Source organism: Procambarus clarkii, chromosome 26, assembly GCF_040958095.1.
Source record: "Procambarus clarkii isolate CNS0578487 chromosome 26, FALCON_Pclarkii_2.0, whole genome shotgun sequence".
Classification (NCBI taxonomy): domain Eukaryota; kingdom Metazoa; phylum Arthropoda; class Malacostraca; order Decapoda; family Cambaridae; genus Procambarus; species Procambarus clarkii.
This window is the reverse complement of record NC_091175.1, coordinates 26491472-26563560: the sequence shown is the minus strand read 5'-3', so window position 1 is coordinate 26563560 and position 72089 is coordinate 26491472.

Below are 72089 nucleotides of genomic sequence, written 5' to 3'. Positions count from 1 at the left end.
TCTCTCTCTCTCTCTCTCTCTCTCTCTCTCTCTCTCACTCTCTCTCACTCTCTCTCACTCTCTCTCTCTCTCTCTCACTCTCTCTCTCTCTCTCTCTCTCTCTCTCTCTCTCTCTCTCTCTCTCTCTCTCTCTCTCTCTCTCTCTCTCTCTCTCTCTCTCTCTCTGTCTCTCTCTCTCTCTCTCTCTCTCTCTCTCTCTCTCTCTCTCTCTCTCTCTCTCTCTCTCTCTCTCTCTCTCTCTCTCTCTCTCTCTCTCTCTCTCTATACGGTAGAGCGATGGTGTCGTGTCTTGTAGGTCAACATTCAATCCCAGACCGTCCAAGTGATTGGCCACCATTCCTTTCTCCCGTCCCATCCCAAATCCTTATCCTGACCCCTTCCCAGTGCTATATAGTCGTAACGGCTTGGCGCTTTCCTTTATAATCCCCCCCCTTTCTCTCTCTCTCTCACCTGCATGCACCCTCGGCTCATCCTTGCCTTCCTCCACGTAATTCTCGATTTAACACCACGCACGCGTCTTACCTCCAGTTTTCATATTACTGTGCCCCCCTCCTCTTCTTCCAACTCTCTTTCTTCTTGTTCTAATCTCTTCTATTTTCTGCCATTAGTTCTTCGCGCTAACGACCCTCTCTCACATGTCACCCCTTCCAACTCAAGCCCTGATATTACCCTTCTCCGTTTCTCTTCGTTCACCTTCTCTTCCTCTTTTATCTTCCCAACCCACATTGTCGGGAATATTTAAATAAACGCCTAATATTTACACTCTGCTATCTACAAAATTACTTAAATAAAAAGGAATTGCTGGAATACCTGCAATAACTGGAGTAGCTTGCTCCCAAGGCTACACTCCCTCATATTGCTCACTGTTTTCATGACACTCATAATATATATAAATTGTTATTCCTCCAGACAATTTGGGTAACCCAGTGGGGGATACATGACCCCCACTGCACAGAGCGCAGCACAAAATGGGGTACCCTGGCAGGCCCGGAACTCAGACCAACCCTGCTGACGACAATTCAGCTGGTACATTCCCATCATACACAATGAAGCCACAGCTTTGCCGGAAGCAACAACAGACCCCTAGTGACTCAGCCCGCTTCAGAGCTATGAATGTTCCCCATGCAGGGGATTTGCTTTTGGTAGTTTCTACGTCAGAATCAGGATCATGTCTTGATCCATAACACTACGTCTTTTTGCCCCAATCCACACTGAATATAGGTGTATTTGTGGCGAGAAAAATGTTGATTAATATGGACTGTTTGGCCTGTACTGCAGAAACTCAGGAGGCTGGCGCACAAGTCACAATGAAGGAAATGAAATCATCAAGAGGAGCTTTGCCTCTGCCAAGTGTCCAGAAATGAGAGTCTCATAATGTATTGTACAGTAATTCCACTGCCTTTGCTGGTCGACCAGATAAAATCACACTGCACCCATGGAGAAATGGCAGATAATTGGAGTGGGAGTATACTTGTGTATATACCTTGCCACCCACGTTCATTGCTCTCTCTGTGCTGCCACACTCAGGGGAAAGAGAGAAAGCAACCAAGTACAAGGAAACAGATTATAAGTTCAACTTTGTTCTCATAGGTTCCGAGACCTTTGGTCCATGGGGAAATAGTGCATGAGGTTTCTCACTGCTCTGTTTTCCAGGCTCGTCGAAACAACAAGAGATCCTACAGTGGCGAGCTTCTTTTTCCAGTGCCTCAGCGTGGCGATCCAGAGGGGGAAATTCCTACTGCATCTTTGGTTCCTGCCCAGTCAGGGGAGTTCGAAGAATTCTACAGCTTCCAGGGAACACTCACCCTTTGCCTTCCTCTTAATGTTCGAATTTTGTAACAATTTACTTGTGTAAGTGTGTAACTTGCATATAACAAAGAACATAATAAAACAAAAAGTGGTAGGAGAAGGAAATCTTCATATGTATTTAGAGTCGAACAAGTCTTCTCTAATATAATACATATAATATAATATAAATTAATATATTATATATATTATAATAATATAAAATATACTAATATAACATTAGAATATATATATATATATATATATATATATATATATATATATATATATATATATATATATATATATATATATATATATATATATATATATATATGTCGTACCTAGTAGCCAGAACGTACTTCTCACCCTACTATGAAAGGCCCGATTTGCCTAATAAGCCAAGTTTTCATGAATTAATTGTTTTTCGACTACCTAACCTACCTAACCTAACCTAACCTAACTTTTTCGGTTACCTAACCTAACCTAACCTATAAAGATAGGTAAGGTTAGGTTAGGTAGGGTTGGTTAGGTTCGGACATATATCTACGTTAATTTTAACTCCAAAAACAAAAAATTGACATCATACATAATGAAATGGGTAGCTTTATCATTTCATAAGAAAAAAATTAGAGAAAATATATTAATTCAGGAAAACTTGGCTTATTAGGCAAATCGGGCCTTGCATAGTAGGCCGAGAAGTGCATTCTGGCTACTAGGTACGACATATATATATTTTTTTTATTAAAGAAAAAGTTTGTGAGGGTACCACCTCTGGTGCCAATGTGGGGACCCATAGCCTCGGAGAAAAAAATAAAAAGTATATATATATATATATATATATATATATATATATATATATATATATATATATATATATATATATATATATATATATATATATATATAAATATATATATATATATATATATATATATGTCGTACCTAGTAGCCAGAACTCACTTCTCAGCCTACTATGCAAGGCCCGATTTGCCTAATAAGCCTAGTTTTCATGAATTAATGTTTTTTCGTCTACCTAACCTACCTAACCTAACCTAACCTAACGTTTTCGGGTACCTAACCTAACCTAACCTATAAAGATAGGTTAGGTTAGGTTAGGTAGGGTTGGTTAGGTTCGTTCATATATCTACGTTAATTTTAATACCAATAAAAAAAATTGACCTCATACATAATGAAATGGGTAGCTTTATCATTTCATAAGAAAAAAATTAGAGAAAATATATTCATTCAGTAAAACTTGGCTTATTAGGCAAATCGGGCCTTGCATAGTAGGCTGAGAAGTGAGTTCTGGCTACTAGGTACGACATATATATATATATATATATATATATATATATATATATATATATATATATATATATATATATATGTCGTACCTAGTAGCCAGAACTCACTTTTTGGCCTACTATTCAAGGCCCGATTTGCCTAATAAGCCAAGTTTTCATGAATTAATATATTTTCTCTAATTTTTTTCTTATGAAATGATAAATCAACCCATTTCATTATGTATGAGGTCAATTTTTTTTTATTGGAATTAAAATTAACGTAGATATATGAATGAACCTAACCAACCCTACCTAACCTAACCTAACCTATCTTTATAGGTTAGGTTAGGTTAGGTAGCCGAAAAAGTTAGGTTATGTTAGGTTACGTAGGTTAGGTAGTCGAAAAACAATTAATTCATGAAAACTTGGCTTATTAGGCAAATCGGGCCTTGCATAGTAGGCTGAGAAGTGCGTTCTGGCTACTAGGTACGACATATATATATATATATATATATATATATATATATATATATATATATATATATATATATATATATATGTCGTACCTACTAGCCAGAACGCACTTCTCAGCCTACTATGCAAGGCCCGATTTGCCTAATAAGCCAAGTTTTCATGAATTAATTGTTTTTCATCTACCTAACCTACCTAACCTAACCTAACCTAACTTTTTCGGCTACCTAACCTAACCTAACCTATAAAGATAGGTTAGGTTAGGTTAGGTAGGGTTGGTTAGGTTCGGTCATATATCTACGTTAATTTTAACTCCAATAAAAAAAAATTGACCTCATACATAATCAAATGGGTAGCTTTATCATTTTATAAGAAAAAAATTAGAGAAAATATATTAATTCAGGAAAACTTGGCTTATTAGGCAAATCGGGCCTTGAATAGTAGGCTGAGAAGTGCGTTCTGGCTACTAGGTACGACATATATATATATATATATATATATATATATATATATATATATATATATATATATATATATATATATATATATATATATATTTATATATATATATATATATATATGTGTGTTATATATATGTTATATATACATATATATGTTATACATATATACATATATATGTTATACATATATACATACATATGTTATATATATGTTCATATATATGTTTCACTGAATGTTCAAATCAGTGGAATGTTCTTGCAGCCCCAGCAACCATTATAGAGCCAACAAAACAACACAAACAGTTCGGCTGGGACCACCCTCTAGTGGAAAAAAGTAGCTGATGCCATGCTCAGCGTCGCAACATCAGACAAAGAGAAAGCCCACCTCAGAGCAGTGCGTGCCCCCCATGCAGGAGACTTCCTCCTGGCAGTACCCATGTCTGCAATGGGCACGCGCCTAGATCCAGAATCCCTTCGTGTAGCAGTGGCCCTCCGCCTTGGTGCCCCAATTCACACTGAATACAAGTGTATTTGCAACAGGGTGGAAGCAGACCGATACGGACTGCATGGGTTGCATTGCGGAAGCACAAAGGGCAGGCATGCAAGACACAACGAGGTCAATGACATCATCAAGAGAAGCCTCGTCTCAGCTGGGTGCCCAGCGGAGAGAGAACCTCGCATCCTAGGGGTCCAAAACACGGATTTCCCAGCACTTCGCCCTGATGGCATCACCATATACTCATGGAAGGAGGGTAGACAGTTGGTGTGGGACTACACATGTGTATCCACCCTGGCTGACACCTATGTACACTTCGGAGCTGATCAAGCAGGTGGGGCGGCCAACCACAGGGAAACAGCAAAATCACTCAAGTACAGGCGACTGGAAGGTCAATACCTCTTTGTTCCCATAGCGTCTGAGACGCATGGTCCCTGGGGCAAGAGTGCCTTGGGATTTCTCAAGGAATTGGGGTCCAAGCTCATTGACGTCACCAGAGACCCAAGGGCTTCCAGTTTTTTTATTTCAATTATTTATTATATATATATATATATATATATATATATATATATATATATATATATATATATATATATATATATATATGTCGTACCTAGTATCCAGAACGCACTTCTCAGCCTACTATGCAAGGCCCGATTTGCCTAATAAGCCAAGTTTTCATGAATTAATTGTTTTTCGACTACCTAACCTACCTAACCTAACCTAACCTAACTTTTTCGGCTACCTAACCTAACCTAACCTATAAAGATAGGTTAGGGTAGGTTAGGTAGGGTTGGTTAGGTTCGGTCAGATTTCTACGTTAATTTTAACTCCAATAAAAAAAAAAGACCTCATACATAATGAAATGGGTAGCTTTATCATTTTATAAGAAAAAATTTAGAGAAAATATATTAATTCAGGAAAACTTGGCTTATTAGGCAAATCGGGCCTTGAATAGTAGGCCGAGAAGTGCATTCTGGCTACGAATCGATAATTTCGATAATTTAATTAATTATCTTCGATAATTTTAACTCCAATTAAAAAAAAATTGACCTCATACGTAATGAAATGGGTAGCTTTATCATTTCATAAGAAAAAAATTAAAGAAAATATATTAATTCGGGAAAACTTGGCTTATTAGGCAAATCGGGCCTTGCATAGTAGGCTGAGAAGTGCGTTCTGGCTACTAGGTACGACATATATATATATATATATATATATATATATATATATATATATATATATATATATATATATATATATATATGTCGTACCTAGTAGCCAGAACTCACTTCTCAGCCTACTATTCAAGGCCCGATTTGCCTAATAAGCCAAGTTTTCCTGAATTAATATATTTACTATAATTTTTTTCTTATGAAATGATAAAGCAACCCTTTTCTCTATGTATGAGGTCAATTTTTTTTTATTGGAGTTAAAATTAACGTAGATATATGACCGAACCTAACCAACCCTACCTAACCTAACCTAACCTATCTTTATAGGTTAGGTTAGGTTAGGTAGCCGAAAAAGTTAGGTTAGGTTAGGTTAGGTAGGTTAGGTAGTCGAAAAGCAATTAATTCATGAAAACTTGGCTTATTAGGCAAATCGGGCCTTGAATAGTAGGCTGAGAAGTGAGTTCTGGCTACTAGGTACGACATATATATATATGTCGTACCTAGTAGCCAGAACGCACTTCTCAGCCTACTATGCAAGGCCCGATTTGCCTAATAAGCCAAGTTTTCCTGAAATAATATATTTTCTCTAATTTTTTTCTTATGAAATGATAAAGCTACCCATTTCATTATGTATGAGGTCAATTTTTTTTTATTGGAGTTAAAATTAACGTAGATATATAACCGAACCTAACCAACCCTACCTAACATAACCTAACCTATCTTTATAGGTTAGGTTAGGTTAGGTAGCCGAAAAAGTTAGGTTAGGTTAGGTTAGGTAGGTTAGGTAGTCGAAAAACAATTAATTCATGAAAACTTGGCTTATTAGGCAAATCGGGCCTTGCATAGTAGGCTGAGAAGTGCGTTCTGGCTACTAGGTACGACATATATATATATATATATATATATATATACATATATATATATATATATATATATATATATATATATATATATATATATATATATATATATATATATATATATATATATATATGTTGTACCTAGTAGCCAGTACCATAGTAGTCGTACTCGGCCTGCTATGCAAGGCCCGATTTACCTATATATATATATATATATATATATATATATATATATATATATATATATATATATATATATATATATATATATATATATACATATATATTGATATATATATTTTATATATGGGTACCACCTCTGGGTGATTGTAGGGACCCTATAAGCCTCGAAGAAGATGATATGCAGCACCCAGGAGAGCCTTGCCGGGTTCTCTCTCTCTTGCATTGGCACATATTGTCTTCTCCTACCATCCTCTTATATATTTATTTATATAGGGAAATTTATTGTACAAGATTACATGATTAAAAAATACGGCCTTAATACATACACAACACAACCAATGCAAGTAAAATGAAAAACACGCCAATGGAAAACATTGATAAAAGTCACGGACAGATTCGATCATTGTTGCAAGTCAAACACTTCTTCGAATTCTTCCGAAGTTGGACTCGTGCCCAAGACGCAACAGGCATTTCCCCTCTGAATCGAAACACTGAGGCGATGGAACAAGAAATTTTTCGCTCTGTGGTCTTTTGTAGCACCGATCAATTTGCATCCCAATTCCTTTAGGAACTTCAATGCACATTTTTCCGCACGAACCGAGGGTCTCCGAACCGATCGAAACGACACACAGCTGTAGCTGTGTGTCAGACCTCTGTATTTCATAATTTTATGCGATTCCCTGAAAGAAGCAGCGCCGCCCCCTTCGTGGGTGCTGTGGTGGAGGTAGGTACTGGCCAGTGTGGAAGTGCATGTGTAGTGTGGGAAAATCTGGCTACAGAATACTAATAATAATGATGATTAATTTTCGAAGGACCACTCCCTTTATGGGAGAAATAAATTAATTATATAAATTCAATAAATCAGAGAACCAGAGTCTATGGATCTCCAATAATAAATAACACAAGATGCTCTAGGATACTGGATAATGTAATGTGATTAATCATAAGAATATTAGAGTAATGGACTGTAACATAATTAAAATTATAGAGCCAAATCCCTCCACAAACTTTGGGGGGTATTTTATAATGCTTGTAGATAATTTACTACAATATGAATATAAGTTTTTAGTTATAGCATATATGTGAAATATGTATTAATTATGAAATGTAGAAATAATAATGCATATCTTTGCTTAAATCAAATATAGAATTAATATGCAAATAAATGGAAATTCATTAACTCCCAATACAGAAAGAACGCTATCTACAAATTAAGACTGGTAAAATTCTCAGCTGTGACAGAGGAACGTAGAATGCGTCCAATCTCTTTAACACATTGGGACCAGCCCGGAGATAGTAATCCTTGAGGCATGTGATCATGGGGACAGTCACACGCCTCCTCAGTTGAATTACACCAAGCTGAAATAAATAACTTCCACTCCAAACTAGTATTCACGCATTTAAGCGCAAGATCTAAAATAATTGGAGGGGTGGAAGCAGCACTTACATGGGTGTTTTATATCGCCTACATCATTACGACATGGCACCTGCATTAGTAAAATATTCCTGAGTTCAACAATAAAACTATAAGGTAAAATGCCTGCCGAAATTGGTGTCCGTGTATATGGTAAGCTGCGCCCTCAATCTGAAGCCCGGAGAAGTACGGATACGTGCAGAATTGGAAGATTTGGTCGGGCCGCTTCGGAACACCTGGCTGCCAGTTGATCGAAAATGGGGAGAGTCCCTTCCTCCCTCTCAGGTTGACGCATGCGCAAAAGCTCCCAGTAGGGGCGCTGAGCATAAATTATATTATTTATTTAATTCAAAATAGGGAAGGAAATGGTTATGACGAATATTTATGTCATAAATAAACATGTTATACGGTAATCAATTTTCTCGTAATGCAGTCAATTAATTTAGATGATATTAAATGGATGAGAAAAGTTTAGAGTGGAGATACGGTCTATCATTATTTTCACTGGTACAGCAAATCGTGGCTGCATAAATTAATTCCAGTAAACAATGATAGATTTACCAACTAGAGATGAATCTATTAATAAATGATTATCTTTAATAAAAGGGGCAAAATAAGGCTAGATTCGACTCGATCTGTTATTATATAAATAATTCCTGTGACTGGCTGACTGATACATTTCCACAATTCTAGGAAAAATTATATGACGCTCCACATCCTAATGGAATGAATTCAGTGTCATTAAACTGCGGATTAGTAGTGTTTTTCCTGTACTATGACGCCTAGTACAGGAAATACATCCTATTGTATTAGGGATTAGTAAATGAGTGTTGTATGATTATGACGCCTAATACAGGAAATGCATCCTGTTGTATTAGAGATTAGTAAATGAGTGTTGTATGCTTATGACGCCCAATACAGGAAATGCATCCTATTGTATTAGGGATTACAAAATAAGTGTTGAATATTTCCAACATGTAGTCCCACACCACTTGCTTACCATCCTTCCAAGGAAACAAGGTGACCCCGTCTGGGCATTTCAGAGGTTCTTTGGGTCTGAATAAGTGTGGTTCTCTTTGTGCTGGAGAGTTCTTCATGAAGAACTCTCCAGACATCGAACAGAGCGCCATGAAAGGAACCAACATCGCCTTCACATGCTAACTTGGGGACTATCAGCCCCAAAGATCTCAGTATATAGGCAAGACAACAATGTCTCTTTCTAGGCGATTAACAATGCACAAACAACAGGGCTCCATCAGGGAGCATATAATCTTCTAACTCAACCAGACCATCACCAGAGAAATCTTAACAAACAACACAGTAATTAGCGAGAGATACAGCAACAGCAGGAGGCTCGACTTCAGCAAGGCCCTACACATCAAAAAGTCAACACCAGCAGTCAACAGCCAATTAACACATAATTACATTCTACCCACTTCAAGACTCCAAACCAACACAGAAGCAAGAAGAGAAAATATGCAATGTACCCATTGATTCGTGTTTTAACTATGTAAAATTATCTTTACCCAATGATTTACTCATTAGCTTGTGTTCTATCACCTCACCCAAGAACATTTGTCATATCACCTCATCGAAAACAAATATAAGCATGAAACGGAGTACATAAAAAAAGTTTTTGAAAATGTGAGAAGTCTCTTACGAATCACTTCTAGGCTTCAGACCATAATTAAAAATCTGAAAATGAACTTTGGAGAGTTAATTTTTCAATTACCCTCGACAGAGAAAAAAAGTAAGAAATATTGAGAAGATTTGTGTTAAAAATCATTAATCTTACCCCTTCGGTCATATTCAACAATATATATATCTTGGGAGGTGGAGATATTCGTGGGGGGTGGGGGGGGGGGGTTTAAATACCCCGAAATCTCCTTCTCTTTTAAGGGTCTGAGTGGCGTAGTGGGTTAAAGGCGTACCAGCTATGCCAGGTGTTGTGAAGCATCTGTGCTGGTTAGGGTTCGAGTCCCCTGGTGAGAGTTGTTGTTTAATTTCAAACTTGTGAGTTTGCACTAACTTGCAAGTTAGTGCAACCTTATATATATATATATATATATATATATATATATATATATATATATATATATATATATATATATATATATATATATATATATAATGTCATACCTAGTAGCCAGAATGCATTTCTTGGCCTACTATGCAAGACTCGATTTGCCTAATAGACCGAGTGGTTGTCTTTATTTCAATAAATTGTTTCCAGTTAGTTTACTTGAATTATTATTATTACATTATATTAGAAACATAAATTATTGACTTAGTTGAGATAGTTTAGGTTAGGCTTAGATAGGTTAGGTTAGGTTAGGTAGAGTTGGTTAGGTTCGGTCCTATATCAACGTTAGTTTTAACTCAAATTTAAACAAATTAACTTATTAACGACCGGACATTATAATTAATAATTAACTTATTATTAACGACCAGACATTATAATTAATAATTAACTTATTATTAACGACTGGACAAACACTGGCGGTAGCCGAGGCTATTTGCCCATCAGCCCGCCGGCACTCTGATGGTAATCTTGGGCATAGTATTTTGTCAAATCACCTCATTCTTTGGTGCACATGTGAGGAACACAAATGCGAACAAGCCTGAATGGTCCCCAGGCATATATGCAACTGAAAACTCACACCCCAGAAGTGACTCGAACCCATACTGCCAGAAGCACTCTGCAACTGGTGTACATGACACCTTAACCACTCGACCATCACAACCGGATAAAAGATGATGATAGCCGAGGCTATTTCCCCATTCCCGTATCATCTCAGCATATCCTAGCATGCTACAAGGTAATTGTTCTGAACTGACCTTGGCCACACCGTTCAAGATGCCATCCAGCCTCTACATGTCAATATAATTACTGCAAGCATTCGAGAAGAAGAATACTTTTGGCATCCTCTATGCCAAAAGGATCAGATACACCTTGAATCAGATAGGAGGAACTGCTTCCAGGTTGACCTATGACAATCAAACTACTGACATCTGGCTAGTTACACTGTCGCTTGCACGTCACCGCCTTCTGCATCAATCAACCAAGGACTACAACCAATGCTGCTTTGATCATTTATATCATGACAATTCAACTACTTGTCCTCAGTTTAACTCTCGCTTCGCCTCTGCAATATATCTTCAACTCTTCCTGCCTACATTATAACAGCATTCCTGCCTTCCATAATTGTATGTGTGTTATGAATGTATGTGAAGCTGAAATTAATAAAACCGATTTGGACTCCTGTCACCATTGTTTATATTGGGTCTCATTTAAGGATAATTACTTCCGTTTTAACCTGCCTCCGTTTGAAACTGCCATTTTAACTGTGACCAGTTAAGGGGAAAGTTCTACACGGACCGCGTGAGTAGTACTAACTTGTACCTTGTAACAGAGTCGTATTTTCTCGTCAACACGCAAGAATGCAAAATAAGGATTCCTTTTGGCACTGCTGAGTTAGAACAAACTCATCTACTTATAGCACATGTTATCAATCCATGTCCATAGCTATATATTTGATTCCTGAGATGCAGATCTTGCGTGCTCCTTGTCCCGTTATACACATGTGTATGGTAGATCAGTTGTTGTTGATTCGATTGATTGATTGATAAAGATTAAGCCACCCAAGAGGTGGCACGGGCATGAATAGCCCGTAAGTGGTACAATTTTTTTTTCTCAGTATTCTGAGGTTGCATTTAACCATCAAGCTGTTATCGCGGGGAGGATACTGCTTCACAGTCTTTATGAGGGTGTCCAGCTGCTGGGCACCTTTGTTGACCAGGAGAGTGGCTGTGTTGATGGCTTCAGGGTGGCCACTTGTTGTTGGGTTGTTGATTCCCGGTAACCGGGTTTATATGTGATCCAGCAGGTGTCCCAGGGTTGGAGTAGTGCAAATGGAACAGCATCACTTAAGCGACTTTAAGAGACTATTGAATATTCTTTCTCTCGCCATAATCTACTATGACTTAACTCTACCTTGACACTTCCGCAAAGTGACATCAATCTCCATTTGTGTTTATATACAGTGTAATTAAATAAGCTAATGTTTGGACATCAGATTTTCCCTGAATCTTGAGTAATCGTTGCAATCCGTGGAGTCTAAACTCTGGAATCATATCCCAATAGCGTTATGATTCACACTGTTAGTAATTATGATTAAAGTTATGATTCAACACTGTAAGTAATACAGTGTTGAGGCTGCAGTTGTACCTAGACCATCCTCAGGGCGGACTAAGAAGATCAACACGGACATATGTGAATCTTTGGATACAAAGAAGAGCCATCTAGTTTGGTCCCAGAGCGAGATGGCTCGATCATCTCGATCAGTGAGTCCTGGTATTTCTTCTGTTCTTAAACAGTGCCAATGTGCAGTAAAGTCCGGCGGACAGTATGTTCACTCTTACCACACCCTTTTCTCAGAGCCACTGTGTTCTCTCTTTGCATAGTTGTTGTTCTCTCTAGTCTCTCTATGGCTGTTAGACTCAGAGCTTTGATCAGAGTTAGATCAGAGAGCTTTGCTGTTACATTTTACTCTTCTAGTGCCAACATGGAAGATGACATTAAGAAACTGCCTCCGTATCTCAATTAAACTGTTGGTCTCAGATCATTCAAAAGCATCCGTGGAATCAGTATTTGGTAATTACCTCATGTGTGTTTGTCCCATTGCTCTTGTGAAGTTGTGTGGGCAACGCAGACTTTGTCAGAACCTATTCCAAAAAAGGGGAAACTGGTCATCCAGAATAGTGCACTGGATTAAGTATCGACTAGAACGCATTTAGTTTAGTACTACATGACTACTAAACTATAGTACTACATGAGTATTAAACTATAGTACTACATGAGTACTACATGAGTTCTGTATAAGAAATGAGTCAATTTCTTCACTGTGTCTATGTATTCCAGTTTATCTGTTAAATATTGACCAACGACAGAAGCCAAAAAAAGAATTTAGGAGGAAAATGGAAAATATAAAAATCTCTTCTTATCCAATCTAACTTTCGGAATTGTGTCCATGTTAATAGGTCCGTCGTGGCCCAGAACTTGAAAACTTTGGTCTTCCTGAACTGAGAAAGAGGTGGTGACGTCATCATTGAAGTTTTGGTAAGTAATTAACTCAGCTTAAAGTTGAGTCAGCGAGTCTAACTTATCTCAGCTTTCCGTCACTCATATGCATATCATGAGTCCAGAATTACTTTTCCTTAACAACTCTATATTAGTTCATTCCTGCTCTAATTTTTTTAAATTAAATAACGAGTAGCAAATTAAACGTATAAAATATTATCTAATGTTCCTTTCGATTCCAAAGACTTCTAAGCCCCAAAACATTAGAGTTTAACGATTGAAAACGGGACTGAAAATTAACAGACAAAAAATAAACGAGAAGAAGCTGTCTACTAACTAGACAGAAGTCTACTAACTGTAGTCTACAAGTAATCTACTTGTGTCTACTAACACAAACACTAGATTTAGGTAAAACCTGGGTAAATACTGGTTTGGCAACTAGGTTGTGAATTTGTGGAACAAATTACCACGTAACATAATTGACGTAGGATTCCTTGATTGTTTCAAGCGTAGGTTAGACATTTATATGAAAGAGTTTGGATGAATATAAATTGGAGCTGCCACGTACATAAATACGTGGCAGTTTCCTATTTTCCTATGCAATTTCATTGATTCTTATGTTCTTATGAAGAGCATATGTGCACCTCTATATTGTGATAGAACAGGTGTGTGCTCAGGATGGCATGTTTCACACCAGCCTGGCGTCCTGTTCTCTGTTTGCTGGTTCCCCTCAAAACGTTGTAGGTATTCCTGCAGGTTCACTCAAACAAGCAGTTGCGAAACTGTGGCATGTGTGCCCAAAGTGGCACGCAAGCAAATTTTGTGGGCACGTGGATGCATTGCCGCCCCCTGATTCTTTAACTCTAAGACAGGTTAACCTTTCATAAATAGTTGCTGTGACAATTGATGATGCACCCAGCATGAATAGTAAAAAAAACTAATTTTGTAAATGCATTTAAAAAATATTTTGAACATTCACTGGTAGGCTCACGGTATTGGGGGTGCTATCTTGAGCTGGATAAGGACATGGCTGATGACCAAACCACACATGCCATGACCATGGCCACGGGGTATAGAAAGAAACAAAGAGTTAGTATAAATGGAGTTAGGTCAGAGTTGGAAACCGTTGTAAGTGGAGTGCCTCAAAGTTCTATCCTGGGACCTCTGTTGTTTACAATAAATCTATATAATTAATTTAGATTCAGGATTGAACAGTATTATTTACGAATTTGACGAAGACACGAAAATCGGGAAGGAAATAAGCTCAGAAGATAAAATAACTTCAAGACGTTCTAGATAGGGTTTTGAAATGGGTAATAGATTGTCAGATGCAGATTAATGCTGACAAATGAAAGGTTATGAGGCTAGGTAATGATGATGGGGTTACAGGATATCACGTGGCTGGTGTTGAGATTGCGGTCTGATTGCAAAAAAAAATCTAGGGTTCATTAGTTAGAATTTAAAGCCAAAAAAATCAGTGTAAATAGATGTTAAAAATTAGGCAAATGGAATACTGGGATTTATTTTTAGTAGCATTAGCACCTTCCAGCAGCAATAAAACACCTACCTTGAGGTGCTTCCGGGGCTTAGCGTCCCCGCGGCCCGGTCTTACCTGGTGTTATTCTTCAGCTATATCTTGCTATTGTTAGACCCCAGAGAATACCGTTCAATTTTGATCACCAAACTATAGAATGGATATAAATTCACTAGAACGCGTCCAGCGTTAAAGTTAACAAAGTTGACAAACTTAATCCCGCAAATTAGAAACCTATATGAAGAGAGATTAAAAGAACTTAATTTACATTCTCTAGAAAGGCGAAGAGTTAGGGGCGACATGACTGCAGTGTATAAGTGGATGAATGGGCATAACATCTTAAATATATGAACACATAATTGAACACGAAACAATGAATGTAAATTGGTTAAATTTGGATTTAGAAAAGACCTGGGTAAATACTGGTTGTAAAACAGGGTTGTTGATTTATGGAACAGATTACTGGGTAACCTAATAGACGTGGGATCCATTGATTGTTTCAAGCGTAGGTTAGACATATATATGAGCCAATAAGCCTTCAGCTGTTTCTTTAATTATTCTGTTCATATATCAATCACCCTTCATGTCACACTTTACAAGTCACATTATATAAGTTACACTATATAACTCACATTATATATGTCACACTATATAAGTCAGACTGAAAAAGAAGTCATACAATATACGTAACACTATATATCACACAATAATCCTGGACAGTGAATGACAGCATCATGGATGCACCTGGAGTGTAAACTAGAATAGAATCATGGAGCACTCATGGTACACTTCACAAGGTATCGTTTTGCTTCAGCTCGGCTCCGGAGATGTGGACGTCACGAATTTCTCAATTATGAATCCTTGTTGTGTATCTGCTCCGTTTCTGTCCCCTGCAACACACACAGACACACACACACACACACACACACACACACACACACACACACACACACACACACACACACGCACAAAATCACACACACACACACACACACACACACACACACACACACACACACACACACACACACACACACACACACATGTGTGTGTGTGTGTGGCCCCCACATGTGTGGGGGCCTCGTAGCCTGGTGGATAGCGCGCAGGACTCGTAATTCTGTGGCACGGGTTCGATTCCCGCACGAGGCAGAAACAAATGGGCAAAGTTTCTTTCACCCTAAGTGCCCCTGTTACCTAGCAGTAAATAGGTACCTGGGAGTTAGTCAGCTGTCACGGGCTGCTTCCTGGGGTGTGTGTGTGTGTGTGGTGTGGAAAAAAAAAAAAAGTAGTTAGTAAACAGTTGATTGACAGTTGAGAGGCGGGCCGAAAGAGCAAAAAACTCAACCCCCGCAAAAACACAACTAGTAAACACAACTAGTAAACACACACACACACACACACACACACACACACACACACACACACACACACACACACAGTCTTAGAGTATGCCGTGCCATCATGGAGCCCCCACCTGAAGAAACACATAAGGGAACTGGAGAAGGTTCAGAGGTTTGCGACGAGGCTTGTCCCAGAGTTACGAGGGCTGGGATATGAAGAGCGTCTGAAGGAACTGAACCTTACGACACTAGAGAAAAGAAGGGAGAGAGGCGATATGATAGGGACATATAAAATACTCAGGGGAATTGACAAAGTGGAAATAGATGAAATGTTCACACGTAATAATAACAGAACGAGGGGACATGGGTGGAAACTGGAAACTCACATGAGTCACAGAGATGTTAGGAAGTTTTCTTTTAGCGTGAGAGTAGTGGAAAAATGGAATGCACTGGGGGAACAGGTTGTGGAAGCAAATACTATTCATACTATTAAAATTAGGTATGATAGAGAAATGGGACAGGAGTCATTGCTGTTAACAACCGATGGCTGGAAAGGCGGGATCCAAGAGCCAATGCTCGATCCTGCAAGCACAAATAGGTGAGTATAAATAGGTGAGTACACACACACACACACATTCAATTTGTTAATCGTCTTCATATGAGAAATATTTCATTGCATTGCATAAAAACATTCGTGCACTTTGCGGTGCAGCGGTTTGTGCCACACAACAGTGACGGAATTTACAATGATGCAGTGAAGGATTGTACAATAAAGCAGTGGCTGTGTCCTCAACAGTGCCGGGATACAACTCACAGTGAAACAAACTGTGTACACAAATCATTTAAAATAATATTCTGTCATGCTCTCTAACATGAATTTCAGAAATTCATGCGTCAAATTTTCCAGGAGTGACTTTCAATGCAACAATTCCGTACAACAACTCACACGGCTGCTCTGCTCTCGCGATGAACACAGATGCGTCCAAATTATTTAACATCGCTGAACACATCGAACCTTTTAATAAAATGCGAATGAGAAACACATGACCGAGAAGCTGCCGGGAGCCTGGTCAGGTGACACCAAGACTACCATGATGAGAAACATGGTAATGGCCTCTCAGAAATATTTAAAAGAAATAGGAGTCATGTTATATTTCTGGTGTTTTATTCATGACATCTCTTGATGTCGGTTTTGAATATGTTATCTCGTAGAGCTGCCCGTCATGTGGACTATTCTTAGGCAAGTATTATTTTCTTATACTGATGTTTTAGTGACAGAATATTATATTTATTTTTAGTTTTTAAATTTGCAAACCATGTACTTCTAAACGAAAATAAAAATGACACAGACAATTAAAAAAAATATATATTTTTAATATACGATGTATTATACTTTTTTTTTAATTAAAACAACTTTGTAGAGATTTTATAGATAAATTTCCTGAAAACCATCTGAATCAGTACAGTATTGAGTTGATTGATTAATTGACCAAGTTAATTAAGTGTGGTTATCTTGATGCAGGGCGAAAATTCAGTGATGTATTGTCAGTGTTCCAATTGATATAGTTTACAGGCCACGGAACTTGCAATACGTGTGTGGAGGAACTTGCAATACGTGTGTGGAGGAACTTGCAATACGTGTGTGGAGGAACTTGCAATACGTGTGTGGAGGAACTTGCAATACGTGGGTGGAGGAACTTGCAATACGTGGTTGGAGGAACTTGCAATACGTGGGTGGAGGAACTTGCAATACGTGGGTGGAGGAACTTGCGATACGTGGGTGGAGGAACTTGCGATACGTGTGTGGAGGAACTTGCAATACGTGTGTGGAGGAACTTGCAATACGTGGGTGGAGGAACTTGCAATACGTGGGTGGAGGAACTTGCAATACGTGGGTGGAGGAACTTGCAATACGTGGGTGGAGGAACTTGCAATATGTGTGTGTGGGAACTTGCAATGCGTGGGTGGAGGAACTTGCAATACGTGTGTGGAGGAACTTGACTTAATTAATCACATTGTCCAAGAAGGGAAGAACGCCATTCTCTTCGTTTTCATTTAAGAATTTAATTGAAGCAACTAACGAATTAAATTTATTAAGAAAATTTGTTTGGTCATGGTTAACCGGCCACATACACAAAATATTATCGACATAACAACACCAACCCACGTTGATTGTTGCCGCCGAAGCCGGCTAGATTATTGTGCACCCCAAAAAGCATTACAGAAGGCACAAAAGGTCTTTATCAGACCTCATCTTAGATTATTACATAAGCAATTTCATCTGTCCTTCACACCTTATAGTTACAATGTCAGCTAGTTACAGAGAAAGTGCTATTTCAAGAGCTATATATTTACAGTAAGTCATGATACATTAATGTTAGGTCTTATCACTAATACATAATAGTTTGGCCAATGGGGATATTACAGTCATAGGGGAGCTTCTGTTTATTATTAGTCCTCACAATACACTACTTGTTTCTTAATCTCATATGTCGTTTATATACTGGAAGCGAAATGTGGATACAGTGCAAGGATTTCAGGTAGTTTATCCATGGTAATAAGATAGGTTGCCATATCATACAGAGTGAGCTTAGATTTATCTCTAAATGGCTCAATTTTACTACAATCCAAGATATAGTGTTCGAGTGTGTGTGTCCCTGTCTTTGTCCACACACTTTACACTTTACTTCATCTAGATCCCTATACAAGCCGAACTGCCAGAGATACTTGTAGCCAAGTCTTATACGAGCTGTGACAACATCTGTTAGCCCACTGACTTTGCTACTTGTCCCATACACATGTTTTACTTCACACATTTCATTGTGATGAACAGTGGACCTGCTAGCTCCAGTTTGCACTGTTCTACTTTCTTCAAATCCATCCAGGAGTTCTCGTCTAATGACACTTTTAAGGGACCTATTTGATAACTCAAGATTTCGTTCAATACTGTCTTTATTTAATGTAGCCTTAGCAAGGGCGTCAACTTTGTCATTCTCCTGCAGGCCAATGTGAGAAGGAATCCACAACATTTTTATATTTACCCTCTTGCTAAGTATTCTTACATATCTACGCCTAGCTTCCAAGACAAGCACGTTATTACTTGATTGCAAACTGTTTATTGCTCGTAGTGAGGAAAGGGAGTCGGAAATAATTAAGCTGTCTACTTCAGTGTTGTCAATAATTTCGAGTGCCTCAGTATTGCTACTAACTCGGCTTGCATTGTGGATGCCCAGTTACTAATTCCGATATTCCTTTGAATTGTGCTGCCATCGGGCTGATGAGCAATAACAGTACTTTCTGCCCTCCCTGTAGCTGTATTGAGTGATCCGTCAGTGTATATGGTCTGTGCTGTTGTTTTCAGCTTGTATATTGTGAATGTGTTCTATGGTTTAGCAGCAAGCTGAGCATGAGGGTTGTTTGTGATTAGTTTCTTGCTGGGGTATGCAGGGGTCAGAATGTCAAAAGATACTATCTGCCAGGGTGGAAGGAAGTGCTGTACTCTTTCATCTGTATATACATCCTGCAGTCCCATCATTTTAATATGAGTGGCTGTTCTTTGAATCCATTTAGACTCGCTAGTTCCATTTCGTATGTGTTCTAACAGTGCAACTGACACAATGTTGTTTTTGTTATCACGCAGAAGTTTTAGTCCCATCATAAGATTAATTTCAAATATTCTATCTCTAATGCTAAGTATATTTAATTCTTTCCGCATGTAGAGAACTTTGTCTGTGTTGTTTGCTAAGATTTCTCTGGTGATGGTTTGGTTGTGAGAAGAGATTATATGTTCCTTAATGGAGCCCTGTTGCTTATGCATCGTTAAACGCCTGAAAAGAGATGTTGTTGTCTTGCTTATATACTGAGTTTTTTGAGGCTTACAGTCCCCAAGAGGGCATTTGAAGGCATAGACGACGTTGGTCTCTTTTAAAGCGTTCTGCTTTGTGTCTGGAGAGTTTCTCATGAGTAGGCTGGCCGTATTTTTGATTTTATAATAAATCGTCAGTTGTATCTTCTGATTTTTGTCTGTAGGGATAACGTTTCTATTAACAATATCTTTCAGGACCCTTTCCTCCGTTTTATGAGCTGTGGAAAAGAAGTTCCTGTAAAATAGTCTAATAGGGGGTATAGGTGTTGTGTTAGTTGTCTCTTCAGAGGTTGCATGGCGTTTCACTCTCTGTTTCCAAAGGAAACAGAGAGTTAGTATAAATGGGGTTAAGTCAGAGTGGCATAATGTTGTTAGTGGAGTACCTCAGGGCTCTGTTCTGGGACCTCTGTTGTTTATAATATATATATATATGATTTAGATTCAGGTTTGAGTAGCAAAATCTGCAAATTTGCAGATGATACAAGGATCGGTAGGGAAATTAACACGAAAGAAGACTCGTTATCACTTCAAATTGATCTAAATAGGGTTTTAAAATGGTCAAAAGACTGGCAGATGCAGTTTAATGCTAATAAATGTAAAGTTCTGAGGCTAGGTAATGATAGAGTTACAAGATACGAGCTAGATGGTGTTGAGATTGCGAAGTCGAATTGCGAAAGGGATCTGGGAGTTATGATAAGTAAGAATTTAAAACAAAAGGATCAATGCATGAATGTTCGTAATAAGGCACATATGACACTGGGATTTATTAATCGAAGCGTATATTAATAGGGTATTAAAAGTATCAACACAAGACAGAACACGAAACAATGGGTATAAATTGGATAAGTTTAGATTTAGGAAAGACTTGGGTAAATACTGGTTCGGTAACAGGGTTGTTGATTTGTGGAACCAATTACCGCGTAACGTAGTGGAGGTGGGGTCCCTTGATTGTTTCAAGCGCGGGTTGGACAAGTATATGAGTAGGATTGGGTGGTTATAGATAGGAGCCGCCTCGTATGGGCCAATAGGCCTTCTGCAGTTACCTTTGTTCTTATGTTAACACCATCTAGCTCGTATCTTGTAACTCTATCATCATTACCTAGCCCCAAACTTTACATTTATTAGCATTAAACTGCATCTGCCAATCCTTTGACCATATTAAAACCCTATTTAGATCAACTTGAAGTGATAGCGAGTCTTCTTTCGTGTTAATTTCCCTACCGATTTTTGTACCATCTGCAAATGTTGCTACTCAAACCTGAATCTAAATCATTTATATATATTATAAACAACAGAGGGCCCAGGACAGAGCCCTGAGGTACTCCACTAACAACATTATCCCACTCTGACTTAACCCCATTTATACTAACTCTCTGTTTCCTTTGGAATAGCCATGCCCTAATCCAACTTAATATAGCACCCCAATACCATGAGCTTCTATTTTTTTAATTAGTCTTTCATGTGGCACTGTATCAAAAGCTTTGCTAAAGTCAAGGTACACAACATCACAATTCTTACCACTATCAACTGCCTCAACTATGCTGGAATAAAAAGTTAGAAAATTTGTTAAACATGAACGGCCATTTGTAAAACCATGTTGCGACTCATTTATTAATTTATGTTTTTCAAGATGAAGACGAATTGTATTTGCAATTATTGATTCAAGTAACTTTTCCACATAGACGTTAGGCTAATTGGCCGATAGTTTGACGCAAGTGATCTATCTCCTTTCTTAAAAATTGATACCACATTAGCTATCTTCCATGACTCTGGCACTCTGCCTGACTCTATTGATTTATTAAATATGGTAGACAGTGGCTCGGAAAGCTCCTCTTTGCATTCTTTAAGCACCCTGGCAAACACTTCATCCGGCCCTGGGGATTTGTTTGGTTTTAGTTTTACTAATTGTTTAATTACATCCTCCCTGGTAACTGATAAACTAGTCAACCTGTCCTCATCCCCACCCACAAAGACTTGTTCAGCTGGAGGCATATTGTTAAGTTCTTCTTTCGTAAATACAGATATAAAATATTAGTTAAAAATACTACTCATCTCCTTGTCATTATCCGTTATTTGACCTGTCTCAGTTTTTAATGGACCTATCCTTTCCCTAGTCTTAGTTCGATATAACTGAAAAAAACCCTTTAGGATTTGACTTTGCTTGCTCTGCTATGCGAACTTCATAGTTTCTTTTTGCATTTCAAATTGTCCCTAACATATATGGCTACTCCCCCTCCTCGTCTAATATATCTATCTGTGTGAAATAGTTTAACATAAGAACATAAGAACATAAGAACAAAGGTAACTGCAGAAGGCCTATTGGCCCATACGAGGCAGCTCCTATTCTATAACCACCCAATCCCACTCATATACTTGTCCAACCCGTGCTTGAAACAATCGAGGGACCCCACCTCCACAATGTTACGCGGCAATTGGTTCCACAAATCAACAACCCTGTTACTGAACCAGTATTTACCCAAGTCTTTCCTAAATCTAAACTTATCCAATTTATATCCATTGTTTCGTGTTCTGTCCTGTGTTGATACTTTTAATACCCTATTAATATCCCCCCGGTTATGTCCATTCATCCACTTGTAAACCTCTATCATGTCACCCCTAACTCTTCGCCTTTCCAGTGAATGCAACTTAAGCTTTGTTAATCTTTCTTCATATGAAAGATTTCTAATTTGGGGAATTAACTTAGTCATCCTACGCTGGACACGTTCAAGTGAATTTATATCCATTCTATAATATGGCGACCAAAACTGAACTGCATAATCTAAATGGGGCCTAACTAGAGCAAGATATAGCTTGAGAACCACACCAGGTGTCTTGTTACTAACGCTGCGATTAATAAATCCAAGTGTCCGATTTACCTTATTACGAACATTTATGCATTGATCCTTTTGTTTTAAATTCTTACTAATCATAACTCCCAGATCCCTTTCGCAATCCGACTTCGCAATCACAACACCATCTAGCTCGTATCTTGTAACTCTATCATCATTACCTAACCTCAGAACTTTACATTTATCAGCATTAAACTGCATCTGCCAATCCTTTGACCATTTCAAAACCCTATCTAGATCAACTTGAAGTGATAGTGAGTCCTCCTCCGAATTAATTTCCCTACCGATTTTCGTATCATCGGCAAATTTGCAAATGTTGCTACTCAAACCTGAATCTAAATCATTTATATATATTATAAACAACAGAGGTCCCAGGACAGAGCCTTGAGGCACTCCACTTACAACATTTTCCCACTCTGACTTGATTCCATTTATACTAACTCTCTGTTTCCTTTGGTATAGCCATGCCCTAATCCAGCTTAATATAGCACCCCCAATACCATGAGACTCTATTTTTTTAATCAGTCTTTCATGTGGCACTGTATCAAAAGCTTTGCTAAAGTCAAGGTATACAACATCGCAATCCTTACCACTATCAACTGCCTCAACAATGCTAGAATAAAAAGATAACAAATTTGTTAAACATGAACGGCCATTTATAAAACCATGTTGCGACTCAATTATTAATTTATGTTTTTCAAGATGAAGACGAATTTTATTTGCTATTATAGATTCGAGTAACTTTCCCACAATAGACGTTAGGCTAATTGGTCGATAGTTAGACGCAAGTGATCTATCTCCTTTCTTAAAAACTGGTATCACATTAGCAACTTTCCAAAACTCTGGCACTCTGCCTGACTCTATTGATTTATTAAATATGGTTGACAGTGGGTCACAAAGCTCCTCTTTGCATTCTTTAAGCACCCTAGCAAACACTTCATCCGGCCCTGGGGATTTGTTTGGTTTGAGTTTTACTATTTGTTTAAGAACATCCTCCCTGGTAACTGCTAAACTCGTCAACCTGTCCTCGTCCCCACCCACATAGACTTGTTCGGCTGAAGGCATATTGTTAAGTTCCTCTTTAGTAAATACAGATACAAAATATTTATTAAAAATACTACTCATCTCTTCATCACTATCTGTTATTTGACCTGTCTCAGTTTTTAATGGACCTATCCTTTCCCTAGTCTTAGTACGATATAACTGAAAAAACCCTTTAGGATTTGTCTTTGCTTGCCCTGCTATGCGAACTTCATAGTTCCTTTTTGCTTTCCTTATCTCTTTTTTAACATTTCTAACCAGTTGTACGAATTCCTGTTCTAAAGTGACCTCCCCATTTTTAATCCTTTTGTACCAAGCTCTCTTTTTACCTATAAGGTTCTTCAAATTCTTTGTTATCCACTTTGGGTCATTAGTATACGATCTATTCAATTTGTATGGTATACTACGTTCCTGTGCTTTGTTTAGAATATTCTTAAATAAGTTATATATTGAATCCACATCGAAATCCCCATTTAAGTCACCTATCGCTGGGTTCATGTCTTGCTCCAAGACCGGCCCACACCCCATACCCAAGCCTTTCCAATCAATTTGACCCAAAAAATTTCTTAGGCTATTAAAATCAGCTTTTCGAAAATCTGGCACTTTAACAGAATTTTCTCCTACTGGTCTATTCCATTCTATGCTAAATCTGATTTCTTTGTGATCACTGCTCCCCAGCTCACTCCCTACCTCGATGTCATTAATTTGCGTTTCCCTGTTAGTTAACACTAAATCTAAAATATTATTTTCCCGTGTTGGTTCCTTAATGTGTTGCGTAAGAAAGCAATCGTCAATTAATTCTAGAAAATCTTCTGCTTCACTATTCCCTGTTTTGTTCAACCAGTTTATTCCGCTAAAATTAAAGTCACCCATGACATAAATACTGTTAGATCTAGATGCTCTAGATATTTCATCCCATAGATGCTTTGCTTCCATTCTGTCTAAATTTGGTGGCCTATATATTACTCCTATTATAATATTATTAGCTTTTTCGTTTAATTCAATCCAAATAGTTTCTGTGTGTGGCTCTGTTTTGATTCCCTCTTTGAGACTACATTTCAAATTGTCCCTAACATATATGGCTACTCCACCTCCTCGTCTAATATATCTATCTGTGTGAAATAGTTTAAATCCATATATTTGATATTCAGCTAATAGTTCTCTATTTTCTACATTCATCCACGTTTCGGTAAGTGCAATAATATCTATTTTTTCTGTGCAGACAAGAGCATTTAATTCGTTAATTTTATTTCTTAGACTTCTACTGTTAGTGTAATATACCCTAAGTGAATTGTTATTTTGCGGACCTTCTCTTTCCCTGATCGTTTTGCCAATTCCTTTCTCCCACAAACACATACTTTTATTACCTCCTTCCTCCAAATCAATTCCCATACCTCTATCTACTAACAGTTTAAACCCAAACAAACACCTCTAACCACTTCTTCTAGCGAGTTCGCAACAGCAACAACCCCAGCTCTCGATAGATGCACCCCATCACGAGCATACATTTCATTTCTTCCATAGAAGTGTTCCCAGTTGTCTATGAAAGATATTGCATTTGATTTGCAATATCTTTCCAGCCGGCAATTGACACCAAGTGCCCTCGATATCCATTCATTTCCCACTCCCTTTCTTGGAAGAATGCCACATATGATCGGGATTCCTCCCTTGCTCCTAACTAACTCTATGGCTGTTTTATACCTCTGAATCAGTTCCTCACTCCTGACTCGACCAACATCATTTCCTCCCACGCTAATGCAAATAATGGGATTGTTCCCATTACCAGCCATAATATCATTCATGTTGTTTATAATATCACCAATGCCAGCTCCGGGATAGCAAACCCTTAACCTGTTCCCCCTATCTCTAGCACAAAACGTTCTATCCAAATACCTTATCTGGGAATCTCCCACAACTAATGTTTGCTTAGGTACTTCCTTTACTTTCTGAGGGGCCTGCGCTTCCTTTCTCTTCGTTGCTTTCCCTTTTGCGCGATCCATAGTCTCTCCACAGCACTCGTCCTCCAAAACGTCAAATGAATTTGAAGTTGCTATGGCGTTTGAAGGCGGCTTTATCAAAGTCTTCTTAAGGCCCCTGTCTTTCGCAACTCTCCAAGACGAGGTCCCTTTACTGCTGGTCTCCTCCTTCGTTACTTCTCGTTGTTTTTTAAGCTGACGCACCTCCTCCCGCAGAGAGTCCAACTCTGTCCTCAGGGCTCCCACTAGAGTCACCAGGTCCTTCACTACAACTTCCATATTGCTATGATAATATAACAAAATCCATTTTAAATCCATTTTATTTGATATTCAGCTAATAGCTCTCTATTTTCTACATTCATCCACGTTTCGGTAAGTGCAATAATATCAATTTTTTCTATAGAGACAAGAGCATTTAACTCGTTTATTTTGTTTCTTAGACTTCTACTGTTAGTGTAATATACCCTAAGTGAATTGTTATTTTGAGGCCCTTCCCTTTCCCTGATCATTTTGCCAATTTGTTTCTCTAACAAACACATACTTTTATTACCTCCTTCCTCCCAATCAATTCCCATACCACTATCTACTAACAGTTTAAACCCAAACAAATGCCTCTAACTACTGGTTCCAATGAGTTCGCAACAACAACAACTCCAGCCCTCGATAGATGCACCCCATCACGAGCAAACATTAATTTCTTCCATAGAAGTGTTCCCAGTTGTCTATGAAAGATATTGCATTTGATTTGCAATATCTTTCCAGCGGGCAATTGACACCAAGTGCCCTCGACAACCATTCACTCCCAACGCTCTTTCTTGGAAGAATGCCACATATGATCGGGATTCCTCCCTTGCTCTTAACTAATTCTATAGCTTTGCTAAATTTCTTTATCAGTTCCTCACTCCTAACTCGTCCAACATCATTACCCCCTGCACTAATACAAATAATGGGTTTGTTCCCATTTCCCGTCATAATATCTTTCATGTTGTCAACAATATCTCCAATTCCAGCTCCTGGATAGCAGACCCTGAACCTGTTTCCCCTATCTCTGGCACAAAACGTCCTGTCTAAATACCTCACCTTGGGAATCTCCCACAACCAAAGTTCGTTTAGGTACCTTCTTAACTTTCTGAGCACTTTGGGAGGCCTGTGCTTCGTTGCTCTTCGTTGATTTCCGTTTCGAGTGAACCGCAGGCTCACCACAGCATTCGCCTTCCAACACGGCAAATGAATTTGATGTCCTTAGGGCGTCTGTAGGCGGCCTTGTCAAGGTCGTCTTAAGACCCCTATCCTTAACGACTTTCCATGACGAGGTCTTGTTAATATTGGTCTCCTCCTTCGTTTCTTCCCGATGTTTCAGCTGTCGTACCTCCTCTCGTAGGGAATCCTTCTCTGCTCTTAGAGTTCCAACTTAACAACAATGTTTATTTAACAAAGTACTAACTACTACAACAACAAAAAATATCACTGATATTACTCGAAATGGTTGTCGAGGGCAATTGGTGTCAATTCCCGGCTGGAAAGATATTGCAAATCAAATGCAATATCTTTCATAGATAACTGGGAATACTTCTACGGAAGAAATTAAATGCAGGCGATGAGTCACAATAACGTGGCAAAGTAAGTTGACCAGACCACACACTAGAAGGTGAAGGGACGACGACGTTTCGGTCCGTCCTGGACCATTCTCAAGTCGATTAACTTGAGAATGGTCCAGGACGGACCATTGGTCTATCCATGGACCATACCGAATGGTCCAGGTCCAGGTCCGATCGACTTGAGAATGGTCCAGGACGGATCATTGGTCTGTCCATGGACCATACCGAATGGTCCAGGTCCAGGTCCGATCGACTTGAGAATGGTCCAGGACGGACCGAAACGCCGTGTCCCTTCACCTTCTAGTGTGTGGTCTGGTCAAAAAGAAATGAAATGTATGCTCGGGATGGGGTGCATCTATCGAGGGCTGGGGTTGTTGTTGTTGCCAACTCGTTGGAACCAGTGGTTGGAGGCGTTTGTTTGGGTTTAAACTGTTAGCAGATAGTGGTATGGGAATTGATATGGAGGAAGGAGGTAATAAAAGTATGTGTTTGTGGGAGAAAGAAATTGGCAAAATGATCAGGGAAAGAGTAGGGCCTCAAAATAACAATACACTTAGGGTATATTACACTAATAGTAGAAGTCTAAGAAACAAAATAAACTTGTGACTCTATCATCATTTGTTAGTGGAGTGCCTCAAGGCGCTGTCCTGGGACCTCTGTTGTTTATAATATATATAAATGATTTAGATTCTGTTTTGAGTAGCAACAATTGCAAATTTGCAGATGATACAAAAATCGGTAGGGAAATTAACACGGAAGAAGACTCACTATCACTTCAAGTTGATCTAAATAGGGTTTTGAAATGGTCAAAAGATTGGCAGATGCAGTTTAATGCTGATAAATGTAAAGTTCTGAGGCTAAGTAATGATGATAGAGTTACAAGATACGAGCTGGATGGTGTTGAGATTGTGAAGTCGGATTGCGAAAGGGATCTGGGAGTTATGATTAGTAAGAATTTAAAACAAAAGGATCAATGCATGAATATTCGTAATAAGGCCAATAGGACACTGGGATTTATTAATCGAAGTGTTAGTAACAAGGCACCTGGTGTGGTTCTTCAGCTACATCTTGCTCTGGTTAGGCCCCATTTAGATTATGGAGTTCAGATTTGGTCGCCGTACTGTAGAATGGATATAAATTCACTTGAACTTGTCCTGCGTAGGATGACTAAGTTAATTCTCCAAATTAGGAATTTTTCATATGAAGAAAGATTAACAAAGCTTAAATTGCATTCATTGGAAAGGCGAAGAGCTAGGGGTGACATGATAGAGGGTTACAAGTGGATTACTGGACATAATAAAGGGGATATTAATAGGGTATTAAAAGTATCAACACAAGACAGAACACGAAACAATGGATATAAATTGGATAAGTTTATATTTAGGAAAGACTTAGGTAAATACTGGTTCGGTAACAGGGTTGTTGATTTGTGGAACCAATTACCGCGTAACGTGGTGGAGGTAGGATCCTCAAGAGTTTACTGACCAACCAGTAGGTATACCACAGTTATGAAACGAGTTCAGGGCTAAAGTAACCAAGACTTTTGCTCGTAAAGAGGGAATTGATTATCAACTTGGACTGCCTTTGAGCAGCCTGAGGGCAGCAATATTCCGGGAACATCAACTAAATTTCGGAGACTTGAGGCAAAGTGAAATTCACGCCTGTTACTCCATCTATCATCATTCTATTATGCAGGAAGTACCGCACGTCTCTGGGTCATCCAATAAGATTAGCAGCCTTCTAGATGTTACCACTGCTAGGCTTAGGCTCGGCTACAAGTACCTCTGGGAATCTGTAACAACTGCTGATGTAGATTTGACTAAATGTAAACTCTGTCAGCAGAACTATTCGCATTCTTTGTGTCATTATATAATGGAATGTGAAAAAATCGCGGAATTTAGAGATAACACGATCAATAGTGTCCAAGAAATGTGTAAGTACTTCATTCATAATGATGTGCTGCCCGAAATCTTAGCGAAGTATCCAAAATTTGCTTACTGTAGGTAATGCATGCACATGACTGTAAAGCTGCCGCCCAGTTGGGTGGGTGTGCAGCAAGACTAGTAACTGAATGACTCACTATAGATGTAAAATGCCTTGTATAAGAACAAAGGCAACTGCAGAAGGCCTATTGGCCCATACAAGGCAGCTCCTATCTATAACCACCCAATCCCCCCTCATATACATGTCCAACCTGCGCCCAAAACAATCGAGGGACCCCACCTCCACCACGCCACCCGGTAATTGGTTCCACAAACCAACCACCCCGCCACCGAACCAGCATCCACCCAAGTGACTGTTGACTATACATCCAAGTATAGTGACTGTTGTGAGCCTCTTGCTGAACCACTTGTGACACAAAAGATTATTGATGTGTGTATTTGTGTGGGTGATTAAATATGTATGTGTATGTATATATGTATACCTATATATATATATGTACATGTATATATAAGTATGTGTACATGTATATATAACATTAATAATTTTGTAATTAGCGTCAAAAGATTGTTATTTGCTTAGCTAAACGAACTAGAGGGGTTCAGTTCCTGAACCGATTATGTGCCTCTGTAATCCTTTACACCACCGCCCACGGGATGGGTATTGGGTGCATAATAAAGAAAGAAAAAAAAGGCTAAAGTAAACTGTCAGTACATATACACTGACAGGCGGGGTGCACCTCCCGGTCTATATACACTCCCCAGTGACGCACGTAGTAATTACGATCCATTAAGCTTAACTCTAGCATTTACTAAATTAAAACAATCATTTGTAATCAAATTACATTAAATTTATAGGCAGCAACCATGACGTCCAGATAAATAATTTACCAAGTTTTATTTATTTATTTATTTATTTATTCATTTATTTATTTATAAACGGGGTACAATAAATTTTGTATAATTTTTTAAGTACTTGACACATTTAACAGTTGCACTCACACAGAGACACTAACACTGATACTACGCAATAAAAGAAACATGTATATAAATTTATTGTTTTTGTTTGCACAGAAACAATAGATATTATTGCACTTACCGTAACATGGATGAATGTAGAAAACAGAGAACTGTTAGCTGAATATCAAATAAATCTTATTCACACAAATTATGTTATTCATTATATACATAAATGATTTAGATTCAGGTTTGAGAAGCAATTTTTGCGAATTTACCGATGATATAAAAATCAGGAGGGATATAAACACGGAAAAAGACTCCCTATTACTTCGAGAAGATCTAAATAGAGTTTTAAAATGGTCAAAAGACTGGCAGATGCAGTTTAATGTTAACAAATGTAAAAAATTGAGGAAAGGTATTGATGATAGAGTTACAAGATACGAGCTAGATGATGATGAGATGTTTTGATATAGGTAAGGTAAGGAAATTATCAAAAGGAGACACTAAACCGGGAAGGCTATGTAACACCATCAAAGTGCGAAATAATCAGAGGGCGCTAAATATCACCAAGAATGCCAATACGAGAACAGAAACGCATGAGGCGAACGATATCAAAAGAATCCGATTCACCAAGAATTCTATCGAGGGACAAGTGACCTCGAGGGACGGTCGGAAAGCAAGACACACGCTCGCCCTGGAAGTCAGGACATTCAACATGGATATGAAAACTGTAAGGGGGACAACACAATTTAGACAATAAGGAGCAGGGCGGCGCTCCATTAAGTGACCGTGAGTTAAGCGAGGATGGCCAATCTGCAACCTTGCTAAACTAGTTTCCCACCGCCGGTTACGGTGGTGGGAGGAAGGCCACGGGGACACACAACGTTTGAAAGTACGCAGCTTGTTACCAACTACAGAGGACCAACAACCTTGCCAACGGGCAAGGATGAAAGAATGAATAACAGGATAGAAGTCTGAATAAGGAATACCTTTACGGGAGACGGGGCAAGAACGGATAACTTTCCTAGCGGCAGCATCCGCACGCTCATTGAAACAAACACCAATATGGCTGGGAACCCAGCAAAACTCTACTGATTTAAATTTACTAGAAATAAGAAACAGCCAACGTTGAATTTCGATGATCACCGGATGGACAAGATTAAAGGACCCTAGAGCCATGAGGGCACTACGAGAGTCAACTACAACCACAAAGGAGGAATGACAATGAGAAAGCAAGAGACGGAGAGCATAGAGAATAGCATAAAGTTCTGCTGTGAAGACGCTAGCCCCTGAAGGGAGGCGACACATATAAGTACGGTCAGGAAAAACAACAGAGTAACCCACACCGTCCGCAGACTTAGACTCATCGGTGAAGATGGAAATAGAGTGGGAGTGCGAAGAAAAGTGCTCAAGAAAAAGGCGTTTCAGAACCGTAGGAGGGGTAAAAGCTTTGGTGATGCAGGTCACGGACATACAAAACTTTGGAAGAGGGACTCTTCACAGAGGCAAGGAAGGATCAATACGAGGAGAAACATTAGAAATACGAACAGAAAGAGAATCCTGTAAGCGAGATAACCGGATAGAAAGAGGGAGGCGATGAAGAGGAACAGGAACCACAGGAGGGGTAAAAGTTAAAGCACGATAGAGGCGAGAGGAAGGATGTTGTAAGGACTGCGCAAGATAGCGAAGACAGTAGTGATCGCGGCGGTCCTGGAGAGAGAGGAAGCCAGTGTCAACATACAAACTGAGGGCGGGAGTCAAACGAAAGGCACCAGAGCTGAGACGCAACCCAGTATGGTGCAAAGCATCAAGCCGGCGAAGAGTAGAAGGAGAAGCAGAAGATTATGCAGGGCAACCATAATCGAGTTTAGACAGGACGAGAGAGGGGTGCAAATAGTGCGTGCACCTATCCACCCCCCAAGAAGTATGAGACAAAACCTTAAGGAGGTTAAGGGCCTTGGAGCATTCAACTCGGAGGTAAGAGATATGAGCTGACAAAGACAAACGAGTGTCAAAGATTAACCCCAAAAGCTTTGCAGAATCCCTGTACATAAGGAGATGACCATAAAGCGACAAAGAGGGACGAAGAACGACATGCTTCCGAGTAAAAGTCATAGTACAGGTCTTAGACGCAGAGAACTTGAAGCCATGATCAGTGGCCCAAGACGACATGGCATCAATCGCAAGTTGAAGCCGCCGTTGAAGGAGAGGCGAATCATTACCCTGACAGCAAAGGGTAAGATCATCGACATAGAGAGCGGAGAAGACGCCTGAAGGAAGAGAGGAAAGAAGACCATTGAGGGCAACCAGAAAAAGAGTAGTGCTCAGAACACTACCCTGGGGTATACCCTCATACTGCCTAAAAGGGGCAGAGAGAGTGGTACCAAGCCGCACACGAAAGGAACGACGAGAGAGGAAACTCTGGAGGAAGAGAGGGAGATTCCCATGAAGGCCAAAAGAATGAAGTTGAGACAGAATATGATACCACCAGGTAGTGTCGTAAGCCTTTTCCAGGTCAAAAAGGACGGCAACGACGGAGGTCTTCGCAGGAAAAGCAGGACGAATATAGACCTCCAAGTTCACCAGGACATCCGTTGAGCTGCGGCACTTGCGAAAACCAAACTGAGAAGGGGAGAGGTGGTGATAGTGTTCTAAGAATCACATCAAACGAACGTTAACCATACGTTCAAAGAGCTTGCAGACACAGCTCATGAGGGCAATAGGGCTGAAGTCCTTGGGGGATGACCCGAGAGACTCTGGTTTCCGAACAAGGAGGACAACAGCATCGAGCCAATCCTCAGGGACTGACGACGATTCCCGGACCCGATTGTACAGACTCAGTAAATACTAAGACGTGCACGGAGGGAGATGGTGAAGCATTTCATAATGAATGCCATCGAAGCCCGCCGCAGTAGAACCGCAGAGGGCTAGGGCAGACTGAAGTTCAGAGAGAGACAAGGGATCATTATAGAGAAGGTAAAGATGAGTACAGAAATTTAAAGGACGAGATTCAAGAATAGGCTTATGAAGAAAGAAGGATTGGGGAAGATGAGAACCAGAACTAACAGATGAAAACTGGGAACCCAGTTTGGTCGCGACCTGCAACGGGTTCGCCACAAGAGCACCACGGAGGCAAAGGACTGGTGAGGCATCGGGAACGAACTTACTCTTAATCTTGCGGATTCGCTTCCTGACCAGTGGTAAAGGAGTTTCGGACGTAACGGTGGAGACATAAGTCACCCAGCTAGCACGTTTAGCTGCACTGATGGTCCTACGGGCCACTGCACTCGTCTTCCGAAACAGAAGAAAAGACTGAACCGTCTCCTGGTGGCAATGTCTCTTCCAGGCTGCACGCTTACAGTGGACAGCCTGAGCACAGTCCACATTCCACCAGGGAATGCACTTTCGCGTTTCCTGAGAGGAAGAGCGAGAAATAGAGCTGAAGGCAGCGTCAAAGACAGTGTCATGAAAAAGAAGGAGGGCGTGAGGGAGAGGCAGAGCGGAGAGGTCAGAAATAGTAGCACGGGGAAATAGTAGCACGGAGAGTAAAGAGGCGCCAGTCAGCCTCGGCAAACTGCCACCTAGGGAAGGAGAGAGGAGGGTCAAAAGAGAAAAAAGTAACAAGGATAGGAAAATCTGCCATGGAGGTCATCAAGGACCCACCATCCGAAATCTAAGGAAAGGGATGACGAGCACAGAGAAAGATCGAGACAGGAAAGGGAGCAAGTCCGAGAGTCGAAATGAGTGGGCTCACCAAAATTCAGAAGGGACAGAGAAGAAGAGAGGATGAAAGGTTCAAGGAGGCGACCCCGGGTGTTTGTCATCACATCACCCCAAAGGGCATATGACGACAACTGAAATCACTAAGTAGGAGCACAGGCTCCGGCAAGGAGTCAAGGAGGTGTTTAAGATCGGGAAGAGAAAGTGGGACAGTGGGGGGGAGATAAATGGACCAAACCGTGTACCAATTACGCACAAAGACACGGGCAGCAGAACAGTGGAGAGGCGAGGAAAAAAGTAAGGGGACGAAGGGAACATCGGAGCGAATCAAGAAAGCAGAAGAGTTATGGGCCCCAGCAACAGCCTGGGGTGTGTTGCTGGGGTGGGGTAGAGAAAAGAATAGCCACGGAAGCGACCAGGACGAGCACCAAGCACCGGCTCCTGGAGACAGACACAAAGGGGCGAAAACTGTGAAATTAGAAGTTGGACGTCAAGAAAATTGGCATAATATCCACGGATGTTCCATTGAAGAATAGACATCAGCAAAAAGAGAAAGGATAGCAACAGAGAGCAAAGAAGAAACAAAGGTGAAAAAGGAACACAGCACGTTAAAGAAGTACAGGGTCAGGATCAGGGTCAGCAAAGTCAGGGTTAGGGGGCATGGGTAAACTGAGTAAAGAAGGAGGGAAAGAAGTGGGAGGACAGACCAGAGGTGGACAAGCAGGGTCTGGAGGAAGAGAAAGAAGAGGAGGAGGACGAGGAGGAGGGACAGAAAGAGGGGAGTGCACTGCAGTAAGGGCAGTAACCGAGACGGAACCGGGAGCTAAAGAAACCTCTACAGTACAGTAGGAACAGGGGGTACCACCATCGAAGCGGGAGGAATGATAGAATTAGAAATAGGGGGCGAAGAAGAAAGTGAAACCTTCTTACTTACCGGGGAGGAGGAAGGAGAGGAGCCAGGTTTCTGCTAATGACTCAAAGAGACAGGCGTCCCAGCAGCAATGTACTGGGCAACAGACTCCAGCATCTCGATAGGAGAAGAAGAGCGAGAGTGAACAACATGACCACCAGGAGAGCGATGGACATTGACTCGCACAGTCAGGCGAAGAAGGGAGACGATGAACTTGGCGCCGAGCCTCAGGAAAAGACAAATGATCCTGGTGCTTCAAGTTGAGTATGGCCGCCTCAAGTCTGTAACGTATACACGTGTGGGAGAAGGTAGGGTGGGCCTCACTGCAGTTGAGGCAGCGGGCCTGGGGAAAAGTGCACTCCAACTTAGAGTGACCCTCGCCTCCACACATGGGATAGAGTGAGACAGGACTAGAGCATTTGAGGGCACCATGTCCAAACCTCCAGCACTTATTGCAGATACAAGGAGATGGAATATACTCCTTGACGGAGCATCTGGCACCAGCAAAAATGACAGGGCAGAAGGGTCCTACCATGAAAGGTAATCTTCACAACCCGAAGGGGCAGACGGCGATAACCACGAGGGGGACGAGTAAACGTATCCACCTGGAGGACAGAATGACTCTGGGCCACGAGGATATTGTAGAGGTGACCCACGTGTTACAACAATAGTACAGTAATATTTCACCTGAAACTGTCGTCGTAGGGAGAGGAAGGGCTGGTAGGGTAGGTGGAGCAAGTCTAGGCTCCTCAGGAAGGGTAGGACAGAGGGAGTCAATGCCTCTTAGGGGTCCTATGGGCACATATCCTAAGTGCCAGTGGTGCCGGGCAGGCGTCGTCCGCGTTGGGTTACATGCAGTTCAAATCTGGCCCACTCGGCCTGCGCGGGCTGCCGCGCGGGTAGGCCGTGCGCCGTCGTCGTCCACCAATCAGGGCACAGCCCTGCCTATACTGTAAAATGTCTCCTTGGCGGGCACTTTGAATGTGGTTCCCTCTACACTCCTCCCGTCCCTATAGAACAATGGGTATGTTGGAGGGAAAACGTTTCACTATATACAACATGTCTTTTTTGTAAAAAAGTCTGGTTTCATGAATGGGTCCTATTACAATTATTACCCGTATTATCTTTGCACTATACACGAACTGTTTCAACATTGCATACACTACACTATTCCCTTTCCTTTTTTCTTTTTTTTTTTTTTTTTTTCAGCTTCACTCTTAGGAATTTACTCTGTCCTAACAATATTCCTCGCACCGAAGCGCTGCTCCTTGAATGTGAGTCCTTTGACAGAGCAACCCTCTTCCCACATCTCACCCCCAGGATCCCAAGGGAAAGCAATTGGATCTATGCCTTCCAAGAACTGACCAAATGCTAGTTCATTCTTTATTTTCTTCTGAGCCCTCCTTTCCACATTGTGTCTTAACGGGCCCCACTTCCTGTGAGAATTTTGCTTTGCTTCCTGATCCAGACCTGTTTGTTCAGTAGTGGCATGGTCCCGAATTGCCACTTTTGTCCTGCATTGGATTCCTGAAGGAGCCTCACTTGACGAGTTCTCACTTAGCATAACCAAACTCTGTTGGTTGTATGTGTCTGATGTGCTAATGTCCATGTCCCCCCTGTCAGTGTGAGCCGAGATGTCTTCCACACCTCTAGACAATATCTGGTCAGCATCTTGCTCCGATGCCCCTCCTTGGCCTGTTATGCACTGGGTCGGAATTAGACCGAATGAGCCGACCCGGCAGCGTTTAAAGACGAATTCTGGTCCTTAAATGAAACATGTGGCCTGTTGCCCGAGGTGTCCCCGTGCTGGCGGACTGCTTCCTCATCCCTTTCGGATTCCTCACAGTCCCGAGCAAAATGGCCCTCTTTTCCACACCTGTAGCACTGAACAGGTCGCCTAGGGGATGGGCTACGGCGATGCTGTGGTGACATAAGAGCAACTGTAAGGTGCCTCAAACTCTCACACACCTGGTCCAATCTCCCGTTGGTCTCTGAGATACCTGCTACCAAGGTGTCCAACTTCGCCTCCACGCCCCTGGAAGATAAAGGATGCGAGCCCGCACTCGATGGTCGGCAAGTGTTGATTCCAAAACCTGAAGAGCTGGTAGCCGGTGACGTGCCTGGGGAGCTGGGAAGGGCGAGTGTCGAGCGCCGAGAAGCGTCATTACTCCTGGGTGGCCGCTCATACTGGGAGTACCTTCCCACTGCATTCACTCGCACTGCAGGACCTTGGGGCACTCGGTGATGGGAGTCGTATCCTTTGGAACCTGAGGAACCGTGGATCGCTATGGCATTGTGCTGGAAGGTTTGGGCCCGATCGATAGCCTCCTCCATGGAGGAGTTCCTCGCATTGGAAATGTATCCTGCCAGACTCTTATCCTGTAATCCCTGGCCAAATCTCATTACTGCGATTTGTTCCACTTCCCACCGTGGCACATGTTTGTAAGCCCGATGAGCCAAGTGGTGGGCCCTATCTGCCCAATCAGCAATATCCTCTTCTGGTTCCTGCTGGGCCTGGTTAAACTTCATCATGGCTACATCCAGAACTTCCCTATCGCCAAATCGCTTGATCATCTTATGCATCATGCGAATATAATCGATCGACGGTTCTCTGTCCAGTAAGCGATTGTAAAAATCACTTGCCTTACCCTTGAGGCACCATCCTAACTGTGTCAATGACGTAGGCCCGCTCCAGTCCTTTTCCGAGGCATAAGACGTGAAGCGGCGGTAGAAGGTGGCCCAATCTGACTTCCCGTCATAGTCCAACGCCCGAGGTGGTGTGCGGAAGGTCTCCTTTTGTTGGCGATAACCTGTCCGCCTGCTGCGGGATAGAGAGGCATCCGAATCGGAAGTCAGAGAGCTGTGTGACGAGTGTCGAGCTGTCCGTCTCCTTGATCGAGCCGATCGATGGTGGGAGGGGCTCCCCTGCCGAGTACCTTGCTGGCCACTAGCCCTGGAGTAAGCTGGTGACTGAGGTCGACGTCCACGTTGGCTGCTGCTGGTGGCACCCCTAGAGGAGTGGCGGGTTCCCGTTTCGCTGGACGAGGACGATGAACGACTTCCTGCCCCCTGACCTAAGGGCCCGGGGCCCTGTTGGGACGGGTCGACCTCAAACGATATAGCAGCCATCAACTCGGGTTTGGCCCGAAGGCGGTTGATATCATAAATGTTGTCCTCCGTGATCACATGGCGACGCCGAAACTTGATAATGCGAGCGGCCAAGGTATCTCCTACACCCGGTAGCAGCAGCAGCTCAGCAGCCGAAGCAGAGTTTATCTTGATTGGGGCCATTGTGCTAGTGTCGAAAGTTAAAGCTCCAATATCTCGTGCCACAAACAAAAAAAACAAAAAAACACAGACACCAATGGCCACACTTAAGGTTCCAATGTTCAGAGATAGCGATAAATGTTCCACCAGGAAAAATAAGCACTGCACAGTCAATAATGTAAATGATGGGGCCAGGTGGGTTTCAAGCAACATAAAACACTGCACACTTAATTGGTACCTAAATCACTTGAGGCTTAGACAAAAACTGGGCACTTACTGCACTTGCAAAACTGGAAAATCTGACATGGTAGGCACTTTGAGGAACTTTAACAAGCAATGTGCCTGATTTTCATAAGCACTGGGCTGAGGGTTCTCAAAAACACTTTTTTCAGGTGAACGTGTGTAACTGTGTGCAGGGCGGATCACCATCCACCTTAAATCTGGTATGAACACAAACTCACTGGCTCACTTAATGTATCTCTTCCCCTTGAACCGTTACTTCTGTAGAAAGCCTAGAACAGGTTACGTCTAGCTAACAGTAGAAATGAGAAAATAACAGACCTGTAGCAAGCACCCTGCAGAGCTGGGACCAGCGTCGCTGTAGTAAACACACTGGAGACGGATGCGCTCGGGAACGACAGCCTGAAATCCTCCGCGAGCGGATTCGTAAACAATACAGGTCGGGTATGCTCATGAACGGTGGCCCGTATTCCGTGTGAATGGTGGTACTCGTCTCCCCTTCTTCAAAGAACTTGGGGACCGCGGGAATCGGTGCTTGGGGGACAAGACAATAAAATGCAACAAATCCGGAGAAATAATCCGTATAAAACACTGATAACTGGAACTTATGGAGAATCTTGGGGGATTGCACGAGATGTGGAATAAAACATATGCACAAAAAAAACAGGGGTTGAAATATCTTGGGCACCGCTATTGAACAACGAACCGAAGAACATCTATGGTGCAACCAAAGCCAGTAATTCGAGACTGGAACCGTTGAACACTATCTAAGACGTCTTGACTGAAGTCGGCAGAACGATGATGCAGATATCTTGGCGAGGTCCTCTTGATCACCGCGTGGGAACGTTTACTCACTGCGCCAATGTAGAGGTGACCCACGTGTTACAACAATAGTACAGTAATATTTCACCTGAAACTGTCGTCGTAGGGAGAGGAAGGGCTGGTAGGGTAGGTGGAGCAAGTCTAGGCTCCTCAGGAAGGGTAGGACAGAGGGAGTCAATGCCTCTTAGGGGTCCTATGGGCACATATCCTAAGTGCCAGTGGTGCCGGGCAGGCGTCGTCCGCGTTGGGTTACATGCAGTTCAAATCTGGCCCACTCGGCCTGCGCGGGCTGCCGCGCGGGTAGGCCGTGCGCCGTCGTCGTCCACCAATCAGGGCACAGCCCTGCCTATACTGTAAAATGTCTCCTTGGCGGGCACTTTGAATGTGGTTCCCTCTACACTATGCTTGATATCCTCGTGGCAGTCCTTTAGATTCCTAACACCGGTCGCAACATGGTGCGGGAGGAGAACAGTGCCAACACTGGCATTTAACCGAGCGTTCTTGGAGACCCGAACAGGGGTCTCGCCAAGGCAGGATAAGGCAGCCAAGCGGGTAGCTGCATCCTGAGAAGGAGCAGCAATGACACGGGTACCAAGACGGGTGGGGTTAAAGGTAAGAGAACGGAATCTACACGATGGCTATGAAGGGAAAAATCGTCAGGAGTTGAATCCAAAGGATGAAGGTCAAAGTACTTAGTCTACGTAGCAGGACCAAACAAAGCATGGTACGAATTAGTATGGGAAGGGAGCATACGAGAGCGGCCATGGCGGGCACGGCGATGAGAACCTTTAGAGAGAGACGGTTCAAAAGGCGCAGTAGTCACAATAAGAGATGGAGCCGTGCAAGGGGACTAGGCAGTCACCACAGCAAGCTTGTGGCTCGACCCAATCACAGAGGAGGGAGAGGAGCAGGGAGGGAGAGTCCAGTCTGGGCCTAAACCGGGCCCTGTAGCGGGGGCTACAGATCCCAGTCTTCCAGGACTGTCCGACTCAGGGGCCTTGTCGCCCACCCCATGAGCCTGGGTAAGAGAAGTCGTGTCATCATCCATGCAGCAAACAAAACAAAAGTTTGGGACCTGTAACCAAGGGATACCACCTACCAGGGCAGGGCAGCCAGGAAGGCCGAGTGCGGGCCAGTGCAGGAAGGGTGCGTCGTCCCAAGTGGTGCTCCCCCTTTTCAACAGGGGGAGTACTACTACATCGTCCATTCTCCCACACTGGTGCTAAGACCCCATTTCATCTATCGACCCAGCCTGGACACCCAACCATCCACTCAGAGCGGCCCCTCACAGGCGACCCCTCCAGCGGGTGGTTCGATGGCTCACAAGGCCCCTACATGGTGCCCTTCAGCACGTACACCACCCAAAGAGGGGGCAGGAGAAGGGGCTAAGACAACCCACACCGGTCCCAGGAAGGTGTACTTGAGCCCCTCACCACGGCAAGGAGGCACCATGGAGAGGTTTTAATATAGGACTCGGGGATTTATTAATTGAAGCATTACTGATAAGACACCTGGTGTTGTTCTTCAGCTATAACTTGCTCTGGTTAGGCCCCATTTAGATTATGCAGTTCAGTTTTGGTCGCCGTACTATAGAATGGTTTTAAATTCACTAGAACACGTCCAGCATAGGATACCAAAGTTAATCCCCTAAATTAGAAACCTGTCATATGAAGAATGTTTTACAAAGCTTAAATATTATTCCTCTAGAAAGGCGAAGAATTAGGGGTGACATGATTGAGGTGTACAAGTGGATGAATGGGCATAACAAATGAGATATTAATAGGGTATTAAAAGTATCAACACATGCCAGAACACGAAAAAATGGATATAAATTGGATAAGTTTAGGTTTAGGAAAGATCTGGGTAAATACTGGTTCGGTAACAGGGTTGTTGATTTGTGGAACTAATTACAACATAACTTGGTAGAGGTGGAGTCCCTTGATTGTTTCAAACGTGGATTGAACATGTATATGGGTGGGATTGGATGGTTATAAATAGGAGCTGCCTCATTATGGGCGAATAGGTCTTCTGCAGTTACTTTTATTCTTATGTTCTTAGAAACTTTAATTTTAAAAAAGTTTTCACTAAAAAACTAAAATTTCACATTCACTTCCTAGAATTCATCGTTCTTCCTTATTTTTTGTATTAAAAATATTGTAAATCAAATGCAATATCATTTATTGATAACTGGGAACACTTTTATGGAAGAAATGACATATATACTCGGGATGGGGTGCATTTATCTAGGGCTTGGGTGTTTGCTGTTGTCAACTCATTGGAATCTGTAGTTAGAGGGGTTTGTTTGGGTTTAAACTGTTAGGAGGTAGTGGTATGGGAATTAATATGGAGAAAGGAGGTAATAAAAAGTATGTGTTTGTGGGAGAACAAATTGACCATTAAATTGACCTAGAGGCTCTAGATGTTTCATCCCATAGAGAAATTCCTAAGACGTTTTTGGTTGAAATAGATTGAAAAGTCCTGGGCATGGGGGGGGGGGGAATGGGTTTGGAGCGAGACGTGAACCCAACGATGAGTGATGTAAAAAGGGATTTCGATGTAGATTCACAATATAACTTATTTAAAAATATACTAAGCAAAGCACATGAACATAGTATACCACACAAATTAATTAGATCGAATAATAATGACCCGAAGTTGATAAGAGAGGAATTGAAAAACCTTATAGGTAGAAAGAGAGTTTGGTACAAAAGGATGAGGAATGGGGATGTCGTTTAGAACAAAAATTCGTACAACTGGTTAGAAATTGCAACTTGTTAGCGGATAGTGGTGTGGGAATTGAAATGGAGAAAGAAGGTAATAAAAGTATGCGTTTGTGGGGAAAACAAATTGGCAAAATCATCAGGGAAAGAGAAGGGCCTAAAAATAACAATAAACCTAGGGTGTATTACACTAACAGTAGGAGTCTAAGAAACAAAATAAACTATTTAAATGCTCTTGTCTGCACAGAAAAAATAAATATTATTGCACTTATCGAAAGGTGGATGAAGGTAGCAAATATACATATACATATATATATATATATATATATATATATATATATATATATATATATATATATATATATATATATATATATATATATATATATATATATATATATATATATATATATATATATATATATATATATATATATATATATATATATATATATATATATATATATATATATATATATAAGCCTATACTTGCATAAACCACAAGTGAAGATTAACAATCTTTGGACAACACCCACCAGTGGGACTCGAACCCAGAAAGCACAACTACCTTCCAGTAGCTGGCATAACTAGTATGCTTTAACCCACTACGCCATCAGACCTTACAAAAGAAGTAGATAGTTCGAGATATATATCTCAAACATCTCCACCTCCCGAAGGCACCAGATGAGTGAGGGGTCAGTCTGCATTTTTCGTCAAGCCACTGTCAATGTGAGAGAACTCGTGTCCAGCTTATAAGCCTATACTTGCATAAACCACAAGTGAAGATTAACAATCTTTGGACAACACCCACCAGTGGGACTCGAACCCAGAAAGCACAACTACCTTCCAGTAGCTGGCATAACTAGTATGCTTTAACCCACTACGCCATCAGACCTTACAAAAGAAGTAGATAGTTCGAGATATATATCTCAAACATCTCCACCTCCCGAAGGCACCAGATGAGTGAGGGGTCAGTCTGCATTTTTCGTCAAGCCACTGTCAATGTGAGAGAACTCGTGTCCAGCTTATAAGCCTATACTTGCATAAACCACAAGTGAAGATTAACAATCTTTGGACAACACCCACCAGTGGGACTCGAACCCAGAAAGCACAACTACCTTCCAGTAGCTGGCATAACTAGTATGCTTTAACCCACTACGCCATCAGACCTTACAAAAGAAGTAGATAGTTCGAGATATATATCTCAAACATCTCCACCTCCCGAAGGCACCAGATGAGTGAGGGGTCAGTCTGCATTTTTCGTCAAGCCACTGTCAATGTGAGAGAACTCGTGTCCAGCTTATAAGCCTATACTTGCATAAACCACAAGTGAAGATTAACAATCTTTGGACAACACCCACCAGTGGGACTCGAACCCAGAAAGCACAACTACCTTCCAGTAGCTGGCATAACTAGTATGCTTTAACCCACTACGCCATCAGACCTTACAAAAGAAGTAGATAGTTCGAGATATATATCTCAAACATCTCCACCTCCCGAAGGCACCAGATGAGTGAGGGGTCAGTCTGCATTTTTCGTCAAGCCACTGTCAATGTGAGAGAACTCGTGTCCAGCTTATAAGCCTATACTTGCATAAACCACAAGTGAAGATTAACAATCTTTGGACAACACCCACCAGTGGGACTCGAACCCAGAAAGCACAACTACCTTCCAGTAGCTGGCATAACTAGAATGCTTTAACCCACTACGCCATCAGACCTTACAAAAGAAGTAGATAGTTCGAGATATATATCTCAAACATCTCCACCTCCCGAAGGCACCAGATGAGTGAGGGGTCAGTCTGCATTTTTCGTCAAGCCACTGTCAATGTGAGAGAACTCGTGTCCAGCTTATAAGCCTATACTTGCATAAACCACAAGTGAAGATTAACAATCTTTGGACAACACCCACCAGTGGGACTCGAACCCAGAAAGCACAACTACCTTCCAGTAGCTGGCATAACTAGTATGCTTTAACCCACTACGCCATCAGACCATACAAAAGAAGTAGATAGTTCGAGATATATATCTCAAACATCTCCACCTCCCGAAGGCACCAGATGAGTGAGGGGTCAGTCTGCATTTTTCGTCAAGCCACTGTCAATGTGAGAGAACTCGTGTCCAGCTTATAAGCCTATACTTGCATAAACCACAAGTGAAGATTAACAATCTTTGGACAACACCCACCAGTGGGACTCGAACCCAGAAAGCACAACTACCTTCCAGTAGCTGGCATAACTAGTATGCTTTAACCCACTACGCCATCAGACCTTACAAAAGAAGTAGATAGTTCGAGATATATATCTCAAACATCTCCACCTCCCGAAGGCACCAGATGAGTGAGGGGTCAGTCTGCATTTTTCGTCAAGCCACTGTCAATGTGAGAGAACTCGTGTCCAGCTTATAAGCCTATACTTGCATAAACCACAAGTGAAGATTAACAATCTTTGGACAACACCAACCAGTGGGACTCGAACCCAGAAAGCACAACTACCTTCCAGTAGCTGGCATAACTAGTATGCTTTAACCCACTACGCCATCAGACCTTACAAAAGAAGTAGATAGTTCGAGATATATATCTCAAACATCTCCACCTCCCGAAGGCACCAGATGAGTGAGGGGTCAGTCTGCATTTTTCGTCAAGCCACTGTCAATGTGAGAGAACTCGTGTCCAGCTTATAAGCCTATACTTGCATAAACCACAAGTGAAGATTAACAATCTTTGGACAACACCCACCAGTGGGACTCGAACCCAGAAAGCACAACTACCTTCCAGTAGCTGGCATAACTAGTATGCTTTAACCCACTACGCCATCAGACCTTACAAAAGAAGTATATATATATATATATATATATATATATATATATATATATATATATATATATATATATATATATATATATATATATATATATATATATATATATATATATATATATATATATATATATATATATATATATATATATATATATATATATATATATATATATATATATATATATATATGTCGTACCTAATAGCCAGAACGCACTTCTCTGCCTAATATGCAAGGCCCGATTTGCCTAATAAGCCAAGTTTTCATGAATTAATGTTTTTCCGACTACCTAACCTACCTAACCTAACCTAACTTTTTCGGCTACGTAACCTAACCTCACCTATAAAGATAGGTTAGGTAGGGTTGGTTAGGTTCGGTCATATATCTACGTTAATTTTAACTCCAATAAAAAAAATTGACCTCATACATAATGAAATGGGTAGCTTTATCATTTCATAAGAAAAAAATTAGAGAAAATATATTAATTCAGTAAAACTTGGCTTATTAGGCAAATCGGGCCTTGCATAGTAGGCTGAGAAGTGCGTTCTGGCTACTAGGTACGACATATATATATATATATATATATGTATAAATGTATATATATATATATATATATATATATATATATATATATATATATATATATATATATATATATATATATGTCGTACCTAATAGCCAGAACGCACTTCTCTGCCTAATATGCAAGGCCCGATTTGCCTAATAAGCCAAGTTTTCATGAATTAATGTTTTTCCGACTACCTAACCTACCTAACCTAACCTAACCTAACAATAAGTGGTATTACACTTATAATACAAATAAGTGTAATACACTCTATAGTAAATCACTTCTTTTCTTCACCTTAAAAGTACGAAAATGAGTTTTGGAGAACTCCTATTTCAATTAAGCCCTGATGCTAAGAAAATAGTTAGAGGGATAGAAGCCCTAAACCAGAAAATAATAAATACAGAATATGCGGTCATATTCAATGAAACATGTTTGAAAGAAAACCTGCTGCCAGTATACACCAATATATATATATATATATATATATATATATATATATATATATATATATATATATATATATATATATATAAATATATATATATATATATATATATAACAAGCCTGAATGGTCCCCAGGACATATGCAACTGAAAACTCACACCCCAGAAGTGACTCGAACCCATACTCCCAGAAGCAACGCAACTGGTATGTACAAGACGCCTTAATCCACTTGACCATCACGACCGGACATAATGAGGTGATAGCCGAGGCTATATGAACCACCCCACCGCCGGCACTCGGATAGTTATCTTGGGCATAGCATTTTACCAAATCACCTCATTCTTTGGGGCACACGTGAGGAACACAAATGCGAACAAGCCTGAATGGTCCCCAGGACATATGCAACTGAAAACTCACACCCCAGAAGTGACTCGAACCCATACTCCCAGAAGCAACGCAACTGGTATGTACAAGACGCCTTAATCCACTTGACCATCACGACCGGACATAATGAGGTGATAGCCGAGGCTATATGAACCACCCCACCGCCGGCACTCGGATAGTTATCTTGGGCATAGCATTTTACCAAATCACCTCATTCTTTGGGGCACACGTGAGGAACACAAATGCGAACAAGCCTGAATGGTCCCCAGGACATATGCAACTGAAAACTCACACCCCAGAAGTGACTCGAACCCATACTCCCAGAAGCAACGCAACTGGTATGTACAAGACGCCTTAATCCACTTGACCATCACGACCGGACATAATGAGGTGATAGCCGAGGCTATATGAACCACCCCACCGCCGGCACTCGGATAGTTATCTTGGGCATAGCATTTTACCAAATCACCTCATTCTTTGGGGCACACGTGAGGAACACAAATGCGAACAAGCCTGAATGGTCCCCAGGACATATGCAACTGAAAACTCACACCCCAGAAGTGACTCGAACCCATACTCCCAGAAGCAACGCAACTGGTATGTACAAGACGCCTTAATCCACTTGACCATCACGACCGGACATAATGAGGTGATAGCCGAGGCTATATGAACCACCCCACCGCCGGCACTCGGATAGTTATCTTGGGCATAGCATTTTACCAAATCACCTCATTCTTTGGGGCACACGTGAGGAACACAAATGCGAACAAGCCTGAATGGTCCCCAGGACATATGCAACTGAAAACTCACACCCCAGAAGTGACTCGAACCCATACTCCCAGAAGCAACGCAACTGGTATGTACAAGACGCCTTAATCCACTTGACCATCACGACCGGACATAATGAGGTGATAGCCGAGGCTATATGAACCACTTATATATATATATATATATATATATATATGACCGAAAAAGTAAGATTAATAATTCTAACACGAATTTTCTCGATCTTTCTTATGTTTCTTTTCACTGTTGATGGTAATTGAAAAAGCAATTCTCCAAAATTAATTTTTATTTCTAGCCTGACACGACACTTGAACACGCTTCGTAATAACTTATTACATTTTCAAAGACTTTTAGTTTACACACACACAACTATTACCTGCAAACACTAAACAGAGTTCTTACTTATGCTATGATTTAAACAGCTTTCATTTTTCATTTTATACCCGCATTTTGGGTGAGGTGATATGTTACAACAGTTTTGGATGAGGTGAACAAAACTTTCAACACAGGATAGAACACGAAACAATGGGTATTGAAGGTAAGAATGGAAGTAATTGCAGAGGGCCTATTGGCCCATATTTCTTGATGCTTCTATATTGGAGCGGAATCTTGAAGTGGGTAGAATATAGTTGTGCATTAATTGGCTGTTGATTACTGGTGTTGACTTCTTGATGTGTTGTGCCTTGCAGATGTCAAGCCGCCTGCTATCGCTTTATCTATCGATGATTTCTGTGTTGTTTGCTAAGATTTCTCTGGTGATGGTTTGGTTGTGGGAAGAGATTATATGTTCCTTAATGGAGCTCTGTTGCTTATGCATCGTTAATCGCCTGGAAAGAGATGTTGTTGTCTTGCCTATATACTGAGTTTTATGAGGCTTACAGTCCCCAAGTGGGCATTTGAAAGCATAGACGACATTGGTCTCTTTTAAAGCATTCTGCTTTGTGTCTGGAGAGTTTCTCATGAGTAGGCTGGCCGTTTTTTGGTTTTATAGTAAATCGTCAGTTGTATCTTCTGATTTTTGTCTGTAGGGATAACGTTTCTATTAACAACATCTTTCAGGACCCTTTCCTCCGTTTTATGAGCTGTGGAAAAGAAGTTCCTGTAAAATAGTCTAATAGGGGGTATAGGTGTTGTGTTAGTTGTCTCTTCAGAGGTTGCATGGCGTTTCATTTTCCTTCTTATGATGTCTTCAACGATACCATTGGAGAAGCCGTTGTTGACTAGGACCTGCCTTACCAACAGAGTTCTTCGTCGACTTGCTTCCATCCTGAGCTGTGGCTGAGAGCACGGTCGACATAAGCGTTAACAACACTCCTCTTGTACCTGTCTGGGCAGTCACTGTTGGCATTGTGGCACATTCCTGTTTGTTTTCTTAGTGTATCTTGAGGTTATCTTGAGATGATTTCGGGGCTTTTTTTTCTTAGTGTCCCCGCGGCCCGGTCCTCGACCAGGCCTCCACCCCCAGGAAGCAGCCCGTGACGGCTGACTAACACCCAGGTACCTATTTTACTGCTAGGTAACAGGAGCATAGGGTGAAAGAAACTCTGCCCATTGTTTCTCGCCGGCGCCTGGGATCGACCCCAGGACCACAGGATCACAAGTCCAGCGTGCTGTCCGCTCGGCCGACTGGCTCCCTTTCCACACTGCAGTGTAGACTGCAGTGGTATTACCATATTCTGAGGGTCTAGTAAATCTTGCCCCAGCCCTAAAGAACCTTAATATTAATCTAGAGTTTAAAAATGATAATTCAGTTAAGTCCATGTTAATTAAGAACTCGCCCTCGTCTGTAGCAGGTTGTGTGTATTCCATCCCTTGTAATGAGTGTGCATGTATTTACATCGGCCAGACAGGTAAATCTCTTTCCTTGCGTTTAAAACAGCATTCATATGCTATTCGTACAACCCAGCAATCCAGTGCATTATATTTACATTCCAGTTTATGTAATCCTTCTATTGACTTCACAGGGGCAAAATGTATTGTTAAAAGTAAGGATTTTGTTGAACGAAACGTGATCGAGTCTGCTCTGATCAAACATTGTAACAACAGCCTTAATGTGAGCCCCGGTATGTACAAGTTGGATCCCTATTTAAGCCTCAATATAGCACGTCAAAACAATATAGCAAACATTTAACACGTATGGCACTTGGAGATATTAATAGGAGCTGCCTCGTATGGGCCAATAGGCCTTCTGCAGTTACCTTCTTTCTTATAATTCCTTTCCTCCACTTATTTTTGGTGCTCAGGTGATCTGCCCAGGCGGATATAAAGGTCTGATCAGCAATCTTACCTTCATTTTACTTTGCTCTGATGAAGGCGAATTAGCCTAAAACGCGTTAAGCATTTTTCATTTTTCACATGTGGTTATTCTGCATACTTGGATCAGTGTTTTTGTGATCATTGTTGCATATATATATATATATATATATATATATATATATATATATATATATATATATATATATATATATATATATATATATATATATATATATATATATATATATATATATATATATGTATATGTCGTACCTTGTAGCCAGAACGCACTTCTCGGCCTACTATGCAAGGCCCGATTTGCCTGCCTAATAAGCCAAGTTTTCCTGAATTATTATATTTTCTCTAATGTTTTTCTTATGAAATGATAAAGCTACCCATTTCATTATGTATGAGGTCAATTTTGTTTTATTGGAGTTAAAATTAACGTAGATATATGACCGAACCTAACCAACCCTACCTAACCTAACCTAACCTATCTTTATAGGTTAGGTTAGGTTAGGTAGCCGAAAAAGGTAGGTTAGGTAGTCGAAAAACAATTAATTCATGAAAACTTGGCTTATTAGGCATATCGGGCCTTGCATAGTAGGCAGAGAAGTGCGTTCTGGCTACTAGGTACGATATATATATATATATATATATATATATATATATATATATATATATATATATATATATATATATATATATATATATATATATATTTATATATATATATATGTCGTACCTAGTAGCCAGAACGCACTTGTCAGCCTACTATGCAAGGCCCGATATGCCTAATAAGTCAAGTTTTCATGAATTATTTGTTTTTCGACTACCTAACCTACCTAACCTAACCTAACTTTTTCGGCTACCTAACCTAACCTCACCTATAAAGACAGGTTAGGTTAGGTAGGGTTGGTTAGGTTCGGTCATATATCTACGTTAATTTTAACTCCAATAAAAAGAAATTGACCTCATACGTAATGAAATGGGTAGCTTTATCATTTCATAAGAGATAAAAGAGATTTCTTTTCATAAGAAAAAAAATTGAGAAAATATATTAATTCAGGAAAACTTGGCTTATTAGGCAAATCGGGCCTTGCATAGTAGGCTGAGAAGTGCGTTCTGGCAACTAGGTACGACATATATATATATATATATATATATATATATATATATATATATATATATATATATATATATATATATATATATATATATATATATATATATATATATATATATATATATATATATATATATATATATATATATATATATATATATATATATTATTAAATATGACCGAAAAAGTAAGATTAATAATTCTAACACGAATTTTCTCAATCTTTCGTACATTACGCTTCACTGTTGGAGGTAAATCAAAAATCACTTCTCCAAAATTCATTTTTATTTCTAGTCTGACGCGACACGGGCGCGTTTCGTAAAACTTATTACATTTTCAAATACTTCACAAATACACAACTGATTAGAACTTGCGTTTCCCTGATTTTATATCTACATTTGAGTGAGGTGGGAAGGGTGATGTGGCATTACATTTGAGTGAGGTGGGAAGGGTGATGTGGCATTAACACAAGACAGAACACTAGGGGATATTAATAGGGTATTAAAAGTATCAACACAAGACAGAACAGAAACAATGGGTATTGAATAGAAGTGTTTGTAGAAAGCCTATTAGTCCATATTTCTTGATGCTTCTATATTGGAGCGGAGTCTTGAGGTGGGTAGAATATAGTTGTGCAATAATTGGCTGTTGATTGCTGGTGTTGACTTCTTGATGTGTAGTGCCTCGCAAACGTCAAGCCGCCTGCTATCGCTGTATCTATCGATGATTTCTGTGTTGTTTACTAGGATTTCTCTGGCGATGGTTTGGTTATGGGAAGAGATTATATGTTCCTTAATGGAGCCCTGTTGTTTATGCATCGTTAAACGCCTAGAAAGAGATGTTGTTGTCTTGCCTATATACTGTTTTTTTTGGAGCTTACAGTCCCCAAGTGGGCATTTGAAGGCATAGACGACGTTAGTCTCTTTTAAAGCGTTCTGTTTTGTGTCTGGAGAGTTTCTCATGAGTAGGCTGGCCGTTTTTCTGGTTTTATAGTAAATCGTCAGTTGTATCCTCTGATTTTTGTCTGTAGGGATAACGTTTCTATTAACAATATCTTTCAGGACCCTTTCCTCTGTTTTATGAGCTGTGGAAAAGAAGTTCCTGTAAAATAGTCTAATAGGGGGTATAGGTGTTGTGTTAGTTGTCTCTTCGGAGGTTGCATGGCTTTTCACTTTCCTTCTTATGATGTCTTCGATGAAACCATTGGAGAAGCCGTTATTGACTAGGACCTGCCTTACCCTACAGAGTTCTTCGTCGACTTGCTTCCATTCTGAGCTGTGGCTGAGAGCACGGTCGACATATGCGTTAACAACACTCCTCTTGTACCTGTCAGGGCAGTCACTGTTGGCATTTAGGCACATTCCTATGTTTGTTTCCTTTGTGTAGACTGCAGTGTGGAAACCTCCGCCCTTTTCCATGACTGTTACATCTAGAAAAGGCAGCTTCCCATCCTTTTCCGTCTCGTAAGTGAAACGCAGCACGGAACTCTGCTCAAATGCCTCCTTCAGCTCCTGCAGATGTCTGACATCAGGTACCTGTGTAAAAATGTCGTCAACATACCTGCAGTATATGGCCGGTTTCAAGTTCATGTCGACTAAGACTTTTTGCTCGATGGTACCCATGTAGAAGTTTGCAAACAGGACACCTAGGGGAGAACCCATGGCGACCCCATCTACTTGCTTATACATGTGCCCATCCGGGCTCAAGAAGGGTGCCTCTTTAGTACAAGCTTGGAGTAGTTTCCTCAGAATACTTTCTGGCATGTCAAGAGAAGTACAGGCTGGATCACGATACACTCTGTCGGCTATCATTCCGATTGTCTCGTCCACAGGTACGTTGGTAAACAGCGATTCTACGTCCAACGAGGCTCTTATCCCTGTGGCCCGTGCGCCCCGCAGTAAGTCCACAAATTCCTTTGGAGACTTCAGGCTGAAGGCGCAAGGAACATAAGGAGTCAGCAGGCCGTTGAGTCGCTTCGCCAGTCTGTACGTGGGTGTGGGTATCTGGCTAATGATTGGCCGAAGTGGGTTTCCAGGCTTGTGCGTCTTGACATTTCCATACGCATATCCAGGTTTATATTCCCCAATGATCTTTGGCAGGTGGAGTCCGGATTTCTTGGCGTTCACAGTTTCGATCAGTTTGTTGACCTTTGCTTTTAATTCGGCTGTAGTGTCCTTCGTTACCCTTTGGAACTTAGTTTGGTCAGAGAGTATGATGTTCATTTTCGCCAGATATTCGTCTTTTTTAAGAATGACATATATTGGCGACTTGTCACCTCTCCTGACAACTATATCCTTGTTCTCACGAAGGCTTTTAGCTGCCGCTTTAAGCTCGGGGGACAGTATGGTGCTTCTGTAGTTGCCTCGATTCTTTCCTCCTTCTGCAATAAGTTCTGCTTGTAAGGTATCTTTGGTAGTGACCTTCTTTTGTGTCTCGAGGTCGAATATGTCGTCCAACAGAATTTCCAACTCTACTTTCCGGGCCATTTCACTCGGTCTGGACATAACATGACAGTTTATGCCCAGATTTAAGAGAGTGACTTGGTCCTCAGTGAGGTTAATTCCTGCAAGGTTCAGGAAGCCATCTCTTGGTCGTGGAATTGCCATAGGTCCTCCATATAATGTTGTTAGTTTCTTGATAATCCTTGTTTCAGTGCTGAGGTGATGTTGGTCTGTGAGGATGTCGAGGTGTTGTTCAATGCGGGTACGGATACTATGGTCGATGTTGCTATTTCTCCACTCGTTTGTAGCATGAAGTAGTTGCGTTTTGTTGTCTTTGATTTCATTCTCTGCCTTGTATATCTGATCACGAATCAGATCCTAGCGATATTTTATCGTGAAGGCTTGATTCCTTGCTGCTGGGTCGTGCACTTTAACATTAGTATATTTTGGTAGCAGTCTTTCCTGTAGACATATATTATTAAATATGACCGAAAAAGTAAGATTAATAATTCTAACACGAATTTTCTCAATCTTTCGTACATTACGCTTCACTGTTGGAGGTAAATCAAAAATCACTTCTCCAAAATTCATTTTTATTTCTAGTCTGACGCGACACGGGCGCGTTTCGTAAAACTTATTACATTTTCAAAGACTTCACAAATACACAACTGATTAGAACTTGCGTTTCCCTGATTTTATATCTACATTTGAGTGAGGTGGGAAGGGTGATGTGGCATTACATTTGAGTGAGGTGGGAAGGGTGATGTGGCATTAACACAAGACAGAACACTAGGGGATATTAATAGGGTATTAAAAGTATCAACACAAGACAGAACAGAAACAATGGGTATTGAATAGAAGTGTTTGTAGAAAGCCTATTGGTCCATATTTCTTGATGCTTCTATATTGGAGCGGAGTCTTGAGGTGGGTAGAATATAGTTGTGCAATAATTGGCTGTTGATTGCTGGTGTTGACTTCTTGATGTGTAGTGCCTCGCAAACGTCAAGCTGCCTGCTATCGCTGTATCTATCGATGATTTCTGTGTTGTTTACTAGGATTTCTCTGGCGATGGTTTGGTTATGGGAAGAGATTATATGTTCCTTAATGGAGCCCTGTTGTTTATGCATCGTTAAACGCCTAGAAAGAGATGTTGTTGTCTTGCCTATATACTGGGTTTTTTGGAGCTTACAGTCCCCAAGTGGGCATTTGAAGGCATAGACGACGTTAGTCTCTTTTAAAGCGTTCTGTTTTGTGTCTGGAGAGTTTCTCATGAGTAGGCTGGCCGTTTTTCTGGTTTTATAGTAAATCGTCAGTTGTATCCTCTGATTTTTGTCTGTAGGGATAACGTTTCTATTAACAATATCTTTCAGGACCCTTTCCTCTGTTTTATGAGCTGTGGAAAAGAAGTTCCTGTAAAATAGTCTAATAGGGGGTATAGGTGTTGTGTTAGTTGTCTCTTCGGAGGTTGCATGGCTTTTCACTTTCCTTCTTATGATGTCTTCGATGAAACCATTGGAGAAGCCGTTATTGACTAGGACCTGCCTTACCCTACAGAGTTCTTCGTCGACTTGCTTCCATTCTGAGCTGTGGCTGAGAGCACGGTCGACGTATGCGTTAACAACACTCCTCTTGTACCTGTCAGGGCAGTCGCTGTTGGCATTTAGGCACATTCCTATGTTTGTTTCCTTTGTGTAGACTGCAGTGTGGAAACCTCCGCCCTTTTCCATGACTGTTACATCTAGAAAAGGCAGCTTCCCATCCTTTTCCGTCTCGTAAGTGAAACGCAGCACGGAACTCTGCTCAAATGCCTCCTTCAGCTCCTGCAGATGTCTGACATCAGGTACCTGTGTAAAAATGTCGTCAACATACCTGCAGTATATGGCCGGTTTCAAGTTCATGTCGACTAAGACTTTTTGCTCGATGGTACCCATGTAGAAGTTTGCAAACAGGACACCTAGGGGAGAAACCATGGCGACCCCATCTACTTGCTTATACATGTGCCCATCCGGGCTCAAGAAGGGTGCCTCTTTAGTACAAGCTTGGAGTAGTTTACAGGAACTATTTTACAGGAACTTCTTTTCCACAGCTCATAAAACAGAGGAAAGGGTCCTGAAAGATATTGTTAATAGAAACGTTATCCCTACAGACAAAAATCAGAGGATACAACTGACGATTTACTATAAAACCAGAAAAACGGCCAGCCTACTCATGAGAAACTCTCCAGACACAAAACAGAACGCTTTAAAAGAGACTAACGTCGTCTATGCCTTCAAATGCCCACTTGGGGACTGTAAGCTCCAAAAAACCCAGTATATAGGCAAGACAACAACATCTCTTTCTAGGCGTTTAACGATGCATAAACAACAGGGCTCCATTAAGGAACATATAATCTCTTCCCATAACCAAACCATCGCCAGAGAAATCCTAGTAAACAACACAGAAATCATCGATAGATACAGCGATAGCAGGCGGCTTGACGTTTGCGAGGCACTACACATCAAGAAGTCAACACCAGCAATCAACAGCCAATTATTGCACAACTATATTCTACCCACCTCAAGACTCCGCTCCAATATAGAAGCATCAAGAAATATGGACCAATAGGCTTTCTACAAACACTTCTATTCAATACCCATTGTTTCTGTTCTGTCTTGTGTTGATACTTTTAATACCTATTAATATCCCCTAGTGTTCTGTCTTGTGTTAATGCCACATCACCCTTCCCACCTCACTCAAATGTAATGCCACATCACCCTTCCCACCTCACTCAAATGTAGATATAAAATCAGGGAAACGCAAGTTCTAATCAGTTGTGTATTTGTGAAGTCTTTGAAAATGTAATAAGTTTTACGAAACGCGCCCGTGTCGCGTCAGACTAGAAATAAAAATGAATTTTGGAGAAGTGATTTTTGATTTACCTCCAACAGTGAAGCGTAATGTACGAAAGATTGAGAAAATTTGTGTTAGAATTATTAATCTTACTTTTTCGGTCATATTTAATAATATATGTCTACAGGAAAGACTGCTACCAATATATATATATATATATATATATATATATATATATATATATATATATATATATATATATATGTCGTACCTAGTAGCCAGAATGCACTTCTCAGCCTACTATGCAAGGCCCAATTTACTTAATAAGCCAAGTTTTCATGAATTAATGTTTTTTCGACTACCTAACCTACCTAACCTAACCTAACCTACCTTTTTCGGCTACCTAACCGAACCTAACCTATAAAGATAGGTTAGGTTAAGTTAGGTTGGGTTGGTTAGGTCCGGTCATATAATTAGGTTAATTTTAACTCCAATAAAAAAAATTGACCTCATACATAATAAAATGGGTAGCTTTATCATTTCATAAGAAAAAAATTAGAGAAAATATATTAATTCAGGAAAACTTGGCTTATTAGGCAAATCGGGCCTTGCATAGTAGGCCAAAAAGTGCGTTCTGGCTACTAGGTACGACATATATATATATATATATATATATATATATATATATATATATATATATATATATATATATATATATATATATATATATATATATATATATATATATATATATGTCGTACCTAGTAGCCAGAACTCACTTCTCAGCCTACTATGCAAGGCCCGATTTGCATAATAAGCCTAGTTTTCATGAATTAATGTTTTTTCGACAATCTAACCTACCTAACCTAACCTAACCTAACGTTTTTGGCTACCTAACCTAACCTAACCTATAAAGATAGGTTAGGTTAGGTAGGGTTGGTTAGGTTCGGACATATATCTACGTTAACTTTAACTCCAATAAAAAAAAAATGACCTCATACATAATTAAATGGGTAGCTTTATCATTTCATAAGAAAAAATTAGAGAAAATATATTAATTCAGTAAAACTTGGCTTATTAGGCAAATCGGGCCTTGCATAGTAGGCTGAGAAGTGAGTTCTGGCTACTAGGTACGACATATATATATATGTCGTACCTAGTAGCCAGAACGCACTTCTCAGCCTACTATGCAAGGCCCGATTTGCCTAATAAGCCTAGTTTTCATGAATTAATGTTTTTTCGACTACCTAACCTACCTAACCTAACCTAACCTAACGTTTTCGGCTACCTAACCTAACCTAACCTATAAAGATAGGTTAGGTTAGGTTAGGTAGGGTTGGTTAGGTTCGGTCATATATCTACGTTAATTTTAACTCCAATAAAAAAAATTTCTCTCATACATAATGAAATGGGTAGCTTTATCATTTCATAAGAAAAAAATTAGAGAAAACATATTAATTCAGGAAAACTTGGCTTATTAGGCAAATCGGGCCTTGCATAGTAGTCCAAAAAGTGCGTTCTGGCTACTAGGTACGACATATATATATATATATATATATATATATATATATATATATATATATATATATATATATATATATATATATATATATATATATATGTATATATATATATATATAAATATATATTTATATATATATATATATATATATATATATATATATATATATATATATATATATATATATATTTATGTATATATATATATGTCGTACCTAATAGCCAGAACGCACTTCTCAGCCTACTATGCAAGGCCCGATTTGCCTAATAAGCCAAGTTTTCCTGAATTAATATATTTTCTCTAATTTTTTTCTTATGAAATGATAAAGCTACCCATTTCATTATGTATGAGGTCAATATTTTTTTATTGGAGTTAAAATTAACGTAGATATATGACCGAACCTAACCAACCCTACCTAACCTAACCTAACCTATATTTATAGGTAAGGTTAGGTTAGGTAGCCAAAAAAAGCTAGGTTAGGTTAGGTTAGGTAGGTTAGGTAGACGAAAAAACATTAATTCATGAAAACTTGGCTTATTAGGCAAATCGGGCCTTGAATAGTAGGCTGAGAAGTGCGTTCTGGCTATTAGGTACGACATATATATATATATATATATATATATATATATATATATATATATATATATATATATATATATATATATATATATATATATATATATATATATATATATATATATATATGTATATGTCGTACCTTGTAGCCAGAACGCACTTCTCGGCCTACTATGCAAGGCCCGATTTGCCTAATAAGCCAAGTTTTCCTGAATTATTATATTTTCTCTAATGTTTTTCTTATGAAATGATAAAGCTACCCATTTCATTATGTATGAGGTAAATTTTGTTTTATTGGAGTTAAAATTAACGTAGATATATGACCGAACCTAACCAACCCTACCTAACCTAACCTATCTTTATAGGTTAGGTTAGGTTAGGTAGCCGAAAAAGGTAGGTTAGGTAGTCGAAAAACAATTAATTCATGAAAACTTGGCTTATTAGGCATATCGGGCCTTGCATAGTAGGCAGAGAAGTGCGTTCTGGCTACTAGGTACGACATATATATATATATATATATATATATATATATATATATATATATATATATATATATATATATATATATATATATATATATATATATATATATATATAACTGAAAACTCACACCCCAGAAGTGACTCGAACCCATACTCCCAGAAACAACGCAACTGGTATGTACAAGACGCCTTAATCCACTTGACCATCACGACCGGACATAATGAGGTGATAGCCGAGGCTATATGAACCACCCCACCGCCGGCACTCGGATAGTTATCTTGGGCATAGCATTTTACCAAATCACCTCATTCTTTGGGGCACACGTGAGGAACACAAATGCGTGTGTTCCTCACGTGTGCCCCAAAGAATGAGGTGATTTGGTAAAATGCTATGCCCAAGATAACTATCCGAGTGCCGGCGGTGGGGTGGTTCATATAGCCTCGGCTATCACCTCATTATGTCCGGTCGTGATGGTCAAGTGGATTAAGGCGTCTTGTACATACCAGTTGCGTTGCTTCTGGGAGTATGGGTTCGAGTCACTTCTGGGGTGTGAGTTTTCAGTTGCATATGTCCTGGGGACCATTCAGGCTTGTTCGCATATATATATATATATATATATATATATATATATATATATATATATATATATATATATATATATATATATATATTTATATATATATGTATATATATATATATATATATATATATATATATATATATATATATATATATATATATATATATATATATATATATATATATATATATATATATATATATATATATATATATATATATTTATGTATATATATATGTCGTACCTAATAGCCAGAACGCACTTCTCAGCCTACTATGCAAGGCCCGATTTACCTAATAAGCCAAGTATTCCTGAATTAATATATTTTCTCTAATTTTTTTCTTATGAAATGATAAAGCTACTCATTTCATTATGTATGAGGTCAATATTTTTTTATTGGAGTTAAAATTAACGAAGATATATGACCGAACCTAACCAACCCTACCTAACCTAACCTAACCTATCTTTAAAGGTTAGGTTAGGTTAGGTAGCCGAAAACGTTAGGTTAGGTAGTCGAAAAACAATTAATTCATGAAAACTTGGCTTATTAGGCAAATCGGGCCTTGCATAGTAGGCATAGAAGTGAGTTCTGGCTACTAGGTACGACATATATATATATATATATATATATATATATATATATATATATATATATATGTCGTACCTAATAGCCAGAACGCACTTCTCAGCCTACTATTCAAGGCCCGATTTGCCTAATAAGCCAAGTTTTCATGAATTAATGTTTTTTCGTCTACCTAACCTACCTAACCTAACCAAACCTAGCTTTTTTTGGCTACCTAACCTAACCTTACCTATAAATATAGGTTAGGTTAGGTTAGGTAGGGTTGGTTAGGTTCGGTCATATATCTACGTTAATTTTAACTCCAATAAAAAAAAATTGACCTCATACATAGAGAAAAGGGTTGCTTTATCATTTCATAAGAAAAAAATTATAGTAAATATATTAATTCAGGAAAACTTGGCTTATTAGGCAAATCAGGCCTTGAATAGTAGGCTGAAAAGTGAGTTCTGGCTACTAGGTACGACATATATATATATATATATATATATATATATATATATATATATATATTTATATATATATTTATATATATATATATATATATATATTTATATATATATATATATATATATATATATATATATATATATATATATATATATATATATATATATATATATATATATATATGTCGTACCTAGTAGCCAGAACTCACTTCTCAGCCTACTATTCAAGGCCCGATTTGCCTAATAAGCCTAGTTTTCCTGAATTAATATATTTACTATAATATTTTTCTTATGAAATGATAAAGCAACCCTTTTCTCTATGTATGAGGTCAATTTTTTTTTATTGGAGTTAAATGATATATAGATATATGACCGAACCTAACCAACCCTACCTAACCTAACCTAACCTATATTTATAGGTAAGGTTAGGTTAGGTAGCCAAAAAAAGCTAGGTTAGGTTAGGTTAGGTAGGTTAGGTAGACGAAAAAACATTAATTCATGAAAACTTGGCTTATTAGGCAAATCGGGCCTTGAATAGTAGGCTGAGAAGTGCGTTCTGGCTATTAGGTACGACATATATATATATATATATATATATATATATATGTCGTACCTAGTAGCCAGAACTCACTTCTGAGCCTACTATGCAAGGCCTGATTTGCCTAATAAGCCAAGTTTTCACGAATTAATTGCTTTTCGACTACCTAACCTACCTAACCTAACCTAACCTAACTTTTTCGGCTACCTAACCTAACCTAACCTATAAAGATAGGTTAGGTTAGGTTAGGTAGAGTTGGTTAGGTTCAGTCATATATCTACGTTAATTTTAACTCCAATAAAAAAAAATTGACCTCTTACATAATGAAATGGGTTGCTTTATCATTTCATAAGAAAAAAATTAGTGAAAATATATTAATTCAGGAAAACTTGGCTTATTAGGCAAATCGGGCCTTGCATTGTAGGCTGAAAAGTGAGTTCTGGCTACTAGGTACGACATATATATATATATATATATATATATATATATATATATATATATATATATATATATATATATATATATATATATATATATATATATATATATATATATATATATGTCGTACCTAATAGCCAGAACGCACTTCTCAGCCTACTATTCAAGGCCCGATTTGCCTAATAAGCCAAGTTTTCCTGAATTAATGTTTTTTCGTCTACCTAACCTACCTAACCTAACCTAACCTAGCTTTTTTTGGCTACCTAACCTAACCTTACCTATAAATATAGGTTAGGTTAGGTTAGGTAGGGTTGGTTAGGTTCGGTCATATATCTTCGTTAATTTTAACTCCAATAAATAAAAATTGACCTCATACATAGAGAAAAGGGTTGCTTTATCATTTCATAAGAAAAAAATTATAGTAAATATATTAATTCAGGAAAACTTGGCTTATTAGGCAAATCGGGCCTTGAATAGTAGGCTGAGAAGTGAGTTCTGGCTACTAGGTACGACATATATATATATATATATATATATATATATATATATATATATATGTCGTACCTAGTAGCCAGAACGCACTTCTCGGCCTACTATGCAAGGCCCGATTTGCCTAATAAGCCAAGTTTTCCTGAAATAATATATTTTCTCTAATTTTTTCTTATGAAATCATAAAGCTACCCATTTCATTATGTATGGGGCCAATTTATTTTTATTGGGGTTAAAATTAACGTAGATATATGACCGAACCAAACCAACCCTACCTAACCTAACCTAATCTATCTTTATGGGTTAGGTTAGGTTAGGTAGCTGAAAAAGTTAGGTTAGGTTAGGTTAGGTAGGTTAGGTAGTCGAAAAACAATTAATTCATGAAGGCACTCGGATGGTAATCTTGGGCATAGCATTTTATCAAATCACCTCATTCTTTGGGGCACACGTGAGGAACACAAATGCGAACAAGCCTGAATGGTCCCCAGGACTATATACAACTGAAAACTCACACCCCAGAAGTGACTCGAACCCATACTGCCAGGAGCATTGCAACTGGTATGTACAGGGACGCCTTAATCCGCTTGACCAACACGGCCGTCAAAAGGAAGTGATAGCCAAGGCTATTTGAGCCACTTCCCCGACGGCAACTCGGATGGTAATCTTGGGCATAGCATTTCACCAAATCACCTCATTCTTTGGGGCACACGTGAGGAACACAAATGCGAACAAGCCTGAATGGTCCCCGGGACTATATGCGAATGAAAACTCACACCCCAGAAGTGACTCGAACCCATACTCCCAGGAGCAACGCAACTGGTAACTACAGGGCGCCTTAATCCACTTGACGGCCAACACGGCCGTCAAAAGGAAGTGATAGCCAAGGCTATCACTTCCTGGGGTGTGAGTTTTCATTCGCATATAGTCCTGGGGACCATATATATATATATATATATATATATATATATATATATATATATATATATATATATATATATATATATATATATATATATATATATATATATATATATATATATATATATATATATATATATATATAAATAGTAGTAAAAATGTAGTTACTAGTAAACAACACAGAAATCATCGATAGATACAGCGATAGCAGACGGCTTGACGTTTGCGAGGCACTGCACATTAAGAAGTCAACACCAGCAATCAACAGCCAATTAATGCACAACTATATTCTACCCACCTCAAGACTCTGCTCCAATATAGAAGCATCTAGAAATACCTTTTCTTCAGTAAACTTTTAAACTAACTGATGAGTTTAAGTGAGCCTCTATTCTCTAGGGCTATATTTATGAGTGAGAACATTAATGACACCTTGTACTTCACGAGACATTGCATCCTTGAGTAATATAACCAATAAACCACTGACGTGTTGCTGGGACTCGAGTATAAACACCCAGCTGGCGACCTGAGTAGACCAGATATCCAAGAGAGCGTCCCAGTGTCAGGAGGGGCAGGTTCAGGTGAGTCATAGGAGGCTTGAACCTCCTCACTCGCTAGGGGTGTATAAGGCCAGCCCTTGGCCGACTGGGGGAGCCCAAGGGGGAGCAGTGGCTCTTGGTACTGAGGGGCTAAGACCGGTGGGAGCAACCCCAACCACAGGTAGGAAGGGAGTGAACCCTGGTAACTGATCAGTCTTTGAAGATGTGGGTGTCTCCTGCTACTTCAATGCTGCTAATTTGCTTTTATATGATGCGTCTTAGGATTAATGGATCATAGGCAGCCTTTTTCATCGGAAGACCTTCTAATACTATTTTAAAGGTAGGCTCCTCCCACGGCGGGGAACAAGTGTAGTTTGGGTGTGGATGATCCCCTCCTCTGTCAAGACTCATGTTTTTTAATTGTAGTCTGTTTTGGATTTCTCCAGCTCTGGCAGTCAAATGTTTCTGTTGTTTTGGCCAAGTTCAACCTCCAAGGCCTGTCGTACTGGAACTCGATCAAGGGAGACAATTATCTTACTGATAATCGTAGCTGTTCATGTGTTTTTCATGTGAGGGAAATCTTCGAAAGTTGTTTACCGATTGCTTTGAAATTTTGACACAATGTTACATTCAAATACACGCATGTTTTTATATACCTACTATATAGATGACATACCTGTGACAGGTAAAACATGTTCTTGTTAAAAAGATCACCATCTGTTGCATGTAATAGCAAAATACGCTATACTACATATGTTACGATTCCATTTCAATGTTTTTGATTGCATTGATAAATTGAATTTTCATAGATTTCGATTTATTTTAATTTTGATTTAATTATTTTGAGTGACACTGCATTGGAATTGAGCTGTGTTGCTTACTATACCGTTCATTTCCTAAGTATAAGTATAGATGCCACACCTGTGACAGGTAAAAACATTGTTTAAAAAACAAAGCCATCTCTTGCACGTCAGAGCTACACACGCTATAGTAAATATGTTATGATTCCATTTCAATGTTTCTGATTGCATTGACAAATTTAATTTTCATAGATTTCGACTTATTTTCATTTTTATTTAAATATTTTGTGTGATACTGCATTGGAATTGGGCTGCGTTTTTACTATACCGTTCATTTTGTGAGTATAGTTTATTATTTTTTTTTCATTGTTTTCATTTCGTGTTTTAAACTGTTTCTCTTATATATCAATGTATATTTTGTATTTCTTATTAAACTCTTCGATTAGTAAATCCCAGTGTCTTATTTGCTTTATTACGAACATTCAAGCATTGATCCTTTGGATTTAAATTCTTACTAATCATAACTCCCAGATATCTTTCGCAATCTCAACACCATCTAGCACGTATCATGTAACTCTATCATCATTACCTAGCCTCAAAACATTACATTTATCAGAATGAAATTGCATCTGCCAATCTTTTGACCATTTCAAAACCCTATTTAGATTGACTTGAAGTGACAGTGAGTCTTCTTCCGTGTCTATTTCCTAGCATATTTTTGTATCATCGGGAAATTTGCAAATGTTGCTATGCAAACCTGAATCTAAATCATTTATATAATATAAACAACAGAGGTCCTAGGTCAGAGCCTTGAGGCACTCCACTTACAACATTTTAGCACTCTGACTTAACCCCATTTATACTAAAGGAGGGCAAAATGAAACGATGAAGTTCGCATAGCAGGGCAAACAAAGACAAAGACAAAAAACCTAAAGTTTTTTCAGTTATATCAAACAAAGATTAGGGAAAGGATAGGTCCATTAAAAACTGAGACAGGTCAGATAATGGATAATGATGAAGAGATGAGTAGTATTTCTATTAAAAATTTTATCTGTGTATTTACTGAAGAGGAACTTAACACTATGCCTTCAGTCGAACCAGTCTATATGGGTGGGGACGAGGACAGGTTAACTAGTTTAGCAGTTACCAGGGAGGATGTTATTGAACAAATAGTAAAACTCAAACCAAACAAATCCCCAGGGCCGGATGAAGTGTTTGCCAGAGTGCTTAATGAGTGCAAAGAGCAACTTTGCGAGCCACTGTACCATATTTTATATATCAGTAGAGTCAAGCAGAGTCATGGATGGTTTCAAATGAGGTGCCAATTTTTAAGAAAGGAGATAGATCACTTGCGTCAAACTATCGGCCAATTAGCCTAACGTCTATTGTGGGAAAGTTACTCGAATCGATACTTGCAAATAAGATTCATCTTCATCTTGAAAAACATAAATTAATAAATAATTCACAACATAGTTTTACAAATGGCCGTTCATGTTTAACAAATTTGCTATCATTTTATTCCAGCATTGTTGAGCCAGTTGATAGTGGTATGGATTGTGATGTTGTGTACCTTGTTAAGGGGTCAATAGATACGTTTTTCAAAATGATTCGATTTCATTCAAACTTTTTCGACGAGTTGTATATAAAAAGGGTGTCATCTGGTCAACGTGTCAGCATCATAGCATAAATAGGAAGGGAGAAAAAAATATTGAATTAGGTGTCAAAAATTTTCCAAAATGGTCAAAAACGATTATCAAACACAAGTGTCAACTGAAATCATGTCTATGACTGTCAGCTATCACAATAGCATATATTAATTTTTTTTAATTAGTTTTATTAAAAAAAATTAAGTTAAAAAAATTGATTTATTATTCGTTTTTTCAATTTTAATTTTCTTATTTGTTTATCGGACGATTTGCATGAAACGTATACACCTGACGGCACATAAGCCTATCTGTAAGGGTGCTAAGGGTGCCATGAAATTGGTTAATGTCAACCTCAGCCACAGATAGCAGCACATTAGACTTTATTTTTTACTCATTTATTTCAAGTAACATAAACGTTCATATAACTCTTACATTTTTTATTCAATTTACATGAAACTTACACCTTATATGAAAGATATCTAATTTGGGGAATTAACTTTGTCATCCTACACTGGACACGTTCAAGTGAATTTATATCCATTCTATAGTACAGCGACCAAAACTGAACTGCATAATCTAAATGGGGCCTAACAAGAGCAAGATATAGCTGAAGAACAACACCAGGTATCTTGTTACTAACGCTTCGATTAATAAATCCCAGTGTCCTATTTGCCTTATTACGAACATTCAGACATTGATAATTTGGCTTTAAATTCTTACTAATCATAACTCCCAGATCCCTTTCGCAATCCGACTTCACAATCTCAACTCTATCGAGCTCGTATCTTGTAACTCTATCATCATTACCTAGCCTCAGAACTTTACATTTATCAGCATTAAACTGCATCTGCCAATCTTTTGACCATTTATAAACCCTATTTAGATCAACTTGAAGTGATAGTGACTGTTCTTCCGTATTAATTTCCCTACCGATTTTTGTATCATCGTCAAATTTGCAAATGTTGCTACTCAGACCTGAATCTAAATCATTTATATATATTATAAACAACAGAGGTCCCAGGACAGAGCCCTGAGGCACTCCACTTACAACATTTTCCCACTCTGACTTAACCCCATTTATACTAACTCTTTGTTTCCTTTGGAATAGCCATGCCCTAATGCAACTTAATATAGCACCCCCAATACCATGAGCCATCGTTACTATACGGCTCCAATACTCCACCCCCAATACCTGCTTCACCGTTACTTCAGTAAATATGGGGTAGTGGTGGCTCTCCGGATGAAATCTGTCTCCTCTGGCCGGTGGCGGGGGTCTCGAACGGGACTCGGACCGTCGCTCTGGGTCTTTAGTCTCCTGTTCCATCGACCGTCACGTTGATGGGTTACACCATCCGTGCTTTCTACGCTGGGGAGCCCAGGTTGTGTTTCAAGTGTGGCCTTGAAGGGCACCTGGGGGCGGCTCCTGTGAATTTGTTTCGGGAAGAGGATTTTCCCCGATTGGTGGCTACGGACCTGTTGCCTTGTGATGGTGTGGTGGAGGAGGCTTCCCTGCCGTATGCTACCCCGGTGGTGTTACCAGGTTCCTCGGCCTATGTGCCCGTGAGTGTGGTTGATTGTGTGGGTGTTGGGGTGGTGTGCCCGCACTTTAAGTCGGCTTTCTCTCCTCTGCCGGCTCCTTCACCTCTGACGGATTCCGGGTCTCCGCAGGCTTCTTTGCCTCTGCTAGCTCCCTCACTTCCGTCAGCTCCGCCTGCCCTGACTTCTGTTCCTGTGTCGCCTCTGGGGTGTGGACTTGTGCCCCCTGTTATTGAGGCTGAAGTGCTTCGGGGTCGCGTTTTGCACGCTGTGGTCCGGCCGGCCGAGGGCTCTCCTCAGGTGCCTTCTGTTGGTGGAAACAGTTTGGATGATCAGTGACCTGTGTCGAAGCGTTCTCGAACGGGTAGGAGTGTATTGCCCCCTCGTGAGTGGGCTGAAAGATGTGATGTTGAGGACTCTGAGGGCTCTTCCTCTGTGGAGTGCGATGTTGGTGTGCACGTGGCTGGTGTGGTGCCAGAGGGTGATGTGGACCATGGTGAAATATGGGCCCCCACCCCTATTGTATGGGTGGGGGCCGATGCAGGGATTTTGGTTCCTGCTTTGGATGCCTCGCCCGTGTCCGTTTGTTCCGGTTCCCCATGGGGGGGGGGGTAGTTCCCCCCTGCCAAGGATGTTGGTGGGCCTGGTGTGTTGGTGCTGGTCCTGAAGAAGCTCGCCCGGTGGGTTCCGTGGCTCCGTCTCCTGTTTCGTCGGTAGCAGTGTTGCCGCCTCTCCAGTCTCAGCCTTCGACTTCGATGCCGCCTGTTTCGATGGCGATGGTGTTGCCGCGTCTCCTGCCTCAGCCTTCGTCTTCGGTGTCCCCTGCTCAGGGGGCGGTCGTCTCCGCCTGGCATAGTGGTTCTGGAGTTCATGGTGCGCCTGCGTCGTCTTTGGAACGTCCGCCCTACCGAACAAGAGTGACTAATTTTGGATGCGTACGTTGTGAAGTATCCGATGAATGATTACCCAGAGAAATATGGGTGTTATTATTTTTGACTTTGTTCCTGTTTCACCCGGTTCCTGCATGTTCCGGTGTTTATGCCTGTGGGTTTGAGTGTGTGGTTGTGGTTTCTCTTTTTCCGGTTCCTGCGCATTCCGGTGTTTGTTCTGGTGTGTATCCACGTGTGGCTGAGGGTTTTATATATTTAAGTGTCATGCCTTTGTTACTTGTATTATTGTAGTTTGTTTTATACATAGTGTTCTTTATTTCCCGCCTCCCGGTTCCTGTGTGTTCCGGCTCTGTAGTTTTGTGTGCGTTGACTGTGCCAGTATAGCATCACTTGGTATGTGTTTTATGTGTTCTTTTCTGTAATTTTTGCTTTCTTCCCATTTGTGTTTTTGTTCTGTATACAGAACGCAATGTTCTGCATTCTGTGTGTTATGTGTTTTTCTACTTCATGTCTGTTTCGTGTTCTATGTTTGTATATTGTTTTCCTGTACTTTGTTGTATATTTTGTGTATATTTTATATAAAAAAGTACTGAGACTCCTCATTGTAAAAAGTGATCTCTATGTCCAAACAGGCTAAGAACGGAGCAATGTATCAAGAACGACAATTTGTCAAACTGTTTAGAATGAAACGTTCGTAAGTGGAGTGCCCAATGATCCGTCCTGGTACCTCAGTTGTTTACCAAATATTTAAATGATTTAGATCTAAGATTGAATAACCTTTAAACATTTTCAGACGATACCAAAAATAGCACTGGCATTAAAATCAGAAAACTCAAAAATTGCTATTCAATAAGCTTATGAAATGGCAGAAAGATTGGCAGGTGTAATTTAATGCTAAAAAATGTGTATGACTATGAGGCTAAGTTACAATGAGCGAGTTAAAATATAATGATAACGATAACTAAGTTACGATGAGCGAGTTGGATAATGGCTAGTATTGATATTTGCAGTGCATGGATGAAGAGTTTATCATCCCCATCCTCGGACCAAGTCTGTTCTATCCAGCGGTCGATCCCAAAGTCGCATTCATCAATTTTAACATGCTGTTCATTCAAAATAGGAATTTTCTAAAATAAAATTATTTTATTTAATATTACCATATTGTACATGTTTAGGCACTGGTTAGGTGTTTAGGTTCTATTGGCGATTATTTGTATTTGTAGTACGTGGGTGAAGCATTTATAACGTTGTAGTTTGAACAAAAGTCGTCAGGGAACAACCCGTCCTCGACTCAAGTCCATTACATCAAGAGGTCGACCCCACAGACGCATTCATAAATTTTAATATGCTGTTCATTCAGAACAAGAATTTTCTCAAATATAAATTAATATTATAATATATTAGCATATTGTGCATATATAGGCATAGGTTAGGTTAGGTTAGGTGTTTAGGTTCGGTTGGCGATTATTTGCATTTGTAGTACGTGGGTGAAGCATTTATAGCGATGTGGTTCGAACAAAACTCGTCAGTGAAGCACTTGTTCCGGAAGTGTTCGAACGAAATCAGTTGTGAGTCGTGTGTAAACCGTTTTTCATTCATAAACAGGGGGTTTGGCAGGTGCATGGAATCACTTTTGTATCTTTGGAGGACGGGCTGCAGGGAAGCACTTGTTCCGGAAGTGTTCGGACGTCCAGCCCGTCCTCCAAACAAAGACCCAAAAGTGATTCCATGCACCCGCCAAATCCTCTGTTTATGAATGAAAAACACTTTACACACTACTCACAACTTATTTCGTTCGAACACTTCCGGAACAAGTCCTTCACTGACAAATTATGTTCGAACCACAATGCTGTAAATGCTTCACCCACGTACTACAAATACAAATAATCGCCGGGTTCCACCTGCGCTGCCGTTGAGTGAGGACGTGTCGCTTGTCCGCTCCGGCAGTTTGTGGTCGTTGCTGTTTTCGCCGGCAGGGGGTGTGGGGGTGTTTACCCTCCCTGCTGTTCCTGGTGGTGGAGACGTGGCGTGTTTTGCGATGGGCGGCCCTATTCCCGATGTCGTGCGGTTAAACTCCATCGGATTGGAGTTTACTGGCCGTGCTGGTTACCCGCTGGTGGACGTGGTGTTGAGTGACATGCTTCGTGTCCCGGTTGGGGACGTATATGGCATTGAGCTGGTAACTGCTCACCATGTTGTTATCAAGTTTGTGGGTGAGGCGGTGTACCGTGCTTTCTTACGGAGGTACGAGGGACGTACTTTGCAGTTACAGGACGGCACCGGGTCTGTGACCATTTCAGACCGTAGTGGTGCTGTGACGTATGTCAGTGTTCATGGCGCCCCCATGGAGTTTCCTGAGACTCTCCTCCGGCGGTTCTTCCAGAGGTACGGCTCCGTCGTCAGTGTGCGGATGAACTCCCTGTCGTCTGGCACGTATTCGGGTGTGAAGACCAACATACGGACCCTCGGGATGCGACTGAGGACGAACATACCGTGCTCTGTCCGGCTGTTGGGGTACTACGTGCATGTGTTTTATGCCCGGCAATCCCGTACTTGCTTCCGGTGTGGCTTGTTGGGGCATCAGGCTGCCGGGTGTACTGCTGATCCGGTCGCTCCTGTGAACTTGTTCCATGAGGAGGATTTCCCGCCGCTCCCTCTGGAGGAGGACTCCAGGAGTGAAGAGGTGAGCGTCCCGTTCGCTGCTGCAGCTTCCCCGGCGGCGCCTGCCGTTCCTCCGGTTGTTGCCGTCCCTCCTCCTTCTTGAGGTACCGTCGGTTGGTCTGCCTGATCCTGTCGCTGTCCCTGCTGCTCCCGTGGGCCTTCCTGGAGCTCCCTGCGTGCCGTCGCTGTCTTCTCCCTCGTCTTCTGATGCTGCACCTGGCCCTGTGTCCGTGACTCGGGTCCCGGATGTGCTTGGTGCTGGGGTGGCTGCGGAGCCTCCTGCTGTGTGTGGCCCAGTTTCCCCTGTGGTTGAGGCTGCTGCCGTCCTGGCGTCGGTTCCTTCGGCTCGTGGTACCCGTGTTTCTGGGTCACTTACCGGCTCTGACGATATCCGGCCAGTGCCCAAACGTTCCCGGCGTTCGTCTTCTTCCTGGGCAGACGCTGGTGACTTCAGTGACTGTGAGGCTTCGGATGTTGACAGTGTGGATACGGATGCGTCGATGTCTCCGCGGTTCGTGGTGGCGGAGGTCCATGTGCCTGCCGGTGCTGGTGCCTGTGTCTCGGACGTGACTTCCGTTCTTTCTCCGCCGGGGGACTCTCCACAGTGGGGGGTGGTGGCTTCCGCTGCCAGGGATGGTGTGGACTCTGGTGCTGGGCGTGGCCTGGTGGTGACGTTACGGAAGGATGCGTGCCGTCCGGGTTCCCTGCTGTCGTCTGGTGGTGTGCCCGGGGCCGCGAGTACCCCTGTGGTGCGGGTGCGCGTTGGGGGCCCTGGGGGACGTGTTGCCGGCGTCTGTGATGCCACCGGGTCACTGGTCGAAGATTGCCGAGTTACTGCTGTCTGACGGACCGGAGTGTTTTCGTGGGGGGCAAGTTCCCTTCCTGTGGGGGCGAGTGGCGACATCTCGCCTCATGAGTTCTACCATCTGGGTCCCCAGTTTGCGGGCGTTTGTTGCCCTGGTTCCGGATGTTATGGCGTCCCCGGTGGATGGACGAGACCCTTGGCAATGGGTGCTCTGGGAGGCGTTCAATGTAAGATTCCCGCGGGCCAAGTTCCCGGACAAGTATGTGCTCTGATTTCATGTGTATTTGCTCTGACATGCTGTGTGCCCTTCTGGCTGTTTGTTTGCCCTGTTCTATTATGTGCTTCTGCCTCTCCCTTTGTGCGTAGCTTTGCCGTGTGGCATATTAGTTTCTAGTGCTTGGCGTCACTCGTTTCGCGTTTTGGCTTAGCATTTCGCCTTTCCTGGCTTTGCGATTCACCCTTCACGGGTACGCCGGGGCGCATCCGATCCCACGATCGTCGTCGCCCCTAACTCAGCAAAAACAACAACAACAAATAACCGCCTGCAGAACCTAAACATCTAACCTATGCCTATATATGCACAATATGCTAATATATTATAATGTTAATTTACATTTGAGAAAATTCCCGTTTTGAATGAACAGCATATTAAAATTTAAGAATGCGTCTGTGGGGTCGACCTCTGGATGTAATAGACTTGAGTCGAGGACGGGTCGTTTGTAAACCTTTTTCATTCAAAAACAGGAGGTTTAGCAGGTGCATAGAATGGACTTGGGTCTTTGTAGGATGGGCTGGGATAGAATGGACTTGGTCTGAGGACGAGTTGCTTCACTCGACTCTCCATAGATATAGAACATTGGAATAACCAGCCCCGCCTCCAAACAAAAACCAAAAAGTGATACAAGGCACCCGCCAAATCCTCTGCTTATGAATGAAAAACACTTTACACACGACTCACAACTGTTGACGTTCGAACACTTCCGGAACAAGTGCTTCA